Source organism: Poecilia mexicana, unplaced genomic scaffold (assembly GCF_051168715.1).
Source record: "Poecilia mexicana isolate PSO_F unplaced genomic scaffold, ASM5116871v1 scaffold_6, whole genome shotgun sequence".
NCBI lineage: Eukaryota > Metazoa > Chordata > Actinopteri > Cyprinodontiformes > Poeciliidae > Poecilia > Poecilia mexicana.
In genome coordinates, this window is record NW_028263375.1 from 228,016 (window position 1) to 300,104 (window position 72,089).

At 40.8% G+C, this 72,089-nt stretch overlaps 3 protein-coding genes and 1 long non-coding RNA gene across 4 annotated transcripts; 1 reads left to right on the top strand and 3 right to left on the bottom strand.

Annotated features, from left to right (window-relative positions):
• Nucleotides 1–4,370: 4,370 nt before the first annotated feature.
• Nucleotides 4,371–7,107, top strand: LOC148158497 (uncharacterized). Its single transcript, XM_088006700.1, has one exon. The coding sequence runs from the start codon at nt 4,371–4,373 to the stop codon at nt 5,070–5,072; it is 702 nt and encodes a 233-aa protein (XP_087862826.1). The 3' UTR covers nt 5,073–7,107.
• An 18,278-nt stretch (nt 7,108–25,385) lies between these two features.
• LOC106912831 (uncharacterized) lies at nt 25,386–29,552 on the bottom strand (the record flags this gene model as incomplete). Its single annotated transcript, XM_088006701.1, has 3 exons — nt 25,386–25,727; nt 26,643–28,772; nt 28,938–29,552. Coding segments are annotated over 3 exons (3,087 nt in total), but the record flags the coding sequence as incomplete, so codon positions are not given.
• On the bottom strand, nt 29,553–30,608 carry LOC148158498 (uncharacterized). The gene has a single exon (XM_088006702.1). It carries the CDS (start codon nt 30,606–30,608, stop codon nt 29,553–29,555), a length of 1,056 nt encoding a protein of 351 aa, XP_087862828.1.
• Nucleotides 30,609–56,073: 25,465 nt separating this feature from the next.
• LOC148158499 (uncharacterized) lies at nt 56,074–56,652 on the bottom strand. Its single transcript, XR_015763132.1, has 2 exons — nt 56,514–56,652; nt 56,074–56,193 (listed from the first exon to the last, which is right to left on the bottom strand). It is a non-coding gene; the product is annotated as an uncharacterized LOC148158499 (long non-coding RNA).
• Nucleotides 56,653–72,089: the final 15,437 nt, after the last annotated feature.

The following is a 72,089-nucleotide window of genomic DNA, read 5'->3' on the forward strand; positions in this document are numbered from 1 at the left end:
ATTTATGTCTTCACATCCACCTGAATAATGTGCAGTTGCGCCACTGTATTTGCATTAAAAACAAAATGAAAAACATTGTGAATAAACTTTAATGTGCTTGTTATTTAGCAGACAAAAATTAATTTCAACAGTCAACCATCAGTAGCCATTTATGGCTACTGATGCTGATTGGTTTTTGGAAGAACAAAGAGTGGGGAAAAAAAAAACCAATTCACGCAATTATTTTTCGACCTGAGCAAAAATGATCTGCTCTGGGCAAACTGTGGGAGAGCATTTGGTCCGGGCCGTAAATGGACATGGGCCCGATGTCTCTCTTTTTTTTTCATCCTAATCCCAGAAAACATCATCACAGTTCTATAAAAGGTGACAAATACAGAAATCTCATTTAATTTTTAGGCAGAATTGGTTCGGACCTGGACCGGATCAGAGCCAAAGCCCTTTTTCAGATGTCAGACCGGTTCATGATCCCGACCCGAAGCTACCGCTGTGCGTAAACCTTTGGGTGACCGTTATGATCTGGAGCCTTAGATTTGGTCCAGATCTCAGTGCTGGAGGTTAATTAGTAAACTGTGATTATAACTTATTGCTTTTTAGGCTGGCCAACTAAACTACGCCCTTCTGCCATATTTTACTAACTCAAACACAGAAGCTGTTTAGAGGTGCTGTTGATTTTAGCAGCTAGAGGGGCCCCTAAGTCAAAGTCTGCGCAAGGCCTCATGCAGCTTTGGACCAGTCCTGCACAATGAGTAAATCCGCTGCACTGCAGAGAGATGCGCAACAAACGGGAGATTTGGCTTTAGTGGTTGTTCCATTTCGTCTCTGTTGTGTTTTTAATCGTCACAGAAACTATTCTGGTTGGTCGAGTTTATGGGACTCGACCGCGTCTGACGGTCACGAGTTAATCAGATCTCCGTGCGGCCACGCGTTAATGCGCGGCGGCACGGACATTGGACATGCATAGACAACACATTTGATATGGTTTGATGCATCGTGTAGCCGGAAAAATAATACTAAAAATAATAATAATAAAATAATATAAAATCAGCGTGATGCATGACTCCGAGAAGAGCGCGAAAGCTCCTCACCGGGCTGAACCTTCATGATGAGGTTAGCGCTGCTCCGGCCAACCGGGACCACAGACATAAACTTTACAGGGAAGACAGACACAGAGCCACACGCCGGGCAGCGCGTTGAGGTGTAAACGCCGTATATAATTGTTCGTTCTGTAACAGGTGGAACCACCAGGTGTCACTTCCTCCACATCTTGAGCTCCCATAAAAGGGAAGCTGGCAGGCTGGTGGCCAATTGTCAATTTCCTCTGTGTGTTCGACCAGGTGTGTAGGCCCACGCGTTCCACTGTTTGTGATGAGGTTTGTGTGTTTGTTGTTTTGTGGTAAGGACAAAATTCTTTTAATTTGATTATATTAAATCAGTGTTGACGTGGTGTTTTTATATAGGGCCACACTTCATTTTTAATGATCTGACGGTAGCGTCACCTGGGCGTGTTGTTGGTCGACGCTGCAGGTAGGCTTTGTACATTTTTTTAACTGGATTGAATCATATGTTTTTATTGCTTTAATAAGATTTAATAAGCGTTTGGTAATTTTTTTTTTTTTTTTTGCAGTTGTCGCTGCACCCTGCTGTTCTTTTAGAGTTTTTCTTTTTTTCCTTGTTTTTCATTTATTTTGTTTAATGATTGTTTTTGCAAATACACACCCTCTTATTTTGTAATAATAAATATTGTTCCTTTTATACTGGCTGTTTTATTGCACTTCAGCTATAAGTGGCCGTAACACTTCACAAAGATAAATCAGCAAGGCAAAGCGCAGAGGCAAAGCGCAGAGGCGCCAGCTGTGTGATTGGTCTGCGCTGTCAGCTTTAAATGCATAAACTATAAACCTATCTATTATAAACCTATCCTTAAGGATAAATCTGCTCTGCTAGTGAAATGCTCAGAGCAACAGAGATGCTTGCAGCCTGGCTTTAAAAAAAAAGTGAGTTTTTTTTTTTCCCCTTAACATAAACAAGCAACGCTTAGCCTGGCGGCGAGGCTAGTAAAGCATGGCGGGCCGCCAGGCTTATAATACACTGGGGGAAACCCTGCGGTCTTTCCAGGTAGTTCGTCTTTGTCTTGATGCGAACTGACCGCATCAGTCCTCCTTTATCAGGAACAATGTTCACAATTCTACCCATTAACCAAGAGTTGCATGGAGCAGAGTCGTCCACGATGAGGACAACATCTCCTGGAAGAAAGTTCCGTCTTATTCTTTGCCACTTCTGCTGCTCTTGTGGTTGAGGCAAGTATTCCTTTAACCTCTTCCAGAAGAGATACACCATATATTGCAATTGTCTCCATCTTCGTTGAGCGTAGACATCACTCTTGGAAAACACTCCTGGTGGCAATGAAGGCATGGTCTTTAACAGAAGAAGATGATTTAGAGATAGTGCTTCCAGGTCATGGGTATCAGTAGAGGCTTTGGGTATAGGCCAACTATTGATGATGGCCTCAACTTCACAGAAAACTGTGTGAAAACTTTCTTCATCAAGACTCTGTGTTTTCAAAACAGAATTTAACACTTTCCCATGCACCTTCATGGTGTGAACCAGTAGGGGGATTGAAAGACCATTTTATTCCTTTCTGAAGGAGAGAGTGACTGATTAGAGTTTGATTCCATCTTTCAATTCCTTCTCTTAACTCTCGTTCAGCTCCTATAAAGTTGGTTCCATTGTCTGAACGTAGCTCCAGCAGTTGACCACGTCTGACAATAAATCTTCGGAGACCATTGATGAAGGAATCAGTATCCAGTGATGACAACATCTCCAGGTGATCTGCTCTTATTGCCTTGCAGGTAAAGATGACTCCATATCATTTTAACAGGCTCCTGCCATGTTTTATTTCAAAGGGTCCAAAACAATCCACACCCACACAAGTAAATGGGGGTTTGTTTGGATACATTCGTTCCTGTGGAAGGCCGGCCATCCTTTGACTTCCTGGTGCAGAATGGAGTCGTGGACAAGTCATGCATTTAGATAGGATCTTCCTAATTGCAACAGTGGCACCAGGGATCCAATATCTTTGACACAGTTCAGCAAGCACATGATTACGTCCACCATGGCCTGTCCGATGATGTATGTGGCGCAGTAGGATTTCAGAGATGTGAAGGTCTTTAGCCAATATGGCTGGGTATTTAGCTTCAGCAGGCATAGCTGCTTTGCTTAGCCTTCCACCAACTCTTAGAACACCACCTTCGAGAATAGGATCAAGCTTATGGAGCTTGCTTGTTTTCTTCACACATTCATGTAAGCCTATCATTTCCTCAGGATATCACTTTCTTTGACAATAGCAGATGATGGCACTCTCAGCTTTTCCAAACTCCTCCATTGATGAGGCTCCCAATGCAACGTTTTTCTTGTACACATTCATTTCTTTCTTCAACCTTTCTTGAAGTGTAATGTCATCAAGATCAGTCGGCAAAATCCAACTTCAGTTGTGCTCTCTTTTGAGCTAGTTTGAACAGCAATTGTTTAAACCTGAGTAGCCACCCGACCATTGTTTTCAGTTTGTCCCAAGAGGAAAATGAATGTTTGTCCCAAGAGGAAAATGAATGAATGAATGAATTCATTCATTCATTGGTGCATGTGACATTAACAGAATCCAATGTCTTGACCTCTGGATCTTCTGGATCCTCCAGAGCAAAATGATTTATGTCCTCGGGATTTGCAGGCCAATTCCATTCAAGAAACTTTGGTCTAGACACCCAGGTATCAGCTTTCAGAAGAGACTCCACACTTGTTCCTCTGGATGCCAAGTCTGATGGATTAATACTGGTAGCAACGTACCTCCACTGTAAGGGATTTGACAAACTGAGTATCTTTCCAACTCTATTTGTCACAAAGGTCATAAACCTCAATCTTTCATTCTTGAGGTACTTCAAAACAGTCCAAAATACTTAACTCCTTCCTCAAGTTATGTTTGTAACTTAATAGCAGCCAAGTTACCACTGGTTCTGCTCCGACGCTGCCTGTGCTTGACACTCCCATGTTCAAGCTGTCCGTCACCGAAAACAACGGAAAGAAAACATACCAGCAACATCGACAAGACGGCGAATGAGGACCTGAATGATGCGGAGAGAGCCGTTTAACTGCTCAGCGTGATCGGTGAGGAGAAATGCTTCACGGAGCGTTTTCGTTAAAAGTACAGCGATCTGAAGCTAACCGAAGCTAGCCTGTAAGCGGTGGGAGCTAACTGTAAGCTAACTGGAAGCCGGTAGGCAGTGGAAATCTGGAAGGTAACTCGCAAGCAGTGGCGAGGAATTTTCATTGGAGAAGAAATAAGTAAAAAGAAAAAAAAAAAGTGAAATTGAAAGAAAATGGGACCCAGAAAGACTCCAGCTTCAGAGGATCTGGATGATATCAAGAAATCCTTGGATTTTCTCTCGGAGGAAGTGACAGCGATACGGCTGCACCAAAACAACATTCTGGACTTAGTGAAAGAAGTGAAGTCGTTGAGACTTTCTAATGAGGAAAAGGATAAACGAATCGCTGCATTGGAGAACCGAGTGGCTGAATTGGAACAGTACAGTAAGATAAATGATGTGATCATCACGGGACTTAGAGTTAAGCCCAGTTCGTATGCCAGCGCTGTGGCTACAACTAGTACTGTTGGTGAACCATCGGTCGAAGTGCTTAACTCCACAGAGAAACAGGTGACTTCTTTCCTCCGGACCAAGGGGATAGAGGTGGACTGTGACACTGTGGAAGCATGCCACCCGCTTCCGAGAAGAGGAAAAGATGATAAACCTGCCATTATCATGAGATTCACAAAGAGGAAATACAAGTTTGCTCTGTTAAAACAAGGCAGATTGCTGAAAGGATCTGATGTATTTATTAATGAACACTTGACCAAGAAGAATGCTGATATCGCCAGAAAGGCTCGGTTTCTGAGAAAACAAGGAAAGATTCAATCAACATGGACAACAAATTGTAAGGTTTTTGTTAAACTTAATGGAACTCCAGAGGAGGCAAAGGTTCTGGTTGTTCGGGACATCGCTGACCTGGATAAGTACAACTGAATGCTTTATGTTATATCTGGGATCTTAGATGATTGCATATGACACTAAATCACCATGTCTCAGTTAAACAACATGTTGTCCTCATCGGCTATGGATACAACATTAACACCTCTAACTAAAGCAGATTACCCTGAACTGAAAACTTTTGACTACACTGAATATAAAAGTCAGGATAAGGAAAAGGACTTGGACCCAGAAAACAACTTTTTCTATAACAATGGGAATAACTGTTGCTACTACTCGACTCAACAATATAATATTACAGTTAATACAGACAATAAATTCTCCATAATACACTTCAACAGTAGAAGTTTATATGCGAACTTTAACCACATCAAGGATTGTTTAAATCAATTTAAACAGCCTTTTAGTGTCATTACTATCTCAGAAACCTGGCTTACTTCGAATAAGGGAGCCGATTTTGAATTAGAGGGTTATGAATTTAGTTATATTAATAGAGAAGGAAAGATTGGTGGAGGAGTTGCTGTATATGTGTACAACAATTTTAGATATAAGTTAATTGAAAACATGACTAATGTGGTTAAAGATCATTTTGAATATTTAACAGTTGAAATATATATGGAAAAAAATAAAAATATAATTGTTAGCTGTATATATAGGGCTCCTGGTTCTAACATGAACCTTTTCATAGAATGGTTTGAGAAAACATATACAGCTATAAATTCAAAGAACTATTTTATTTGTGGGGACTTTAATATCGATCTGCTAAATGTCAACAACCACAAATTGACTGAAGAGTTTATTAATACCACATGTAGTCTGAGTCTTTTCCCTCAAATTACGAGACCTAGCAGAATCACAGCTAATAGAGCTACATTAATAGATAACATATTTACAAATTTAATAGACAACACCATAAGTGGATTGTTAGTTCATGACATCAGTGATCATTTACCTGTTTTTGTTGTTTGTGATATCTGCCACAAGAAAGTAAAGACTAAAAATAATTCAATTCATAAAAGATTAAGGACGGAAAAATCTATAAATGCATTCAAAGATGATTTATCTAAACAAACTTGGGAGTCAGTACTAACAGAAAATGACGTGGATAAAGCATATGATAATTTTCTGAATATTTTCAAATTATTATATGACAAAAATTGTCCAATTGTAGAGTTTACTTCTGAAAATAAATATTCTGATCATCCATGGATCACAAAGGGTTTGCAAAATGCCTGTAAAAAAAAGAATAAGCTATATAGAGATTTTATAAGGCATAGATCAACTGTGACAGAAAATAAATATAAGAAATACAAGAACAAATTGACTGCTGTTTTAAGAAAAGCAAAACAAGATTACTATAGTAAACAGTTGGACAGAAATAAAAATAATATTAAAGGTATTTGGAATATTTTAAACATTGTTATTAGGAAAAATTTCAAACATGTTAGTTATCCACAAAACTTCACAAACAATGAAGATAAACAATTAAATAATATGGAAGAGATAGTTCATAATTTTAACAAATATTTTGTGAGTGTGGGCCCAAAATTGGCTGAGGAAATACCGCAGCCCACAGGACATGAAACACTAAATGACGCATTAGTTAGAAATCCAGATTCCATGTTTCTTATAGCTGTGGAGGAAAACGAAATTATAGATATAGTAAATAAATGTGAAAATAAAAGGTCAACTGATTATGACGGCATCGACATGATAATAATTAAGAAAGTGATTGTGGAAATTATTAAACCGCTAACATATATCTGTAATCTGTCTTTTCAAACAGGAATATTTCCAAAAAAAATGAAAATTGCAAAAGTTATCCCACTATACAAATCGGGGAATAGACATGACTTCACAAATTATAGGCCTGTTTCATTACTTCCACAATTTTCTAAAATTGTGGAAAAAATATTTGTTGTCAGACTAGAAAGTTTTATTAGTAAACATCATCTACTGACGGACAGTCAGTATGGATTTAGGTCACAAAGATCCACAGCAATGGCAGTTTTGCATTTAATGGAAGAGGTGACCAGTGCTTTAGATAAAAAGAAACATGCTGTTGGAGTATTCATTGATTTGAAAAAAGCATTTGACACAATTGATCATGATATACTACTCAGAAAACTTGAGTGTTATGGTCTAAGAGGAGTAGTGTTGCATTGGATGAAAAATTATCTCAGCAATAGGCAACAATTTGTGCAGTTGGGTGATTTCCAATCCTCATGCTTGGATATTGTTTGTGGTGTCCCCCAGGGCTCGGTATTGGGGCCAAAATTGTTTATTTTGTATATAAATGATATATGTAAGGTATCTAAGAGACTTAACTTTGTACTATTTGCTGATGATACAACCATTTTTGGCACGGGTGAAGATTTACGAAAGCTGTTGCTTGAAATGAATCAAGATTTATGTAAATTGAAGGAGTGGTTTAATATAAACAAATTGTCACTAAATTTAGATAAAACAAAGTTTATGTTGTTCGGTAAGTGTAAAGAGAAGAGTGACTTAAGAATACAAATTGATAATATGACTGTGGAGAGAGTGACTGAAATTCGGTTTTTGGGAGTACTGATTCAAAACAAGATCTGTTGGAAACCTCATATAAGATATGTCCAATCTAAAATGGTAAGAAGTATTGCAGTTCTTGCTAATGCTAGAAAATATTTAAACTCCTCTGCCCTATACATTCTGTACTGCTCACTTATTTTACCTTACCTAAGTTACTGTGTGGAAATTTGGGGCAACACTTACAGAACGTTACTACAACCATTATGCACATTACAAAAAAGAGCCATTCGTTTAGTTCATAAGGTTGATTTTTACTGTCATACCCACAATCTATTTATAGATTCTTATTTATTGAAATTTACTGATCTAGTAGAGTTTCAAACTGCACAGATCATGTTTAAAGTCAGAAACAAAATATTGCCAGAAAAGATTCAACAATTATTTTCCGATAGAGTGGGGGGATATGACTATAGAGAAAACCTTAACTTCAGAACTTTGAAGGCTCGTACAACAATGAAAACATTGTGCATTTCTGGTGTTGGTGTGAGGATCTGGAATAAACTTTCTAAAGAGCTGAAGCAAAGTCCAAGTATGAGACATTTTAAGAAAGGTCTCAAGACAGCTATTATTCAAAGTTATAAGGAAGAACAAGGGGGATAATCCTGGTTGGAAATTAAAACTTTAAGTATGATGTCATCAAGTAGGTGGCATGTCGGCGCAGGTGTGGGTAAATATATAAAGGTATGTAAATAGCTGTGTATTTTGTCTATAAGCAGATGGGAGTGTATATGGGTGTATGTACATATGTTTGTATATGTAAATATGTATATATGTATGTGTACAGATGTGTATGTGTGTGTATGCACTATTTTCATCTAGTTGAGGAAATTTTATTACACTTATTATTTCCTTTGTCAGAAAGGATACTGGATATTGAAAATACTGTGACAAATTACAGCTGGAAACGGGGTATGATTACATAAGTTATACTTCATCATACTCCTTTTCAGACTCATAAATCACCGATGTGATGTGTTTTTGTTTTTTATGTTTTTTGTTTTTTTATTGTTTTTTTTTTTGGTGTTGTTTACACTGGGTAGGGTTAGGGTTAGGGGTTAGGTAGAAAGGTTTGTCTGAAATAAACTAAACTAAACTAAACTAAACTAAACAGCTTATCCATTGTCGAGAAAAGTTGAGCTCATCCCACTTCCCCTTGCTGGAGATTTTAGTTTAATAATAATAAATAAAGTTATCTTTAAAACTAATTACACAGGTGACATCAAGACCCAACAGTAGAGTCAGACGGTAATGAAAATCTGGTTGTGTGTGTTGTTATTGTCTCCTGCAAACTTTGCTTTAATTCTACTTTTTTCTATTTAATCATAAAAAATCATAATCAGACAGAAAGAGAGTCATGGAACAGGAAGAGCAGGTTTCCTGAAGAAAGAGGAAGTTTCCAGCCTGCAGTGAATAAAAATAGTTCAGATTGCTCATTTTGAGCATTAAAGGTTTAAAGAATAAAATCTAAACATTTTGAGTAATTGGATAAAACCCAGAGTAAAATATTCAAATTAATAATGATAACTTATGATTAAACCAATAATTAATATTGGTTTAACCAGTGGTTGATGTTGGTTTGATTATAAGAATATTTACACTTACGCTTATACTTATGGAAGTACTTACTGGTGAAACAAGTAACTGTAACATGGTGTCAAATAATTAGAATAATGGATTATTCTTGGTTTCTTTTCAGAAATGTCTGTAATAACTCACATTATGATTATAATAAGAGTAACTAATAAGTAATGGTTATTATAAAATTATAAATGAATGCTAAATCAGAGAAACTAAAAGGTTATAAATGTGATTTTGACATTGAACTTGAAATGGTATGAAATGTGTAACTGTAACTAAAGGTCACTGATGTTGTGTTGGAGGTAGATGGTAGGTGATAGGTCAGGGGAAAAGAGGAACTGAAAGGAGAGCAGAGGTGACCAAGACATTAGGTCATTAGAACAGACATCATGTCTCCAAGATGGTGATGGATATGAGATCATCTGTCCAAGCAGTCAGTACAGAAGAAAAAGGAAGTGAGATTTTTGAGATGCATGAAGGAAACAGGTGCAGAAGGCAAACTGAGAACTTCAGAAAGTACAGTTCCAAGGAAAAGGCAAGTTCGTCTGAAGGTTGAGGCCAACCAAAAGGCAGTTGACGTCAAGGAAAAACGTACGTGAGGAAAGTTGTGTGGCTGCTGACAAGAAATAAAAAGACACCAGACAGAAGAATCGGGGTTCTTTGTCCCGCAGCGTTCGAGTCGACCACACGGAGATGCAGAATCAACGGAGGGCTGCGTGATGATACCCCGGGACGACTACTCACTGCACAAGAAAGGAACAAGATCCGTTTACCCACAACCCGGGATTCTTATTTGACTGCAGCCCCACGCTCAGCCCAAAAGATTCCAACGATGCTGCAGTGGACATGGGGAATAGACAAAGATCGTATATGGATAAAGAACTGAGTTCATTGAGGATTCTCACCAGTTCAACTTTGGATTTATTCTAAAAAGGATTCTGTCGAGACAAAGACAGGACTCCATCCATGGACATTAAAGTTCTCTGCTGCCAAAGATCGTCTCTGCATCTGGGTTCGAGTGAAAAACTGCCTCCCCAAAGTTTCTATTTAGATTAAGACACAGTGTAGGGTTAGAAGTAGGAGTAATTTCTAAAAATTCTTAAAAGTATTAATTTCTAAATTTTTTTATTGAAATGCTGTATGTCCTTTTCCCTTGCTAAAGCTTGCTAATAAAATACTAAAGTATAATTTGATGTTGTGGACAGTTAAATTAATTGAGTCAACCAGATTTAATTCTTCTGATTAATGTGAAATCAATGTTGATGGTCCTAGTAAATTAGGGTGGCTTCGTACGTTCTTTAGTTCAGATAAATAATGACCCTGGGACTTATTCCTAGTTGCTAAACTTATCTAAGCTGTAACAAGTGCACGTTAATAAACAGAGAAAGAGCAGTGAACAGATGTGGTTTATGAGCTCGGACACCGGCGGGGCTACTCCGATGTCTGAATCATAGACTGAAGCGGGTCATAACGTCTGGATGAAGGTAGTTAGAGCTTTGACGAATCTTTCTCGCTTCCAGCTTAAACAAAAGTTCTCTACATTCTTATTTGCGGTAGTACCCAGGAATTAGAGGCTTTTCGGACTCGTGAGATGGAGAGCTGGTCAGTTGTCAGTCCGCTGGAGTTTGGGAGGAGTTAGGGGCGTGGCTGAATACTGTGGATTAACACCATACAGCTGGCAACCACTGCAGCTGTCAACTCCATAAGAGAGATGGTGGTGGGTTTCAGTGGAGCTACATGGGCTTTACTCATTACAAATGCACAGTGCACTTGTCCACCAGCATTACACTGCAACAGGTGTCATGATCCGTGGTTTTCTGTGTGTTTTTGAGTTTTTCAATGTGTTCCTGTTTCCCTGTGAGTCTCTGTCCTGTCCTCCCCGTTGATTGTCTCCCAGGTGTGTCTACTTACCTGATTACCCTCCATGTGTATTTAAGCCCACCTGTGTCTGTGTTCTTCGTCGGGTCCTTGTCGTTGTCTAAGTTCGTTGTGTCTGTGTCTAAGTCACGTCTTGTTTCCGCTCCAGTAGAACTGTGAAGTCCTGGATAGCGTTAGCTCTCGTTTTTGTCCTGTGTATCAGTTGCTACCGGTATTTGGCTGTGTGCCTGTCTTTCTGCCGTGCTGCCTGTTTTTGGACTGTGAGCTTCATCATTAAATTCATTATTTTCACCATAACCTGGGTTCTCTGCGTCTCTCCTCACCACCACCAACCGCAACTCATGACAGAAGGACCCGACCAGTAAAGGTGAGGAACGCAGCTTACCAACATGGACCCAGCAGACCGTCGCCTCCTGATGGGTGAAATCAGGAAGTACCAGGCTGAGGTGACGAAGCCGTATGTTCCGGGCAGCCGCCTCAACGCCGCCACCCGGATGCTAGTCTGGCTGGAGAAGTGGATTGTGCGTTGCCCTCACCCAGGTTTGGAGCTGCTGCGCCAGGAGGTGGAGTGGGAGTTCCAGACGGCGAGGGCGGTGTTGAGAGGGGACCTGCTGCCGCCAAGGCCAGTCAATTCTATGTTCCCAGCGTCCAACTCAGCCCCGTCTTTCTCTGCGCCAGCTCCAGAGCCTCCTCCAGCTGTCTCCGTTTCCTCGTTGCCGCCTGAACCTGCCGCAGCTGCTCCGCCCGAGCTTCCCGAGTCCGCTGCCGGAGTGCAGCCGCCCGAGCTTCCCGAGTCCGCTGCCGGAGTGCAGCCGCCCGAGCTTCCCGAGTCCGCTGCCGGAGTGCAGCCGCCCGAGCTTCCCGAGTCTGCTGCCGGAGTGCAGCCGCCCGAGCTCCCCGAGTCTGCTGCCGGAGCGCAGCTGCCCGAGCTCCCCGAGTCTGCTGCCGGAGCGCAGCCGCCCGAGCTCCCCGAGTCTGCTGCCGGAGCGCAGCCGCCCGAGCTCCCCGAGTCTGCTGCCGGAGCGCAGCCGCCCGAGCTCCCCGAGTCTGCTGCCGGAGCGCAGCCGCCCGAGCTCCCCGAGCCTGCTGCCGGAGCGCAGCCTTCCCCCGAGCCAGAGCTCCCCGAGCCTGCTGCCGGAGCGCAGCCTTCCCCCGAGCCAGAGCTCCCCGAGCCTGCTGCCGGAGCGCAGCCTTCCCCCGAGCCAGAGCTCCCCGAGCCCGCTCCGCCCGAGTTTCCTGAGTCTGCTCCGCCCGAGTTTCCTGAGTCTGCTCCGCCCGAGTTTCCTGAGTCTGCTCCGCCCGAGTTTCCAGAGTCTGCTCCGCCCGAGTTTCCAGAGTCTGCTCCACCCGAGTTACCAGAGTCTGCTCCGCCCGAGTTTCCAGAGTCTGCTCCGCCCGAATTTCCAGAGTCTGCTCCGCCCGAGATCCCAGCCGGCCTTCCTGCCGGCCCGGCGGACCCGCCTCCACGTCTCGGCTTTCTGCGCCGGAGACGTCGCCCGGCGGACCCGCCTCCACGTCTCGGCTTTCTGCGCCGGAGACGTCGCCCGGCGGACCCGCCTCCACGTCTCGGCTTTCTGCGCCGGAGACGTCGCCCGGCGGACCCGCCTCCACGTCTCGGCTTTCTGCGCCGGAGACGTCGCCCGGCGGACCCGCCTCCACGTCTCGGCTTCCTGCGCCGGAGACGACGCCCGCCGGACCCGCCTCCGGGACTCCGCTTCCTGCGCCGGCGACGCCCGCCGGACCCGCCTCCGGGACTCCGCTTCCTGCGCCGGCGACGCCCGCCGGACCCGCCTCTGGGACTCCGCTTCCTGCGCCGGCGACACCCGCCAGACCCGCCTCCACGTCTCGGCTTTCTGCGCCGGAGACGTCGCCCGGCGGACCCGCCTCCACGTCTCGGCTTTCTGCGCCGGAGACGTCGCCCGGCGGACCCGCCTCCACGTCTCGGCTTTCTGCGCCGGAGACGTCGCCCGGCGGACCTGCCTCCACGTCTCGGCTTTCTGCGCCGGAGACGTCGCCCGGCGGACCCGCCTCCACGTCTCGGCTTCCTGCGCCGGAGACGACGCCCGCCGGACCCGCCTCCGGGACTCCGCTTCCTGCGCCGGCGACGCCCGCCGGACCCGCCTCCGGGACTCCGCTTCCTGCGCCGGCGACGCCCGCCGGACCCGCCTCTGGGACTCCGCTTCCTGCGCCGGCGACGCCCGCCGGACCCGCCTCCGGGTCTCCGTTTCCTGCGCCGGCGGAGGAGACCGCCGGACCCGCCTCCACGTCTCCGTTTCCTGTGCCGGAGACGCCGCCCACCGCGGTCCAGGCTCCGCCTCTGTTGCTGTGGGCGGCCCCGGACTGGTTTTCCCTGTTCTGGACTGTTTTCTGGACTCTGGCCCTCCTTCCGTCGCCCCTCCGCCCACCCTGTTGGGTTGTTTTGTGTTTTGGACTGTTTTCTGGACTCTGGCCCTCCTGCCGTCGCCCCGCCGCCCACCCTGCTGGGTTGTTTTTGGTTTTTGGACTTTTCTGTTTGGGCGTCTGGTATCCGCCCTTGAGGGGGGGGGTACTGTCATGATCCGTGGTTTTCTGTGTGTTTTTGAGTTTTTCAATGTGTTCCTGTTTCCCTGTGAGTCTCTGTCCTGTCCTCCCCGTTGATTGTCTCCCAGGTGTGTCTACTTACCTGATTACCCTCCATGTGTATTTAAGCCCACCTGTGTCTGTGTTCTTCGTCGGGTCCTTGTCGTTGTCTAAGTTCGTTGTGTCTGTGTGTGACTTAGAAGTCACGTCTTGTTTCCGCTCCAGTAGAACTGTGAAGTCCTGGATAGCGTTAGCTCTCGTTTTTGTCCTGTGTATCAGTTGCTACCGGTATTTGGCTGTGTGCCTGTCTTTCTGCCGTGCTGCCTGTTTTTGGACTGTGAGCTTCATCATTAAATTCATTATTTTCACCATAACCTGGGTTCTCTGCGTCTCTCCTCACCACCACCAACCGCAACTCATGACAACAGGTAGCTCACAGTTCCATATTCATTCTTCCTTGCATCACTGAAATTATGAAGCTGCGAACTTGTAGCTTGTCCAAAGTCCTGTGGTTTCAGACATCTGCTAACTCCAAACCGTTCAAGCTGATGAAGTCCTTCCAACCAGTTTTTCCACTTCTGGGAAGCATCATGTGGCAAATGATCATCCCAGTCAACGTGTCTTCTGCTTAGATCTTGTAGAATCCCCTTTGCGACTAAAACAACTGGTGCCAGAAATCCAAGAGGATCATAGATGGAACTTATGATGGACAAGACTCCTCGTCTTGTCAGAGGTCTGTCTTTGAGGATGATCTTGAATTTCAGCAGGTCTGATTGTACACACCACTGTACTCCCAACACACACTCCACAGGTAGATCATCATTATCCATATCCAGGTGCTTGACCTCAATGGATTTTTCATGCTGTGGTATTGCAGTAAGAACACTGCAATTACACAGTTACTTATCAATTTGAGAAGTTGAAATCCACCTTTCTTGCACAAAGCATGGAGTCCTTGATATAATGACTCTTCCACAGAAGAGGAAGCGCTTCCTCTTCTGTGCTTACAGAGACCAAACAGTCATCCACATAAAAGTTGTGAAGCACAGCATCTATGACATTTGGGCTAAACAGCTGTTCATTGTCCTCTGCACACCTTTTCAGTGCAAAACATGCACAGTTTGGAGATGATGTAGCTCCAAAAAGGTGTGCAACTATTTGGTACTCCACCGGATGCTGTTCATACTCTCCATTTGGCCACCAGAGAAATCTCAACAGATCAGAGTCAGATGGTGGTACTCGGACCTGATGAAACATGGCCTCAATGTCTGCTGTGATGACAACAGGTTCCTTTCTGAATCTGGTGATGACACCAACCAATGAACTGGTGAGGTTTGGACCTTGTAAGAGTTGAGTGTTTAAGGATTTTCCTCCAAATGTTGCACCACAGCCAAACACGACTCTTATCTTCTTCTTATGAGGATGATATACTCCATGGTGTGGTATATACCAAACCCTCCCATCACACCATTCAATATTTTAAACTGAGACTCCGCGTAGCCCTTGGAAATAATGTCATTCATGAAGTTAGTGTAGTCAGAATGGAATTGATGGTTTTTGGTAAACTTCCTTCTGAGATTCAAAACACGCTGTTCAGCCACTTTCTGATTGTTGGGCATTTTCAGATCTTTGTGTCTCAGAGGCAAAGCGATGGTGTAATGACCATCTTTCAACTTAATTGATTCTGTAACCAGCTCCATGAACTGATTATCTTCTCTGGATCATCCAGGTTGCTCATCTTGAGAACATTCAGGAAAATCAACCTTCATTTGTTGTTGCCACAAGTCCTCAAGTCTCGACACAAAAATCCTGTTAACAGTAACAGTTGATTGTAGCTCTCTTGTGTCGACATCACAGTCTCCTCTGAGAGGTCCATTCACTGACCATCCAAGGATCGTCTTAACTGCGTAGGGGCCTCCATTTTAACTTCAGATAACATTCCATGGCTCCAGCGCTTTAGGCACATTGGTCCTAATGAGCAAATCAACTCCTGAATTGATTTCTGTAATCTTCAAATTTTTTAGATGTGGCCATCTTTTGAGGTGTGGAATGTTGCTATAATGAACAGGCATGCTTCTCTGTGTGAATACGTCAGGTAATTCACAAAAGATGTCTTCATTCAGCCCAGCATTCTCCAAATCTGACACATTGTTGCTTCCAACCACCTTCTCTTGAACCATTGTACGCAGAAAGTTGCTTGTATGTCTCCCAGTGACATGTAATTTGTTCATCAGTTCTTCAGTACAGAATGATGCAGAGCTTCCAGGGTCTAAAAAAACATATGTTATGATTGGCTTTTGGCTTTTTGTAGACTTCACTCTGACTGGTAAAATAGAGAGAGTAAAGCCATGCTCACTGGCTCCAGTTAGACCACTGGATTGACCAGAGATGGAGGCACTTCCATTTGTTGTCTCCACTTCCTTCTTGTTATGGACTGGACCAGTTTTCCTTTCTTTGGAGAAGACACGAAGCATGGTGGGATGTCTTAAACTACACACTTTACAGTGATGTCGCCTTTTACAGTCTTTGCTAATGTGCCCAGTGCACAGTCAAAACACACCCCATTTTCTTTCAGAAATGTCAACTTCTCCCCATGTGTTCTCCTTTCCAGTAGAGGGCATGTGTCCAAGGAAAGTCCAGCTCCACAAAATAAAGAACTCTTTATAACAGCTGTCTCTCTTCCTTTCTTTATTTCAGGGTCAGCTTTATTCTGCATATCTCCAACAACAGTAGCAAAACTACTTCCTTTTATCTTTAATCATTGCTGTGATTTATAGATTCCAACATCCTTCTTTGTTCTAGATCAGTGTTTCTCAACCTTTTTTGGGCCAGCGCCCCCCTAGCCCTTATCCAGGTCCCTCACCACCCCCCACCAAAAAATTTGCAGGCTACTTTGCACTGACCATTATTTTATCATTAATATTACTATCACTATTGCTTTGATTTCTATGCTTGTTTCTGTATTTATCATCAAAAATAATTTCCCAGAACAAAGAAGCCATGGGAATAGAAATTATTTTCACAGGTGTCTACGAAAAATGCAATGAACATTCAACTTAAAATCTGTAGGCCTAACAGCAGCCAATCAGAGTGGAAAAAATATTATTTTGTGCCATTTTCTAGTTGTTAAATATTCCACAAAATGACCAGATAAAAGATGTTCAACATGCCAGTTTAAACTTTGATCTATTTGCAAACCGACTGAACTCTGCAGCATTAAAACATGGATAGAACTGTAACTACATTAATCATAGCTCTTCTTTCTTCAGTGTTTCTGTTACTGGTGGTGCAGCTCTGTGCTGCCTTCAGGAGAATGGGACATCAGAGTATCATCCATAAAACTTCACCCACATGGCATTTATTGTGCAAACCAGAGCTTTCAGTGGAAAAACAAAAGTTCCAGATCCTTTAATGCCATAGAAATATGAGACAGAAACATGGATTATATCTTTATATAGATCTGTCTATTGATTTATAGATCAATAGTTTTACTGGACAGAAATTACAAAGAACAAATCTGGTTCTTAATCAAATCTAATTAAAAACATGAATAAGTGATAAGTTATTTACTGTTATGATCTGTAAGATATATTTATTCTCAGTACTAGATGTGGTCTCAACAAACCCATGACATTTCAACAATATTATTTTACTTTTTATCTGGAAATAGTGTGTTTATTCTTGCCCTACAGTCCTCTGTATTAATTATTGATCGAAAGGTCTTGCCATACCAGTTTATTCCTCTGTATTTACTTTAGTTTCTTAGTTTATTCTTGCATTTTGTTATTCATTCATTTCCATTTAGTTTCCTTTGATTAGTATTGTCCTCTCTTGGTTTATTGCTATGTCCACTTGTTTCTTTCCTGTTGCTAGATTTATTTGATCGTTTATTGACCATCAGTAATCTTCACTCATCACCTGCTGCGCCGCCTAATCGTCATGTTTCACATCATATGTTGATTTTTCACTGTCCAGCGTCGGATTCTCTGTTTTTATGCCATAATTCACATCTAGCTCGTCGCTCCGTTTTATGTCCCGCTTCTCCTGTTTCAGAGTTTTGCGCAATGTGCGCGTTTTTTTTTTTTTAAGCCCTTAAGGTGCAGGGCGGTCGAGAAACGTATTGATGGGGAAAAGGCAGACTGACATAAACCTTTTAAAACAACGGAAACAATTTCTGCATTCTGATTATTGAAAATTAAAAGTGCTGTGTTGTTCTATCACCCCCGTTTCATACCGGACCACTTACAGCTCCGGTGTTACCGCTATAAAATGAATGCTCTCTGTCGTGGTATCACCCATGGAGGGATTTCTTTATTTAAATGTGTTCATTTTTCAGAGGGATACAAAGTGAGGTGATTTTAGCTACCAGTAGCAGGAGAACGGAGCTGCGCCAAGAAGCTAACAGAAGCTACAAACACTGAATAGAAGAAGAGCTGCCATGTATATTGTTGCAGCCAAGCATGGTTTAATGTTACACAATACTGTTTTACCAAGTTGCTCAAAGTCGAAACTGGCATTGTTGTGCATTTAAGGTGTAAAGTTTACCTTCGACCAAACGCCCCCCCAAATGCATCCCAGCGCCCCCCTTTTGTAAAAATGTCCGCCAGCGCCCCCTGCCATACTCTGTTTCAACAACTTGTGTCGTGCCTTTAATGCAGCCATGTCTGCTTCTGCTTCAACACGAGCTGAAGATGTAGAAGACAGAGAGGACTTAGTTCTTGATGAATGACTTCCTCTAGACCAGTGGTTCTTAACCTTTTTTGAGGTACCGAACCCACCAGTTTCATATGCGCATTCACTGAACCCTTCTGTAGTGATAAATAAAATATTATTCCCCCCACCCCCCACCAAATTCAAGACATAGGGGTGCCCCAGCTAGAGTCTAGTTGGGTCACCCCATGATCACTAAGTCTTCTTAAAAGGTAGAGTCTCTGAGAACAGTTCTTCAAAATATAGTCAGTGTTTTCAGCAAAGTTGAGCTAACTGTCCAGGAACGACCCAAATTTGCCAGTTTCAACAGGTTGGCCATCAAGAGAAACTGGAACCACTTTAAGGTCTTGTTTAGATCATTTAATTAGCTCTACATTCTTAAGAGAATGAAAAATGTCTAATAAATAATAAAGACTTTGCGGTATTCTGAATTTAATAATGTATTATATTAGTTGTGTTACCACCTCCACGCCACTAGAGGCAGTACCAACCCCGAAAAGATGTGACTAAGGAGCAGATTTAGAAGTACACCGAAAGCTACAGAATTTGGTAAAAACGGTGAGTTTTGTTGAAGTAATTAAAGACACAAGTTCAAATCCATGCTGAGAGTGGAACTTCTTCAATCAGTGCTCCTCCGCAGTACTGATTGGCTAAGCAATGTAATGTGATCCTCTGAGCAAGTGATGGCAAAGCGGGGCACGTCATCACAACTTTACGCAAGTGTGTCTTAACCTCTGCGGCAGAGACTCCGCCGAACCCCTGAGTCGAACCCAGGTTAAGAACCACTGCTCTAGATCTTCTGCTGTCAACATTAGAAACACTGTCACTTGGCTTAACGTAATCTTCAACATCAGCATTTTCTTCACACTCTGAATGCTGAGAAACAAAAGGTGCATTAAGCTCTTTATTCACACAGGGTTGCACACTGGACATTTGAGCCTGATTTGAATCAGCTTCTTCACCCATTTGAGTTTCATTGTTGAGTTGCTCTGCATCTAAAAGCCATTTTCAACTTCTTGTATAAATTCAGAATTATATTTACACAAGCTTGAAAACCAAGTATTTTGTCTTTCTTGTTCTTCATTAGGAAACAGAGGAATAACAGATTCATACAGCTGATTTGCATTTTTAAGCAATCGTCACAATGAGACTGAACACACTCAAGATTTCCTTCATTTTTCATAAGCTCTTTAATAATTATTTCTCCTTTAATTTTATGAACCTTTGCTTTGAGATCCTTTTGAAGCTTCTCAATTGTATTTGTAATGCTTTTACAGTTAATCTTGATCGTCTTTTTTTCTTCTTTACCGCTTACAATGGAGCTTGATTTAGATCCCTCCATTTCCTGTTGTTTGTCCTTAACAATTTCTCTTCAGACAAAGTGAGTCAGTGTTCATGTGTATGTTTCCATACCTCAGTTCCAGCGGACTTGATTGAGCTGCAGTAAAAGGAATTTCATTCAATTAACTGATGACGCTGCGCTGCTCTCCATGCGCCATTGCCGCTTCTAAACTGTTCCAAGCAGAAGCAAAGAATCCAGACGTGCCTTTTAAATGAGCCGCTTTTTCGATTGTCATTTCTGTTGATAATAGATGTGCGGCAAAACTAATGATGTATGAGGGCTGCACTGGGATAACTCTGGGAATTTCAAACTGTCCGATGCCTGCTTCAAAAAACTCCAGGCCGCTTCTTTGTTGTTGCAATCATCTATTTATTCCACTTTGATTGTCTTACTTCAGATCTTACACAGATTGACACCGACTGATCAGGCCAAACCATCCAATAGTGCCAATAGTAAACGGCATTATAACACGGTCAACAGAAATTATGACCACCCCCCAAAAAATTGGTATCAGCTTAAGTCAAAATCGGCAGGTCAGGCTTTTTAAAGTTCCGTAACTGGGGATCGGCCAGAAAACTATCAGTGCAGCCCTACTTAAGATGTAATACACATATTCATGACATTCTTTGACTACATTAATTTCTCTTAAGCGTAACTCCAATAGCTAAAAATTTTATATATACCAGGTGAGTTTTTCTCCCCCGAGAAAGTGGATCGGTACCGGGTTGATTCTGAGCCTTCAAATGATTTTAACTAAAGTTTCACATACCTTAGAAGTTGATGTAAAAATGATGTTTCTTTTAGCCACAGAAATGATCATGCTCAGCAGCAAACAACATATCACCAACTACAGCATAGAGCAGCTGATTGATATATTTATGTTTTCAAAAACATTTTGATAGACAATGTCAAACATTGAGAAGTTTTAATTATTATCAAACATTATCAAACGAGCCATTTTGAAGCCAAAAAAACAAACAAACAAACAAAAAATATATATAAATATACAGAGCCAACCATGAGAATCAACTAATTTAATGTTAAAACTCAGTTTCACAAAAATACAAACATTCTAGCATAAATGTCTGACTAGCAGTGGTGGAAAGTAACTGTATTTTCGTGTATCTGTACTTTACTTAAGTAGATTTAATAATGGATACTTTCTACTTTTACTCCACTACATTTTACAGTAAGTATCTGCACTTTCTACTTCACTACATTTATACAAAACTGTCACATTATTCGTTACATCCAAGTCGCATTGCACTTTTCTTTTCCGTTAAAATGTGAAGTTCAGGGACTTAAGGTGGCAATAATGTGACTTACGTGTGTATGTTGTCACCCATTGCCTCCCCTTTTACTCGCACGCAGAGCTCCAAGACATGCACATTGGTTTCCTCTGAGCGGGAGAAGATGTCCATCTAATCGTCAGTAATATAATTCCGTGACATAAATCATAAGATATGGCGACATGAAGAGGCGCAAAAAGTGGGTATTGTTAAGGAAGAATTTTCTAAAATAGTTAACTTTGGTAAAAGTTTGGCTCTCTCTTCCTTAGATCCCAGGTCCTCTCGGCGAGCCACGTGTAGGCACAAGGAAACAACAATGCGTGTTGACGTCACAGAATTACAGAATTTAATCCAATAAGAAAACAACTCATGAATTAACAACAAAATTGCAGAACAACAGAAACATACATTGATTACCTGAGACAAAAAGATAAAAGAAAAGGCAAAGACGCGTCTTTGGAGAGAGCTGGTGCAAAAAAGGCAAAATAGTGGCAGCAATCTGGCTTCTTGCTCCTGTGCACGAACTTTTATATGTAGGTGTGTCTTTCCTTTTTAATATATTCAATTAAGGCGTACCTCCGCTTGACCAACTGGAAGTTACCTTGGACACCCAGAAAAACTTAGAACTTCCCCTAATTTACTGCTGTGAACAAAGGCCATTTGCTCTTTTGTTTAACAAACGAAGAGGAGAGGCTCATCCTGAACTCCTGCGGTTTTAAGACCATCTAAATAAAGGATATACTGAGAAAAGGATTTCACAGATATGTGTGAAAGCGGGAGTCTCTTCCTACATAAATTCTCAGGAACAAACTTAAATTTTGTAATTAATTTAAGGAAAGTTTATGTTAAACTCAGTTTTGCTCTTCTGCACTCAGCATCCCAAAAGATTGAGTCCTGCCTTAAACCAAAAATAACACATAAAATCAACAGAACAAAATGAGGTACAATTCCTTTTTCTAACCTATTAAACATAATATTCAATCCTAAGTATACAAGTTAACACAATCGTTTTCCAAAACCCCATTTAACATAAATCCTGAGTAATTTTCTAATACTAAACAAAACATTTTCATTTAATTCTAACATTCAGCATTAATACAGTTTTCAAATCCATTTATCATCGTCTAAATTAATTCTACAACTAAATAATACAAGTTCCATCAGAGAATGCTATCTATAACTAAAAAATATCTTGTAAATAAATGTTAGTGGTTCAGAATCTTCACACAACCCAGATGTTCACAGAAGGGTTCTGGTCTCCCGTGAACTCTGCAAGTTCCTGTTTCCCAAGGTAATTTAAATGATAGTGAAAGTTACCTTCCTGCATATGTTAATCCATGGCCTCCTGTCCTATGTGTTACAACCACAGGGGTCCAGGGAGAAGCTCTGCAGATCACCCCATTTTCCTTGGTATTTTTGAATACTTACCCAGCCATAGTTTAATTTTAAATCACTAACAGAAACCTGTTCAAAGTTTTAAAAATTTGTTCAAAAAGATTAATCTGTATTAAACACTAAAAATAATCATTTTTTCTCAACAGTCCCCCTTTTGAGGTCTGAGACATACAGACCTCACAAATAAATTGATTAAACCTTCTAATAGAGGAACCAAAAACTATTTAGTAAACTAAAAACTAAAAACATTCGCCTAATTATATAACAGTCCCCCTTTTTAAACAGGACCCCCCAGCTCCACAACCCCCTCATCAGCAGCACCGCGAAAAAGCATCTGATAGGGAGGCGGAGCAGGTGGTCCACTGCTTCCCTTCTCAATTGAAACTGTAATAAGCCTAATAATAAGCGAACGGATGCATGGAACACAACAGCATCCACAGGTGACCACAATGGCCACAAAAGTAGCCACAGAAACTAGCAGTGACATGACAATCCCTTTCCATTTACCAAACATAGTAGAAAACCACCTGTCCAAACCACCATCAATACCCGAATGTTCATGCATAGATTTACTCAAAATTCTCAAACCTTCTAATGCTCTAGTAACAGATCCATCAGGAGCTGTGTTATTAGGAATAAACGTACAGCAGCTCTCTTGGAACATAAAGCAGACCCCTCCTTTTTCAGCCAAAAGCATGTCCAGCGCCATCCGATTTTGAATTGTCATTAAAGAAGTAGGGGCTAACTGGTCCTTCATACCTCCAACAGCGTCCCTGGTCAGATTTGCTAGCCTCAAGAGATTATAATGGACATAATTAATCCTATCAACATTTTTATTCGGCGTGATAGGAAAGAAAGCTGAAACCACTGGTAAATTTTCAAAACCTGCTGCAATTTGATCAGCCAATTTATATTGATCCGGAACCCCTCTCGGCACACCGATAGCATCAATATAAGTAGGAGAATTAGTAGTCAAATCAAATGCAGTATCAGAGCGTGTATGACGCACCTGTCGCTTATTCCTCTGTGTCAGTGAGTTGAGCACCTGCGGCGGGCCTACAGGATCAAGTCTTTCACCCACAACCATAAGCGGGGCTGCAAGGCGAGTCATAGCACATACTCCAACAGTCCTAGGAGGAATTCGCACATATAATCTATCACCTCCACAAAAATAATAAAGTCCAGCTCTGGCCCAATGCCCAATTCTGGTCGCTGTCAAAGTAACATTACACCAATCACTAGAAATCTGCCCTAGATTAAAATCAGGCTTAAGATGAGTAAAATTAAAACACACATACAATCCTTTACCCTTAACCGGAAGAAAAGTTCCCGTTTGAGTATAGTTATTAATAGGTGGATATATTGTGGCAAGTGCAGTACAATTCATGGGTTCCGCCTCACTTGTTAATTTCAGCATGCAATTAAAACCCCAACTATCTCCCAAGTGTAGTGGGGCAGGTTCAGTATAAAGATGAGGTCTAGCTGTAGCACATGCAATGCAGTTCCCAATGTTAGTTTCTTTGGCCGTTTGAACCATCCAATTCAGCCACAAATTCCTGTCCTTATACCCAGTCGCTGTTTGAATGATGTCCAATGGTGTAACTGCAGTGTAGTCAATTTTAGCCGCATACTGATCAGGAACTTCAATTTCCATTTCTTCCTCTCCATCAGGTCTGACCAGATTAATTTTAATAACCCCAAGTGGATCTTTATCATCAATTGAGGCTCCTAAGGTTAAATAGACAGCTGAATCTGCCGGATACTTCTTAAAGAAAGAATTCTGCATTGAGGAAATGGTTAAGACAAGAGGATTTTGTCCTTTTACTGGAGAATTTCCTATAGTCCCTCGTCTTATGGTGACCTTATCATATTCAGTGACATATTTATAAGCGTAAAATGGATCCCAACTTGATCCCACCCATCTGAAAGCCGAATTCCAAGTGGGACACAAATGTCGAAATCCATTCTCCTGAGTGATACAGTGTCGCTGAAAGGTCAGATCTCCACACAAATACAGGGGAGTATTCTGCCAGGATCGAGGGGTCGACCAGCAGCGACGAGTTACCTCACACAGGTCAATTTGGAAATCAGTTACAGTACCCAGAGTATAATTCAATTCAATTCCACTATATTTAGTGAGGCACTTGTCAACAGGAGATCTCAAGGAACGCTTCACACGAGCAGTCACATTTCCGCCAGACAATCTGCGCTCGACAGAAATCGGTCGGAGATCAGATGTCTGAGAGGAAATGATTCCACCCGTGGATCCTCCTAAGGCCCATATTCCCAGCAGAATGAGTCCAAAAAGCACACCTAGCAAAAGCTTCCACTGCCAGTTCATGTGTCTTAAGCTGAACTCCATCACCTGAACCTTTTCAATTGTAATCCTGCGTTATCCAACAATTTAATACTCACCTGGTGAACCACAAAATCTTAACAAGTTAAAACTAAAACTGAAAAATACCTATTTTAAGATATAAGAAAAAATCATAAAACCCAATTATCTCAAGACAAACAGAAACACGGTACAAGTAACAACCCAAAACATAAAATACAAGAATAAAACAACAATAAAAAAATTACAATTTTTTTTTTTTTTTTTTTCTTTCACAATTCAATAATAGAGTCTCAGAGTTTGTGTCTTTTCTTCTTTGTTAGTCCGTAAAAAATATGAATTCTTCGTCAGGAAATGATATAAAAATACGCGCAAAAAGAAACGAAAGTTCTTTAAGAGTTCGCAAAAAAACGAAAACACGCAATAAAGAGACGATAAGTTAATGATGATCCTCCTGTAGCCTGATCCTTCGTGTAGCCGTTTTCCTCCTTGGTTTTAAACCTCAGGTTTCCACCTGAGTGTCCGTTGCTCACTGAAAATTGGATTATTATGCCAATATAACAGTGAGTTTAAGGAGAGGGTGCAATCTCCTTTTCTCAGTAGAAGGACATCGGAACAGGATTATTATGCCTGTCCGAGCCTTTTAAGCCTTGAATTTCAGGAATATGAAGTGGTCGTGGCAGGAATCCCTGCTACACTCCTCCCTGGAACTGCAGATCTTCCTCCGCGCTGGGATGGGCCTGCAGATGCTCCTCGACCGCAGGTTGAGACTGTAGATCCTCCTGGATGCCTCGTAGCGTGCGTTGTGGCTCCTCAGCTGCTGTACACTGACTCCAGTGAAACCAGGTGTCTCCTTTCCCTTGCAGACGGACCGCATGAGACGTCCTCTCCACGACTCGGTATGGTCCAGTGAAGCGAGGTTCAGACCACTTTCTTTTGATGACCTTCAGGCGCACCCAGTCAATTCCTGGAATTGGTCCTGAGCCTGGATGTTCCTGTGTCGTCTGATATTTTGCAAACTCCGCTGCCAGGATCTGTAACTCATTAAAGAAATCTTTATGAGATAAATGTGCAAGTTCACCTTTCCATCCTGGAATGCGGGTTGCAGGTCCTGGAAACATCCTTCCCGTCTGTAGCTCATATGGAGAGAACCCTGTTGATTGGTTAATGGACATTCGGACAGACATCAAAGCAATAGGCAAAGCCTCTACCCAATTTAATTTCGTATGTGCACACACTTTAGCCAATTTTTGTTTAATTGTTTGATTTAATCTCTCAACCTTGCCTTGTGATTGAGGGTGATATACTGTACCGAATGAATGCTTCAATCCGAGCATCTGCTCCACTTTCTGCAGATCTTGGTTCCTAAAATGAGTGCCATTGTCTGATCTTACCTTCTCTGGAAATCCATGGGTCGGAATGTAATGATTGATCAGACACTTTATGACAGCTTTGCTGTCCTCTTTTTTTGCTGGCCACGCCTCTGGCCAACCCGAGTATGCATCCACACACATTAATACATACCTGTATCCTCTAACGGGTGTTATCATGTCCGTAAAATCAATAATAATTTCTTTACCTGGTTGTGTAGTCCAAAAGAAATGTCCCATTGGTGGTCTGATAGTTGGTTTTGCATTGTGTTGTCCACAAATTTCACATGTTTTCACATGATCCTTGACCATGTCCCTCAAAAATGGATGCCACCAGTGCTCTAAGTTTTTCAACATCTGTGTGATACCTACATGTCCTAATCCGTGAGCTTCCTGAAGAACCTGGATTCTCATATTAGGAGGAAGAATTACTTTACCATTCGGTCCCCGCCAGAGTCCATCATTGCAGATGGCACCTCTTGCTTTGCAGACAGATCGTTCTTCAGGTGACACGCCTTTCTGATGAAAAATAATTTTCTCCAGATGATTCTGTTCCATCTGCTCAATGTCGGTACTCACCATTAAAAGAGATGGCAGGTATCCAGCTGCCCTTTTAGCAGCCTCATCCGCGGCGGCATTTCCTGCTGCCACTCTGGTCTTGCTTTGATCATGTCCCTTGCATTTTATCACAGCAACAGATTGAGGCAGCAGTAATGCCTCCGCCAATTCTTTCATTTCAGTTTCATGCTTTATGGGCTTTTGTGCTGCAGTCATAAATCCTGCTCTAAGCCACTGAGGAAGTTCCACATGGACAGCACTAGCTACATAGGCTGAGTCACTGTATAGATTCACCCTCATTCCCTCAGCTAATTTCAGTGCTTCAATCATTGCTTTCACTTCTGCTCTCTGTGCCGATTGGGCACCCTGTAGCCTTTCTGCCCTCAAAACCTGAAACTCACTGCCCAAATCTTCCACTATAGCATATGCTGCTCTCAATCCGTCTGTGTCATGTTTAAAACAGCAACCATCTGTGTAAAAATTTCTGACATCTTCACCTCCTAAAGGAGAAGCTTGTAGATCAGGTCTTATCTTTTCTTCCTTTTGTACTAACTCCTCACAGTTATGTGGCTGTCCTTCTTGCATCCTGTCAGCCATATTCACTCCGTTATGTACAAAAGTTATATTAGGTGATTCCAGAATTTTGCTCAATTTTTGTTGTCTCAATGTTGTCAATGTGAAGTGTTGTGAATTCACATATGCTACCACACTGTGTGATGTCATAACCTGCAATGGATGACCCATCACAATGTGTGCTGTTTTCTGAATCATTTTTCCTACACCTGCTGCATGTCTTGTACATGCTGGATGTCTTTTCTCCATATGATCTAGCATTGCGCTGACATATTGGAGAATTCTCCTCTCACCCCCTTTTTTCTGATACAGAACTGCATTAACTGTCAGTTCTGTGACAGAAACATCCAAATAGAATTGTGAAGAATAGTCCGGAATAGCCAACTGCACTGCAGCAGCCAATTGTTGTTTCAGAGAGATAAATGCATCTTCTGCCTCCATAGTCCAATTCAGAGCATGGTTGAGCTTACGAATCCCATGCTCTCTGACTAACGCCCGTAAGGGGTCCGTCAGTCCAGTATAGTTAGGAATATAATTCCTACTATATCCAGTCAAACCAAGAAAAGACAACATGTCCTTCACCGTACATGGTTTGGGGTGATTGAGAATCGCAGATTTATGACTGGCAGACATCTGAGTGCCTGTCCCAGTGATAATCCGCCCCAAGAAGGAAACTTGCTTCCTAGCAATTTGCAATTTAGATCTGCTCACTTTAAAACCCCTGTTAGCTAGGTGTAACAACAGTCGTCGTGTGGCCTCAATACAAGACTCCAACGTCTGTGCTGCCAGCATGAGGTCATCAACATACTGAATCAGGGTCACACCTTCTGGTAACACACAGTCCGCTAACTGTTGTTTCAAAACCTGATTAAAAAGCCCTGGGGAGAGAGCAAAACCCTGAGGCAAACGCGTATATCTCAGCCGCTGACCTCTGTAGGTGAAAGAAAATACATCCCTACATTCCTCAGCCAAAGGGAGACAAAAGAAAGCGTTAGCAAGGTCCACACATGTGAACCAAGTTTGAGAGGGATCAAGGTTAGTTAGTGCAACATGAGGATTAGGTACCGGCACCGTAGGGGTCAATAAAACAGAATTAATTGCCCTAAGATCATGTGCCATGCGGTATTTACCTGTCCCTTTCTTTTCCACTGGTAAAATAGGAGTGTTCCAGGAGGAGGTGGAAGATTCTAACACACCTGCCTTCAGAAGACCCCCAATAGTTTCTGCTATCCCCTCCTCTGCCGCCTGCTTGTGAGAATACTGTGACCTCCAAATAGGAGGGCCCGGTTGTAAATCAAAAGTGACAGGTGTGATATCAACAAGCCCCACATCAGTGGGACCTGTGGCCCACAAACACTCCGACAGAGAAGTCAACATTGCAGCCGCAGTTGGATGATCCGTCAACTCCCTGCCATGGTGTCTAGGAAGTTGAACATGTTCCAAAACTACAGAATCCACAGCTGAACATTTTATTTTGTACGTGTTTGTAGAAGGAGAGAAGGAGAGGTCAGGAGCAACAGTATCCTGCCAGTCTGAAACCGCAAGGGAGCGTTTTACCACGCCCCCCAACTCCATGGCCTGATGACCAGGATGCAGAGCCAAAGAAATATGTGGAACTGCTTCATCATGCATCTTATACCAGGGCAACTGATCCTGAGTCAGATTAACTGCAGCAACAACACCCTCTGGTGCCACATAAATGTCCTGTGAAAACACAGTCCAGTCACTACCGGCTAAATGTGCCTCAAACTGCTCCTGGTACCATTCAGTCTGGTCTTGGTCATAAAACAAAGTGACATGAGGAAGATCAGGAGCTGGCCCATACGGTGCAAGCGCTTGGATCCAGGGTTTCCAAAGCAGAAAACAGGACAGGATTCCAGCATGGTCAGTCGTCTCTGGCTGTAAAAGACCCCAGTATATATCAGCCAGTCGTTCCTCAGATTGCTGCAGCAAAAATTGTCCATGTGTATATACTTGAGAACAGGCATGAGAAGATCCATCAGGAAAAGTGACAATTAGTCCATCAGGTCCACACAAAATAGTCGCCCCCAGAGCAATCAACAAGTCTCTCCCCAATAAGTTCACAGGAGATGAGGGGGAACACACAAAAGGATGTATCACTTTTTGTCTGCCCACGACCGTGTGCAAAGGTGTGGAGATAGGCAGAGTTTGTTTCACCCCAGAAAAACCAACCACTGATATTGTCTGATCAGAAAGTTTCTGCAAAGGCATGACAACATTCATGGTGGAATAAGTTGCTCCTGTATCCACCAAAAATGGCAAAGATTGTCCATCAACTGTCACATCAATCAGGGGATCTGCCAATGCTCCCTGATGCAAGTTCCTCTCCGGGGTGTGTCAATATTGTCCAGCCTGAAAGTACTGTCCAGGATGCTGCGGAAGCAAAGCAGCATTTGGAGGTTGTTGTGGCGTTAAGTCCGGCAACGCACCATCTTGAGCAGGAATTGGTGCATAGTGAGGGCACTGCTGAACCCAGTGACCCTCTTCGCCACAATAAAAACACCTTTCTCTCCGTGTCAAGCCTCGTCCACCCCTTCCTCGCACACCTGTCCATGCGGGCCCTCTCCTTCGTCCCCCACGCCACCCTGGAACACCAGACTGCCAACGTGGAGCCGCATACCTATAAGGACCAGGTTGTGCTACTGCAGCAGGAGTCTGAGCCAGAACAGGAACCGATTGAGGAGCGGTTGCTAAGAGAGCTTTAGCCGCCTTTCGGTCCTGCTTTACAAGATGAAGCTTCTGTCTGGCTTCATCTAATTGGAGCTTTAGTAATTGTTTCTTATAATCCTCCTGCTCCTTCTCCTGCTCCTTCTCCTCATCCTGAGAGATCTGCAAATTATGCAACAAATGCAACTCCCATTTCGCATGGTCACACCATTTCAACTCCGGGTTTTGTCTCATCTTAGCAGCGACAGAGGGAGGGACACCCTCCAAAACAGCTTGGCGGAAATGTTCCCTCATTAATGTTGCACTAGTTGGATGAACCCCAGTTTGTCGTCTCCAAATGTCTATGGCTTTATCTAAAAACACTTTCGGGTGTTCTTTCGAGTCATAAGAAAATTTAGGAATCGCTGTGAGAGACACAGGGGGAAACATGTCCCTCAAAGCTGCACCCACAGGAGTCAGCAGAGCCGAAAGAGGCGCATGATCAGGCAGATTTGTAATTCCAGCAGAGAGTTCAACATTACGACAATTTGTTGTCGTTGTTGAACGACCTAAAATGGCTCTAAAATCCCCCAAAGACAATGTTAACCCTTTCGTGAGGGAATCCAATTCATGTAGCCAAGTAGTAGCCCCGTCCACCAAAGAAGGTAGCTTTTCAATAAGGGTCTGTAAATCCCCAAAAGAGAATGGCTTGTATTTGTGTCCCTGTTGTGTTGCTAATAGTGGCATAACATGAGCAGGGGAGCTCTCAGAGGTTACTGATGCAGTCTCCGAGTTACCAGGTAAATTTGAAATACAAAAATTCAAACTCTGTATATCACGTCGCAGTGTCTCCTCAAATTTCAAAAACTCTTCATGCACAGAATCAAAACCAGCAAATGTGGGGGGAGCCACATGCTGTGGTGTGGAAATGTCACGAGGAGAGGGACCAGAGTCACAATGCTGAACATTCAGGGGGTGGGTCCCATTATCATGCAACCTCGGAGTGGAAGCCAACCTCACAGCGCCCCCTTTATGTGGTGAAGCAGATAACAATGAATCCTGTTCAGAAAGTGGGGCTTCCTCCACAAGACGGCCCACTAATTTCATATTCAACTTCAGTTGCACCTCCCCCTTCTCCACCTCTTCCGAGGAAGAGGCGGAGACAGAGGCAGCGCTGTCTGTGTGACGTGTAATTTGAGCCACAGATGGCAGGGGCGCAGAAGGAGGCTGGGAAAAACAAAGTTTTTCACGCTGGACGCGATCTGCCATCGGAAGGTTATCAGAAACAGAAGGAAAACTCATAAGGGATGCCGGGGGTGATGACGGTAGCACAGGCGCCTCTTTAAACAGTGGGGAATTAGAAACCACTGGAGGAGGAACTTTCACAAGATCCCATTCCGCCGAGCCCGTGCGAACATCCAATAATGGATACAAGCCCGTGTAACAGGGAGCAGCATCACCACTATATGGAGGCGGAAATGGAGCCCCAGACGGACTGAGTACCTGTTTAGATGTTTTAGGGGGCACCTCCGGACAATCCACAATCTGGACGCTAAATGAGTCCGAAGTCTGCGTAACTGATCCCTTTTTATAAAGGTGATCTGTTCCCTGCCAACTCACTAAAAGTTTAGCCCAGAAATGCCTACGCCTTTCTGCCTCATCCAGCTTCTTTGTCGCAGACTTTCTGGCAAACAGACTAGCGCTGTCCTTCTCTACCTGAGCTGTATCCCTTTTAGCCACAGCTTGTTCTAAACAGGCATTCAAAACCAAACCCAAAGGCTTTTCAGATGTAAGTGGTTCACCCCGCTTGCGGACCGCATTTTCCAACATATTTTTCAAATCGCCCACCTTTACAGTAAGCGAATCCAGACCAAGCTGCTGATCATAAATACCAATTAAGACAGCAATCTGTTCCCGCAGAGTTTTCCACGGACCCAGACCGTAGGAATGACCAACAACATCACCATGTAATTTAGTGTCCATGATAACGTTACAATAAAACACAGCAAAAAATCAAATCAAAGCAGCACAAACAGCGGTTTACAAACACAGCGTACCAATTACAGCAATCAGCACACAGACACAGCCGCCAAACAGACAGATAACATGAAACGCGCCCACATACACATACACACACAGACACACAGAGCTCTGCAGATTCACACACCACACTCCACAGAAGCAAAGCAAAAAATCACAACAAATAGAGAAACAGCCCCAGACAACATAAAAGACAGAAATGAAAGAAAAAATCAAAGGTCAGATGCCGGCTATAAAACACAGTATTCCCAGAATTAAATAATATCTCTCAGTCCTTTTACTGCTAGAGTAGGGTGATTCAACCCGCTTCAGTCCTTTTACTGCTAGAGTAGGGTGATTCAACCCGCTTCAGTCCTTTTACTGCTAGAGTAGGGTGATTCAACCCGCTTCAGTCCTTTTACTGCTAGAGTAGGGTGATTCAACCCGCTTCAGTCCTTTTACTGCTAGAGTAGGGTGATTCAACCCGCTTCAGTCCTTTTACTGCTAGAGTAGGGTGATTCAACCCGAACCTATCCAATTAATCCCAAACCAGTCCAATTATAAGTCCTCTGGAGATGAGTCGTAATCTCCGGCTGATACAAGCCCAGACTATCTGAATACACAAAGACCCAAATTCTTTTAAAGAGGTACGGGACGACTCTCAGGGCAAAGAATTCAAAAGAAACCCAGCTTTAGCAGAGGTAGCGCAAAGTCCTGCTGCTTGGAACAGCCACGAACCCCCGTTTGTGTGTATTTATCCAAATCCTTAAACTATAGACTCTTTTAGGAGGGATTTTATATACCGCTGCAGTTTCTAAATTCTGTGAATCCGCACACACCAAGAGCAATCAGCCACGGTCCAACGACACAGCGCTTCAGACAACCAAAAAATAATTAAATAGTGTCTTACCACACCGAAACGTCGGCCGAAACGGATCAATCAGGGCCAAACAGCCGCCCGCCGAGATTCCAGAACCGGCACGAGCCCCCAAATGTTAAGGAAGAATTTTCTAAAATAGTTAACTTTGGTAAAAGTTTGGCTCTCTCTTCCTTAGATCCCAGGTCCTCTCGGCGAGCCACGTGTAGGCACAAGGAAACAACAATGCGTGTTGACGTCACAGAATTACAGAATTTAATCCAATAAGAAAACAACTCATGAATTAACAACAAAATTGCAGAACAACAGAAACATACATTGATTACCTGAGACAAAAAGATAAAAGAAAAGGCAAAGACGCGTCTTTGGAGAGAGCTGGTGCAAAAAAGGCAAAATAGTGGCAGCAATCTGGCTTCTTGCTCCTGTGCACGAACTTTTATATGTAGGTGTGTCTTTCCTTTTTAATATATTCAATTAAGGCGTACCTCCGCTTGACCAACTGGAAGTTACCTTGGACACCCAGAAAAACTTAGAACTTCCCCTAATTTACTGCTGTGAACAAAGGCCATTTGCTCTTTTGTTTAACAAACGAAGAGGAGAGGCTCATCCTGAACTCCTGCGGTTTTAAGACCATCTAAATAAAGGATATACTGAGAAAAGGATTTCACAGATATGTGTGAAAGCGGGAGTCTCTTCCTACATAAATTCTCAGGAACAAACTTAAATTTTGTAATTAATTTAAGGAAAGTTTATGTTAAACTCAGTTTTGCTCTTCTGCACTCAGCATCCCAAAAGATTGAGTCCTGCCTTAAACCAAAAATAACACATAAAATCAACAGAACAAAATGAGGTACAATTCCTTTTTCTAACCTATTAAACATAATATTCAATCCTAAGTATACAAGTTAACACAATCGTTTTCCAAAACCCCATTTAACATAAATCCTGAGTAATTTTCTAATACTAAACAAAACATTTTCATTTAATTCTAACATTCAGCATTAATACAGTTTTCAAATCCATTTATCATCGTCTAAATTAATTCTACAACTAAATAATACAAGTTCCATCAGAGAATGCTATCTATAACTAAAAAATATCTTGTAAATAAATGTTAGTGGTTCAGAATCTTCACACAACCCAGATGTTCACAGAAGGGTTCTGGTCTCCCGTGAACTCTGCAAGTTCCTGTTTCCCAAGGTAATTTAAATGATAGTGAAAGTTACCTTCCTGCATATGTTAATCCATGGCCTCCTGTCCTATGTGTTACAACCACAGGGGTCCAGGGAGAAGCTCTGCAGATCACCCCATTTTCCTTGGTATTTTTGAATACTTACCCAGCCATAGTTTAATTTTAAATCACTAACAGAAACCTGTTCAAAGTTTTAAAAATTTGTTCAAAAAGATTAATCTGTATTAAACACTAAAAATAATCATTTTTTCTCAACAGTATGCAGCGTATGCAACGCATAGGGGCGCAGCACCAGAGGGGGTGCCAAAACCCAGTCTGGAGTGGGCGACGCGCCGGTTATGTTATCCCATACACTTCAGCGCGCTACACGCTCCTTCACCTGTTGCACATAACGAGGTAAATGTAGCAATTTTTACACTTCACGCAGCGTCCCCCCTGGGGGGAGCGAGGGGGGGCGCCGATTTATGTTTTCACATCCACCTGAATAATGTGCAGGTGCGCCACTGGCGACATGTAAAAATTTCATCCAACTTTTAGCGTCACTTGGAAAGGAAGCTTAAAAAGGTTAGTTCTGTAGATGTGATGTTAGCAAAGCTAGCTGTACAGAGATGCATGTTGCATCTGTGATGAAAAAAGGTTGTCACTCATCTGCTGAAATATTGTGCGGAAGTGTTGACTGACATGTCGCATACATGGGACAATGCTGTGACCAAAGTTTGTAATATAGTGATATGACATTCACAAATGATCCAATTCTTCTGGACGGATCTTTACTAAGTCCTATTGGAGTGAAGCCTCACTGAGAGCCCTTCTTTGTTCTTGTGATGCTCTGTGTACACTGCAGTAGCTATTATTATTTTATTTCATTAAAAAATATATAGATTTATTTAACTGGCGAATAAATAAAACAAGAACGTAAGAAGCTGAGCATGCTCATTGCTCTTTGATTGTTTTCATCTCCTGTCATGGCAGACATTGCAGCGGGACGGAGGGTGAGAACAGTCACGGTGCTTCTTCTGCTTGGTTACTTCTTGCTTATTGCTCCTTGGACAGTGTTCACAGTTGAGCGTTGTTTACTGTTAATTGCTATGTTTAATGGTGCAAACAGTTGTGGTTTCTGACCTGGGCAATATGGGCATCCGCCCAGGGTGTTATATTTTTAGGGACGCCAGGAGCAAAGCAGAATAAAGAAGAGTTTGAATTGATACTGGTTAAATATATTTCAGCTCTAACCCATTTCAACCTACCAGTTACAATAGTGAACAAGAAATATATTTCACTTTCAAGGACTCCAAAAAGCTTACTGATTAAATTTTCAGTTAATGTTCAGCAAATATTGAAAGTTTAGAGTGTTTGGATAGTACTTATGCAGTATCACATGTTTAGAGTAAATTATCACATGAATAGAGCTGTTTATATCTTGGTTCCACCTTGGCGAGAGGAAGACTGCCACAAACCTCCCAAAGAAGAGGATAGCAATGTATGTTTAAATAAACATACAACAAAGATTTTTGGTGCACATCATCTTAAAAGTGTCTAGTTATGATATTCACCTTTGCATTTACAAAAATTGGTTTGCCGTGTGAGAAGGATGTGTAAACATTTTGACGGTCACAATAGTGACTGGTGGGACAATACATTTTGCCTAGGTGCGCTTATTTAAATACATATCATGTTCTTCCATTTCCAAACTTCTTTTTTAAGATTAACCCTTTAACAATCACACCAAGAAAAAACCTGTGAAAATGTTTTTCTTTGCATTTCTTTTCCCCTAGGGTGATTCATAAACACAATCAATATTTTTTTTTTTCAACAGACCCTGTGGTTTTTGAAATATTGATCTCTACCAAACTGTTGAGATGTTACTTAATGGTTTAAGTACATGATGTAATAAAAATATCAAGTACAGTATATAAATTAAAATAAAATGCAAATTTATAAAGAAATAAACAACAAAACGTGTCTGGGGCATTGGATACAGTTTATTTCTGTCAAAATGCCACAAAACACGGGTTTTAATTTCAACCAAGGAAAACATTGCGTCGAACAAGGAAATATTGCATTTTTAATTTTCCCATCTTGACTGTATCTGTATTAAAGTGCAACAGCACAAAATTCTCACATTCAATCCACACAGGTAACAGTGCAAAACATTCATTTTTACATTCAAAAGGGAAAAGAATATACTGCAGAACAACAGAAACAGTTGTTGGTTTTATATCTCAGCACACCTTTTCTGTTTTGGTGCAACAGCATGTATTTTGGGACACAAGTGTCATGTGTCTGGATGATTGATTGAACTAGTGTTACTTGTTTTCATTTAAACTTTGAAAAAACATGGTAAACAGAAAAACATTACCAAACATATTAAAACATCACATTTCCAACCTCATCTATGTGTTTGCAGAACAGCATTCTTTTTGTGCATGAGACGCACTTTTTGTGAATTAGATGATATAACTTTAAGCTTTCCTGGTTTGCATTCAAACACAGGAAGACATTGCATTTCTCACATTTCCACCTGGACACTTCCTTTGGACACAGATTGCATCTCCCTCGCTTTTCACAGTGAAGAGGCCAGTGTCCCACGTTGTCGTAGCGCACATCTGTTTGTGGTTTTGGTCGTGATGGTCTTGGGATGTAGCCTGTCTTCTCTGGTGGTGGAGAGCTGGAAGATGGTCAGCCAACTGTGGATGCTGGCTTATTGAACTTGTTCAAACTGTGGGCAACTACGAGGCGGAACCGTTTGAGAAACATGGGTTTCCCATTCAGGAGTCCACTGTCCCTTTTGTAGAGTAGCCAGGAATTTGCAATGCAGAGGTCCAGAATGTATCCAAACAGGGGAAAATGCCATCTCCTTGTCTTGGCGGGGTCTTGTACAGGTGTAGAATGTCAGACAGATCAGTTCCTCCCATATGCTCATTGTAGGCAGAGATGAGTGATGGGCATGGGACGGTGATCTTTGCGCAGGACTCTTTGCTCCAGTGTTTCACTGTTGGAAATGGCATGATCCCATATAGGCATAACTAAGCAAGTTGACACATTTGTTATTGAACCACTTCATTGCAAGAACCCCTTCAGCAGCCCTAAAGTCACAGACCCCATGTCCCCTTTTAATCAGGTCTTTGTCTGTCATCAATCGAGCTCCACCAGTGTGGTTCGGTCGTACGATGCCGATGCACTTGACACCAAGGGCAGTGTGCAGGTACTGAACCAAGTTGAAACTTGTAAAGAAGTTGTCACAAAAGACAACAGACATCTGGGGCTCTTTTATGGTTTTGCAGAGCGTTGTCACCACTTTTGCTCCCAGAAGCAGGGCCTGCTCCTCTTTACTGAGAGCAACATTGAAGAATGTGGATGCCCCTTGATAAAGCAGCAGGTCGAGGATGATGCCGGATGAACTTGCTTGATAGAATAATTTAAAGCCCCACTTGTCTGGCTTGTTGGCGATGTACTGGCGGAGGTTATCAGTTCTTGTGCCATTATATGCTACCATGACCTCATCGACACTGTGCTTGTGAGTGGATGGTATCAAGAGACATTCTCACGAAGCATTTCAAAAAGGGGACGGATTTTGTAAAATCTGTCCCGACTCTCACTGCACTGCTGATTATTATTGAAATGAATGTATCGTCGTAACAGCTGGAATCTCCTCCTTGGCATGATGTCAGCGATCAGGTCGAAACGTGATTCATGGTGCCAGTAGTCCTCCAGTGACGGGAAATTGAAAACACCCATAAAAAGAAGGATCGCTAGGAAATGTGGCTGTGTAGAAGATCTGCTTTTTGAGGGAGCCTCCTCTTCATCCAGGGATTCAAAAGAGCAGTCTCCAGTATCATCTGCTTGTGTGGGCTGATAATCAGGATCTTCTACTTGGTCATCATCGCTCAGATCACCATCAGATTCTTGAGGATTTTCTGGTACAAGGGTGAGAAGAATGCTTGGCCTCGCACCATAGAAGGATTTAGTATCCATCTAGTGGTGGTTGAAAAGTTAAAATTAGTTAGTAGTTGTGAAAATTATGATTTCCCCATATTTATTCTAAAATTTTACCATATTTGCTAATATCAACTCAGAAAGTCACAAAAATTATTTTGTAAGATAATGTTATAATTATTCTTAGTGTATAAGACTTTAATAACACTTATTGTTTCATATATACACCAATAGATGAAAATGACTTTTGATTTTATAGCAAAAAAGTAATTAAATGTTAACTACATTAGCTTAATTTGCTACATTTACCACGAAGTGACAAATCAACCGTTTGGTCAAGCGTATTTGAAGCTATTTGACCAAGCCCAGGATGTGTGATGTGAGTTTGATCCCCTGTATGCTTGTAAAGAGTTTTATTTTGGAAAAGAGGCCTTGTTACAAAATGTTGCTTGAGAAAAACTCTACCTAATATAAAAAAGTCCACTGCTCACAACATTAAAGGGAACAGATCCTAGATCCCAATGAATAAAATATTCCAATTGAAAATCTGTATTCATTACATAGTGCATTGATAAAAAACAATGTAAATCAGAATTATTATCCCGTAAAAGTCTAGATTTTGAATCAAACTCCTGGGTCCACGGCACCAGCATATGCTCACCATTGTTCTGAGGATCCCACCCCTGCACCTCATGCTTAATACTTATTTTACCTGCAGTAAAATACTTGCCATTATTAGTGATGTCATGCACATTTTATTTAATTCATGTGAATCCTGAGATCTTAACATTTAATTGACAAATTTATATCACCACCAGGTTATAGAGGATGTTTTATTCCTGCTCTAACACCTGTCATCCACCAAGGTCATCCTCTGTAAGACTTTACAGCGAATGAGGGTGATGCCTGATTTCCATGCATAATACAGTATTTATATGTTAAACCTCTTGTCAAAAGGGAGCACTTTATTCACCAAATTGGCGTTGCTTTCAGCAGCCCAGCTGGGTATGTCCCATATATTACAATGCGATGTTGAGAGTTCAACCTCCTAGTTTGTGCTCTTACTGGGTTCAATGATAGCATATTTCAGTGCAGTAAAGATTGGCCAGGGGCTGGGGCCTGAATATTAATGAAGTGCTAAAGCTGTAATGTACCTGACATATTAAAAGCCAGCTGTTCTATGAATTAAACTGAAACAGTTGGTGGCTCCAGGCAGCACATTTTCTGAAGGAGAATTAAATTTAGTCATTGTGGCAGTGTAGAGCTGGGAATGAAATGCCATTTTAGCCCATTGAACGTGGCATTTTTTCTCCCTTCTATCCCCCTATCTGTACCTCTCTGAGAGGAAGTCAGATGTGTGACCTTTTTCAGTTTCCTTGAGGCTTCGCTTCAGCAAAATGCCCTTCAATATTTTGCTGCGCATCTAAGCTAATTGAATCTAAAAGATTGTGTGTGAACCCAGGGCTGCAGTAATGAGAGCAGAGCTGCCTGGGTACAAAAGGTCTGTAAATTGATAGAAAAGGTGGGCGAGCCCTCTGACAATTTGCCTGAGATAGAGCCTCCAAAGGGCAATCTCCCATCCTGCCTGATACTCTGTGGGAGCCAAAAGGGCATCAAGAGACGAGTGGACGAGTGTTAGTTACAGCCTATAACAATGATCCAGCCATCTTCATCATCAAAAACCGTTCAGTTGCACGATAGATCAAACACTTGAGATGAAAACATAATGCCAGCAGAGTTCAAATTTGGGTATATCTTCAGTCATAGATGAGATAGAAAAATATTATTTTATCTTTTGTTGTTTAAACTACTATTGTTATGTTCTCTGTCTTTCTTCAGCGTTAAAAGATATGTACCTTTTCATTTTTACTATTTTTTTTCCTGAGCTATTTGAAAAGATGTCTCTGCAGACAAGAACAACCAATACTTATTGATAAAATCATTTAGCCAAGAATTCACACGTATGCAGCAAAAAATAAAAAAATCTAGCTTTTAAGGAGCTGCTTTTCCCTTTCAAAAACTATAGCATATGTGCTGCCATTATCTGCAAAATACTATATACTATAATCATAGATGGATGATCATTGGACAGAACATTTTTACACATACAGGCAAAACTACTAATTTCATCAGCTTCAACAATAAACCTCAGTGTCATCCAAAGGTACTTTACAGCTTTATGAAAGTCACGTCTTTCTTGTAGCACACAAAGTATACAGAATCCCTAGTACTGACTTCGAAAAATACGTTTACTGCTACAAATTAAAACCTAGGTAGAGTCATTTGAACAATGTCAAGTGTAGAAAACCAAACAGATGTTATGAATACTTAAAATAATTGAAAGTGACAATTGGTTTGCAGGAGAGAAGCTAAGGAGGGGATGCATAGGAGCCTCTGGTCCAGTGATCACTATAACCGTGGCTGTTTTCGTATTACATTCCCTCTGAACCCACAGCTATAGAGACTCAGCCCTCCGTAACGTAGCTAAACCTTACAAGTGTGTAGGTGGCCACTATGAGATAAACCACTGCTCTTTCTTGCAGTCACCACATCTACATGGGTCTGCAAATATAATCTCATTCATGTTAATTGAGCACTCAATATTTTCCAGAGCAATAGTATGAAACCTCTGTCTCATCAGTTTATAAATGACAACACTGGTTAGGCAAAATATGCAAATATCCTATGTTAAAATGTTATTCTAGAAATAAATACATAAAAAACAAAACAAAACTAAGAGGACATAAATAAAAGGACACTGAATATAATGGGCTGTCAGGAATGTTTAGAGAGATCTGCATATGTTGGTACATGGAAAAGTTTTTAGAATGGACACTAATGCAGTGTATCTATTTCAGAAATGAAAATAAGGGACTCCCACCACGGCCCATGTTGCTCTACTCTCAAAGACATTTATTCAGTATAATTTCTTCAGTACCCCTGTTGGCCCCTGTCTAGAACCGCCCTTGGGAAGCAGGTCTGTGTCTGGCACATTTTTAGTTTGCATGTTTTTCTTCATTGATAGGAAGTCAGGTTATCCAAACTGGTAAACCATGTTAATAAAATAATAGTGAACATTAAATGGCCACTGAACAATGTATTCACAAAATATATAAACATTTCTAAATAAAACACACAGAAAGCCCTAACAGACTTTTTAAAAGTAGGAATATTTATTGTTAATCTACAATATTTGTTCTTTTAATGGCCATTTTTATGATTTTAGCTAATACTATAATATATGAAATAAATATCCAAACTCAACATCTTAAGCAAATAATCAAATCATAATAGTCTACTATAACCACAATAAGACACTTAATCATAAAATGTTCAGGAGATGATTGATAGATGAAGAGACGCTGATGTTTGTTTCTTTAGATTCTGACGGGTCTGCAGTGTTTCTCTCTTCAGACAGAATGGATCGCCACCATGGACACATTTTAAAAATTGTCTGTATTCATCCTCACTGACATTGCTCAGTCTGGAATGTGCATCTTCGCACTCACATCTATATTATTGAAAGAATTTTTGCTTCTAAAGACATGGAATCGGGAAGAGGACATTTTAGAAAGAGGCAAGTTGATGGCAGATCACCAGTTATGCGTACTGTCAAACTCTAGACAATTGTGACAGCAGAGTGTGTAGCTCCCACCACGACAATTTAGCTGACTTTAGAATTTCCTGTGGTTTATTTTGGTCATTATTTTTACATTTAGTGTTTATATGTGTGTGATAGGCATGTCTATCAAATAATTATAGAAATATGGAACAAATTGTGTCCCGTATTGGTTCAATATGGGACGCAACATTTAACAGCCAAATAGGGGACGATTTTGTATTTTACTGGACGGGTGGCAACCCCAGGACTACACCAAGTTACTACTTACTGGTTATTAGTTTTGCTATAGGTTTTTGTTACTAGAACATACTGACAAGGTTTCATAACAAATATTACTGAATACAAGTGTTTGTCGAAAGTTGAGTTTATCGGAAAATAACCATCACTAAAATAATAAAAAATGCTGGTATTGCTATTGTTGTAAAATGTGCACACTTTGTGAAAATGATCAGTTTATATAACAGAACAGTGTGTTTTCTGGCCCAAAATTGGCCCAAGTATTTAACTGAGGTGACTGGACCGTCTTGTTCATGCCGGTGACAGCATCTCACTGTGATTTTTAAAATATTTGCTCTGTGCTGTGACTGTTCTAAGCTAAATGTTATTAGTGTTATGAAGCAAACAAAGATGATCTGCCCTCAGGGGAAATTATGTCTCAGATATTGATACTGTATAACACACTGATCCCTCTGTGGGTAGTTGTCACTGTAACTTTATCTGTCCTGTGGCCCACAGCACAACAGACTGACCATGTGGCAAGAAGACTCATTACTTCACTTTACAGGCTGTCATAACACTGACAGCCCCGGGGAACATTCCTGAGGCAAAAGCAAAGAACGAAGCAGGTGAGTAATTTCTTAACCCTTGTGCGTGCGAGGACTGAGGCAGCTGATACGTGACATGGGTGTGGGGTCAATTGGACCCCATTTGTAAACACAAGGGTTAAAAGTGAGATTACATCTGTCACAATTTGTTTTGCATGGCAGTTTAATGTCTAAGTGGAAAATAGCAATTACATTCACAGTTTGTGCCCCTTAGCACATTTCAATTTAGGCATCTTCTAAATAACACTGTCTAAGACAGTGGTGTCCAAAGTCGGTCCTGGAGGGCCGGCATCTTGCATGTTTTAGTTCTCTCCCTGGTGGTAGTAACAACCTTTTCAGCTTGTCAATGTTCTTCTTGGGACTTCTAATGAGCCATCATTTGATCCAAGTGCATTAAACCAGGGAAAGAACTAACCATGCAGGATGCCAGCCCTCCAGGACCCACTTTGGACACCACTGGTCTAAGAAATCAAATCTGTTAGCACAACAGAAGCTGCTTGGAAAGCTTTCTGATCTGCTACAGTTGTTCGAAAAGCAGAGTGCTTATTTTGAAAAAGAGGGCCATGAAAGTCAGTAAAATACCAATTTGAAGGTCATAACCTTTTGTTGATCTGAGCAGATGGACTGGCTTGTGATATAAACCTTTCAGATGGAGGGTCAATGTGGGTGATGCTACACTGCACGGACAAAAGGGATTCAAATACAGAGAATGTTCATTATGGATAAACAGCTGTGTTACAAATGAGTCCAATTATACAAAACTGACCATTTTTGGGTTTTTTCTTCAGTTGATCAAAACTAAAAATTTTAAAACAGCAGCAGGACTTTGACCAGAGCTGGAGAATCAAGGACAACTCAAAAAGAAAAGCTAAACGCACATTGTGATGTTTTAGGTTGAATATTACTTACCAAATGCAATTGCTTGTACAACATGACCCTATTTCAGAAAGCAGGATAAGTGAAAGTCCAGAGTGAGTTATGGGTTACATATGCGCATATGGGTCTTCAGGATCCACGCATAGTTCATATAAGTTGACACTTATCCTGAATCAACTTACTAGCACAACTTACTGCGTGAATCAACTCTGCTCGTTTCTAGGATTGTTTGAACAAATCCTGAGTTTGTTCCTCTTTTTAGGTGAGACCTGGCACAAAATAAGGAAAGTGTCAGAAATGGGGTGCTCTATTCTTTTGATATTGGAGAGCAAATACTCAGCAGAAATCTCAGTCGGCAGAAGTTGATCACACCATGATTAGAATGTTTTAACATATTTGTGAGACGTAGTTTTTCCTCACACGCAGTTTATGTCAATGAAATTCCAGCCTGCACATCACTCATATGATACAACGAGGACATTCTTTGTGCTGCACTTTGTTTTAATTCAAACAGGATTCTGTAGCATCTAAACTGTGAATATACAGCAGGGTTCCTTTGTAGATGTGAATTTACCATTCACATTAATGTAATGAGGTTCTCCTGTGTTCTCTGTGTGCATAGACATAATAAAGAGTAGATCCTCCATTGGCTGTTCGGGCACAGTTAAATGCCAGCTAAAGTTAGCTATAATGCTTGGTGTAATACAAGGGTTCAGCCACCGCTATGAAGGCTGACTGAGGCTTCATAAATCTTAAAAAGTTTTAATTATTCACCAACATTGATTTCAATTGTCTGACACAAGAGCGCTACCTTGGAAATAAAACAATATTACTATTATAAATATCTAAAAATAATTTATGATGGTGATAGGATGATAGAATGCCAACTGTTTAACAAATCCAGTTGCAAAATGTCTTCACTCCTAAATATTCCACAGTCAACTGTCAACTGTATTATAAGAAAATGGAAGTGTTTGGGAATGATAGCTACTCAGGAACAAAGTGGTAGGCCACAAAAACTGACGGAGTGGTGTCAGCGGATGCTGAAGCGCATTGTGTGTGAAGAAGTTGCCAATTTTCTGCACAGTCACTACAGACCTCCAAACTTCATGTGGCCTTCAGATTAGCTCCGGAACTGTGCACAGAGAGCTTCATAGAATGGGTTTCCATGGTGACCAGCTGCATCCAAGCCATACATCACCAAGTGGAATGCAAAGCGTCAGATGCAATGGTGTAAAGGAGTGGTCCCCAACCTCCGGGCTGCGGACTGTTACCGGTCCGTGGACCAATTGGTACCGGGCTACGCAAGAAATAATTAAATATTTCCGATTTATGTATTATTTGAGTCTGGAGGATCTTTTATTTTGAAAATCCTTTAACCGGATTCTCTCAGTTACTTGCGCGCCAACATTGAGCCCACAAGCAGCAAAATGAGTAAGAAGAAACAGATCAGATGTCTTTGGAAAGTTTCTTTCCAAAGGATTTATCCCGGACCGGTAGGTGACTCCCACATTACAAGCCCGCTCTGCATAACATGCAGCGACCGGCTCGCTAATGAGGCAATGAAGCTTCAAACTGCTTCGCCACGTAGAGATCAAGCATGTTATGCATATAAGCAACACTTCAGCTGTTATTGTCTCTCATCACTCCCAAATGGGGCCAAGCTCAGGGCTCCAATTAGTCATTACCGTGAGTTAAAATTTTCACAAAAGTAAAATATTCGTTTTTGTGGCACATCTGTATCTTATTTTGAAGGGATATGTAAACGTTACCATGGCAACCAGAGTCAGAGAGCGTTTGGGCAGTGGTCGAGAGGAGATGAGTAGAACTTGTGAGTCTTAAGTCTGGTTTAGATGGCAAGATTTAAGAATTGTCGGCTGATTCTCCAAAGCTTTTTCACCACACACGACACGAGCTGAAAAAAGTACAACAGGTTCGATCGATTTGTGTTCAGCCACACGGCAGGAGCAACACACCACATGAACCGATTCCAGTCATGAACATCCCGATTCCAGAGGATAATCCAGTAAAACCCCCAACATAGCATACGGGAATTTAGAATAACCAAGCACGGATGACGATGTAGAAGCAATAGTGATAGTTTGTGGAGTCATTTTAAGAGATAAAAGACGTAATAAAAAGAAAAGGCGGTGGATAAAAGATGACGGGAGCAGCCGCTCTATTTGCTGCACTATGATTTGGAGGTGACTATGTTTTTTCATAGTTAACATTTTTAACTGAATAAACATAATAATATAGAATAATGACCTTTATATATAATAATAAACATTTCCACATATCATCTCCAATATCCACCAGACTCTCAGTTGCACGATATGTCAGCTGTTTCGGATTCCCCTCTGTTCTTACGTCACCACGCTTTCTGATTGGCTACCTGTCACATTCAGCAGGTTGTATTCTCGTTCCCAGTCAGGGAAAACCTCACAGGGTGTGATAAAAGGGCAAAGAAAACCAAATTGGGCATATTCAGGCTTTACATGCAGAAGCCTTATCTGACGGTTTTGTTGCGACCCCCCTCTCCCTCCCGGGCTGCAGCAAAATTTCCAAGTCTTGACCGGTCCGTGATAATAAAAAGGTTGGGGACCACTGGTGTAAAACATGCTGCCACTGGACTCTAGAGCAGTGGAGGCATGTTCTCTGGAGTGACAAATCGCGGTTCTCTATCTGGCAATCTAATGGACAAGGCTGGGTTTGGTGGTTGCCAGGAGAAGGGTACTTGTCTGGTCCAGATATAGTTAAAGTAACTCTCAGTGCTTCAGCATACCAAGACATTTTGGACAATTCCTTGCTCCCAACTGTGTGAACTGTTTGGAGCAGTAAAACTGTCAGGGTCCAGCTGTTTGGAGCTGGACCCTTCTCTTCCAACATGACTGCACCAGAGCGCAAAGTCCATAAAGACATAGAGGACAGAGTCTGGTGTGGATGAACTTGACTGGCCTGCACATAGTCCTGACCTCAACCTGATAGAAAACCTTTGGGATGAATTAGAGCGGAAACTGAGAGCAGGTCTTCTCATCCAACATCAGTATGTGACCTCACAAATGTGCTATTGGAAGAATGATCAAAAATCTCCATAAACACTCCTAAACCTACCCAAAAGAGTTGTAGCTGTTCTAGCTGCAGAGGGTGGACCAATATCATATTGAACCATATGGATTAGGAATGGGATGTCACTTAAACTCAGATGGCAGGTGAGTCAATACTTTTGGCAATATAGTGTATGTATAGCCTAACATATATTAAGTAGTTATCATTATCATAATATTGTCTAATTCATCTTATCCATCCATCCATTTTCTTACACCCTTGTCCCTTAGTGGGGTCAGGAGGGTTGCTGGTGCCTATCTCCAGCGAACGTTTCGGGCGAGAGGCGGGGTACACCCTGGACAGGTTGCCAGTCTGTTGCAGGGCAACACAGAGACAGACAGGACAAACAACCATGTGCACACACACTCACACCGAGGGACAATTTAGAGAGACCAATTAACCTGACAGTCATGTTTTTGGACTGTGGGAGGAAACCAGAGTACCCGGAGAGAACCCACGCATGCACAGGGAGAACATGCAAACTCCATGCAGAAAGACCCGGGCCGGGAATTTAACCCAGAACCTTCTTGATGCAAGGCAACATCTCTACCAACTGCACCACTGTGCAGCCAATTCATCTTAATTAGAGTAATTAAGAAAAAATAGAAAACTATGCTAAGCAAGAAATACCAACAAGTAGATCAAAATAATAGATCACACAAAAATATGGAATTTCAGGTGGATGAATTGTTTTGTAGCTTGTGTTGCACAATATATTACTGCACAAAAATGTTATTAAAGTACATATAAAACATGAATTAAAAGAAACTTGACGTCACAATTTGACACATTGAAATTCAGTTTCTGTCAAGCTCTAGCAAAAGCCCTGGAACCAGCCTGGTGGAAAAGGTCCTACAGTCATTATTATTTAACAACGTGGCTTTTGTCAATATGATGGCTAAAACTCCCATACTTTCTACATACTGAGAGTGATGTTTTAGTTGTTAGCTGAAATACATGTAAAACTGTGAAATTTGCTGAAAAGTGTGAGTCCATTTTGTGCCTTCACATCATGGATTACATCATTAAAAGAAGTATAAATATTTGATGTATTCTAATTATTATTACCAAAGTGAAAAGTGAATGAGCAAATGCTGTTCTATCATTTGTCTGCCTGTAAGCAGGGGCACAAATACATATTATTCAGGTGGATGGAAAAACATAAATTGGCACCACCCCTTCCCCGAAGCAAGGTACATAAGGGTTAAGGAGCGTAGAAAATATACGGTTGCTCTAACCTCCCGCCCCCCAAGACGAAGACAAGTGTTTACATGTGCGCGAGGTGAAGGAGCGTAAGGGCACGGTGAAGTGTATGCGAAGGTATCATTGGCGCGCCGCCCCCTCCAGACGGGGTTTTGACGTCCCCTCTGGTGCAGCGCCCCTATGAGTGCATCCGCTGCATACCCACTTTTTGCGCCACTGCCTGTAAGGATGACAAATGAAAAAACATTCTAGTCCGATTAGCATGTCGCTTGTGCTTGGAGTGTTCATTGCCTGGAGATTGGTCTTCCACATCGTTAAAATATCTGTAATTATGAGCAACTAGAAGTTTAATGGCTCACCACTATTTTCACTGGTGTGACAAGGTAGAATGCAGTGTTGTGTTCAAGACCACCTAACCCGAGATCAAGAGAAGACCAAGACCAGAGTGTATCGAGACCGAGACAAGACCAAGACTTTTAGGGTCCGAGACCAAGTCAAGACCAAGACCGAGGGAAGTCAAGACCGAGTCAAGACCAAGACCAGCGGCCCGTGCTACATGACACAATAAAATGTAAAATATGATCGAAATTGCTTCTCAAAATAATCTGAAAGATCCATATTCCCATAAAAACACCTAGATATTAAATACTTAATACATTTAACCAATATTAAATATTCCATTTCTGTGCTAAAATGTGTGATGGTCTCGTGCCATCCCTAAAAACATAACACCCTGGACATTTGCCCATATTGCTCATATAAGAAACCACCACTGTTGCACCATTAAACATAGCAATTGAGGCAATGCCCTGATGGTAAATAACGCTCAACTACGAACACTGACCAAGGAGCAACAAGCAAGAAGTAACCAAACAGAAGGCACTCATCGTGACTGTTTTCACTCTCTCTTCCAGTTCATGAAGCCAGGTAGTCTGACACCATGGCAGACATTACAGCTGCCACTTTGAACAAAAACAATGAAAAAGCAATGTGCATGCTCTGCGAGCTCTTTCGTTCTTGTGTTTTAGTAATTTGCTAATTTAAATATCAATGTACATAATTAAATAAAATAATGATGCAGTGTACACAGAGCATTACAAGAACAAAGAACGGGTGTTCTGTCAGGTCAGATCATCATACGCTTAGCAAAACTCATGGTGTTCTGTCAGATCAGCATACGTTGTCAGATAGTCGTACGCTTAGCTCAGACATGCATACGCTGACATTACCATATGATTTTATTTAATCAGCAACATAGAATCATGACGTAGGTCATTATTAACAGTTGTATGGCATCCAGCGGCAGCCAGACCTGCTTTAAACACACTTTGAAACCACGACAACACATGTATATTTATCTAGTTATCATATTATGTCATATTATAAACAATTTAATGACTTATTTTCGTCATAACTTGTTGCGTATACTGACAACTCCACTGACGGTCAGACTTAATGCGCATGCGCTGGCATGGTACTCACAGCATGTATGCTATCCTGACAGCGTATGGTAATCTGATAGAATACCGGCAATATCTGTCAGACACGTCATTACCATAAGATTTCATTTAATCAGCAACACAGAATCATGACGTAGATCGTCATACACTTTGTTATTAACAGCCAGACCTGCTTTAAATACACTTTTGAAACTATGACAACACATGTATATCTATATAGTTATCATTGAAAACAATTTTCGTCATAACTTGCTGGGTATGGTGAACTGACAACTCCTCTGATGGTCGGACTTCTTAATGCGCATGTGCAAGCATGGTACTCACTGCATGTATGCTATTCTGACAGCGTATGGCTATCTGATAGAACAACTGCTCTCAGCGACACTCCAGTCCAATCTAATAAGTAAAGAGACGAGCAGATGAATCGTACTGTTCCTGAATGTCACCTCACTATATTGCAGACTTTTGGACACAGCGCCGTTGTCCCATATATGCGACAAGTCAGTCAACATCTCCGCACAATAATTCAGCGCAGTGAGTGACAACTTTTTTTCATCACAATGCTTATGTGTGTCTATACAGCTACCTTTGCTAACATAACGTCAACGGATCTTACCTTCTTTGAGCTACTTTTCTAAGTGACGAAAAAAGTTAGACGTTGTCTCCACCGTCTGTGAAAGCGAAGCACTGCTGAGTTAGCTGTGGCCATCGGATTTCTTATGATTTATGCAGCGATATTCCATTACTGACGATTAGACAAACATTTTCTGCCGCTGAGAGAAAACCACTGCGCATGTCTCAGAGCGGTGCGAGTGAAAGGTGGGGAGGGAGGAGGGGGAGAAACACGTAGTTGCTTGGATTTTAATTGGTGGGTTTTGCATCCACTGAAAACAAAGATGTTAACAAATAAACTGGACAGTATGCTGCACGTTTAGTGGTATTTTCACAGTTGCGGTCTCGACTGGTCTTGAAATAAAATGCCGAGTCCTCAGCGCCCGAGACCGAGACAAGACCGAGACCAAATGCGGTCGAGTCCGAGACGAGACCATCAAAAAATAGTCTTAAGACCGGTCTCGAGACCAAGACCAATTTCGAGTACCACAACACTGGTAGAATGACTGAATGTGGGCAGCTGTAAAGGTAGAAAATGTCTTCAGGTCAGTCCTTTGCAGTCATTTTGGAATGTATTTATACTGGTACTCCATCCAATCAACTGATAGAAAGAGAAATCAGAGAAAAAACTATGAACACTAGAATATGTGAAGAAAGAAATCCCTTTCAACAGAGCTAAAGTTCACAATAACTGATCTGTTAGCAGTTTCAGATGGAACATGCTAAAGCTCTTAAAGTAGAAGCTCATTATTTATCATAAAATCAGCTTATATCTTCTGTGATCAGTTTTCTCTTGCAAGCAGTAAGTGATTTTCCTCTCCATGTGTGCTTCTGCAAATCTCTGATGCTTCCTTCAAACTTCGTACTAACATGTCTCTTTGGTAATCCAGTGACAAGTGGACAAAGCTAAACACAGAGCTGGGTAAAGATTACTCAGGCCATATTTAGAGGAGCCAGGGAAAACATTCACTACATTCAGCTGTCTAAATTAAAGGTGCATCCAACACCAGGAAGTCCTTTGACCCGGACCTAAAGCACACTTTTTTTCCCCGTTTGGTGCGATTTGTTTTCACACTGTGCTTTTTTGAAAGCAGACAATTTGTAAATAAAGTCACAGGAGTGATTCATTGCTCCAATTGGACAGAAATAAGGTAGAAGGGACAGAGCACAGACATGGAAAAACAAAAGTTGGAAGTCCGACTTGCTGCATTTCTTTTGTGCGCATTTAGCCTGTTACTGCAACAGTAGCAGCCTAAATCTCAAGAACAATTTATGCAACACAACTTTTAAAATTTGGAACAGTGTCAGAAAGTGAGTTGATGTCTTTACCGTTATTAGCCTGTGTGTAAAGCCAAATCACATTGTGATCTACTTCTGTCTCTAACCGGTCAGTCTTCTAATTTCATTTCTCTCTCTTTTAGCTAGGTTTATAATTGAAGTATTGAACCATCTAAGAAGCTGATGGAAATGTACAGATTGTAGTACAATTGCTGAATGCTTTAAAGAAAAAGTGAACCTGGAAAAACAAGAATGACCATCACTCCTCCTGTTTTGTCTTGTTAAGAATGCACATTGATTCCTCTATCATATTTTCTACAATGCTATGTATGAGTTGATTGCCACAGATGTTCTGGGACCAGCAGCATTATCTTGTTTGACTTGTTAATCCTGAGTGAAAAACTGAAATTGGGCAAGTGCTTACATTTTAACTTGAGGATGCTTTATTTTTGAGAAGCGATGCAGATAGACAGACTGAGGATGGGTTTAGCTTTAAAAGATGCAACAAAGTGCCATGCATGTGTGAGTCATTGGAGTTGCTCTCATAAGCAGAAATGCCTTGCTTTGTACTCTACACACTTTCAATGTATTATTCAACACTTCACAGAGAGCAGTTGCTCTCTGAATGACACTGAGAGGTCAATGGCTCATGGAGCACTATTACAATCTCAGGCTCTGACTGTCTGTGTGCATATGTTTGGAAGAGAAAGAAAGAAGTAGGCATAAAAGAAGAGGCAGACTTCGACATTTAAAAACCACTTTTGAACAATGCTAGGTGAAAGTATAATCAACAGAAGGTCTATGCCTTGTCACACTTTGAAATAGCAATGAACTGGCTCTGTTGAAATGTCTGGAAGCTTTGTTTGGTCTTCAGACTGGGATGGCTACCACTTTTGCAAATGCTACGTATTACTGTTCAACCCTTGTGTTTACAAATGGGGTCCAACTGACCCCACACCCGTATAACTTGTATCATTTGCCTCAGTCTTCGCACGCACAAGGGTTAATTTAAATACTTTGTTTTATTAATAAAGTGTTTCTAAAAAAATGATCAGGTATTGCCATAGAGAGGGCAGGAAAATGATTGGTAATAAAGGCACTTTAGGGTTTCTCTTTTAAGTCACTGTCACACGTCACTGTCACAAGAAATAGGACTTTGCACATCCAGTAGTGTATCAAGAACAACTAAGTTGGACCATCATATCTAAACAATCATAAAAATGACATGAAAAATATTCAATGGCTTTCCCTCACTTACACATTTCTACACCAGTTAGAAACAACATTATGACTGCTGACAGGTGCAGGACATAATTTTGGATTATTTCTTCATCCAGACATACGTCAGTGAATAGGGTCAACACTTTGTCTTCAAAGTTAAGGTCCTAGTTTACTGGAATCATCCACACAAAGGTCAGTTGTTGAACGGTGAGCTGCTTGAAATCATGTTCACATCAAACTCTTTTGTATGCAATACTGATCTGATGAGGCTGAGAGTAGGCACAGCAAGACTGACACTGTGCTGTGCAACAGCTGCCCTGATGGGGGAAAAAAAACAAAAAACAGGGCTAGGCACAAACTTGTTTGTATCCATTCAGATTATGGGAAATTAAGGAATCTGTCACAAGCAATGTAAGTGAAAAAAAGCCTAAGTTTTTACGCATACAGATATGTTTGCAGTACAACGGATCTTTGGTACACTTCTAAGCTAAAACAGTGGAAGGGGAGGAGTCACACGGGATGTGACTCATACTAAATGTTTGTGCATATTCACATATTATTCTTCAATGTGTTTCTACTAAACTTGACAACACAACTTTTGGGAAAAGTGAAAACAGACCCTCCATCCAATTATCTAGCAAAATAAGTTTTGTCCACTCATAACGCCGTTCATCATATATGGTAGGAATGAGTGTTTTCACCACTGTTGGAACATTAAACCTTTTTTTCATTTCTTCATTTTATTTGATCCTGTTGATTTATGCTTGTATTATGGCGGGAAACAAATATGAGAAGACCTTTAGCACAGTATCCAATACCCTGGGCCATCCAGACAAATTGAGCAAAGGTCCCCCTCAGTGTAACCTTGTGAAATGTTATGGAAGGCTAAGTGTTGTCCTATTGGCTCCAGTGAGGTTCTAACACCAGAGATGCTAATTAATTTGTCCAATGTTTTCTAGTAAACCTTTGTCTTTCTCTTTCTCTCAAATATTGGTTCAACTTTTAAAACTTTCAGTGTGACATTCTGCTACTGAAAGAAATAAATTTACTTTATGGCTCTTAACATCTTCACTTGGGGGCAAATAGTTGTTAGAGGCAGTGTGTGATACAGAAGATGCATTTAGCCTAAGACATGGCTAAAGAATTTAGAAAATGATGTATTCTCAGATTATTAAAAAACAAAAAAAACAAAAACACTTAAATGTTGCTATAGGAATATAGTTTAACTATCATTGTTTTGTGTTTGTTTCCAAAAAGATGGAATAGTTACTGATCACCGACAGTGAAAATGCCATCCCTTTGGTGGGATGTTTAGTCTATTTTCTACACCACTGTGCATGGTGTAAGGTCAGGAACAAGTAAGCACAGCTCCAAGAACAAAATCTGCTTCTGCACACAAACAAAGAATGTCAAACACATTTCTATGTATGATGTTTGGACTTCTTGTTTTTTCACCCTGAGGAAAACATGTCAATCTGACACTGAAGATTTGTGTAATAAAACACAAATCACTAGAAAACTTCCTGAAAAAAAAACTTAGTGAGTCAAAGTAATGAATCACTTACACTGTTAGCCTGATCTGCTCATGCTCTATTAAATAAGTGTATGCATTAAGTGGCCAAAGAGGAAGGACATCAGCATGCTGTGAGCTTCAAAACAGTCTCAGTTTAAATATCCGAGTCTGAATTTTAAATAATAGACCTAGAATTGTACACATTCTTTATCATATGTATGATAAAGAATGTGTACAATTCTAGGTACATTTTGTTGTTGTCCTCTTCTCTCTCTACTTCTCCTTCTAAGAGGGGGAGATGTGCAACCAGCTCTCCGTCTAACGGGTGAATTAAGTTTCCTAAATCTGTTGGGATTTACCCTGTCCAGGACTTAAGTAAACTCTGTTTAAGCTGGTATTGAGAAAGACTCGCCTGGTTTCTGATGACCTCCATCCAGATGTCCGACCCGTCTTCCCCCTGTGAATTAGCCATACTGAGCAGCCTGCAGCCAGCTAGTTCCACAAGGCACACCTGTTAACAGTCACTCTCTCTTTTATTACAACGTGCACTTTTTGCTGAGCCAGGTTGGTTTTAGTGACTCGGGTGAGTCCCAAGGATGTTGTTTTGCACACAGTTTTGGGCTAAAAGCAACCTAACAAACATTTTCCACCTTTTCCTCTTCAGAATCAAACATCATAGCTATTTTACAACCAGCAAAGAACTTTGGGTAACACTTTATTTGAAGGGGGTTGAATAAGACTGTCATGACACTGTCATAAACATGACATAACACCTGTCATGAACATCAATAAGTCTTCATGAATAGTTATGACTGTTGTCATAAAGCGTCATTCGGTAAATAATGACACTTTTAATACAAAGTTGACATTATTCAAAATGTCTTCGTTATGACAGCTTGACATTATTCTAGACAAAATGTCTTCGTTATGACAACTTGTCATTAACCTCGCCAAAAATGTCTTCATTATGACAATTTGTCATTAACCTCGCCAAAAATGTCTTCGTTATGACAACTTGTCATTAACCTAGACAAAATTGTCTCTGTTATGACAACTTGCCATTAACCAAGAAATCATGATCTAAGATAAATTTGTCATAATAGTGGTCATAATGATTTAATTATTACACTAGCAAAAGCTTTAACAAAACAATGATTAATATTTCCACTCCCTGAAATAAAGCAAAACAAGTAGGACAAGCAAAAAAGATTTCACTAAGCTTTATTACATGGTCAAATGATTTAATAACAGACTTAACAATTTCTTTTACATCAACTAAAGTGGAACAAGTAGCACCAGTTATGAATATGTCATTAAGTGTTATTACAGTGTCATTAATATTAACTGTTACCTCAAGTAAATTGAAACTAGTAGCAACAATTATAAAGATATAATTTAGTATTACAGTGTCAAATGCAATGCTAACAGAGTTATTGATATTAAGTCTTACCTCAAATGAAGTGAAACACACTGGACTACTTATAACTACCATCATAACTGTAGAACAAACCCTTTGTACATTGGAATAAAACAAAAGATAACTTGTTCTAAGATAACAGAGGGTTTAACGTCTGGTCAGTATATTGTTACTCTGAAATGCTGATTGAAAAACTAAAACATAATTACTTATTCTTTAACTTAAGAAAATAGGTTCTTTCAACAGTAACATTTTTTGCTTTGATTATGTCAGCCATCTCCTTCGTAATAGTCTTCCTGTAATGCTCTGAAAACAGGAGATCTTCTTCTTGTCTTCATTTCCTGGAAGCAGCTCTTTGAAGGTGTCCAGAAATGCTCAGAAATTACAGCTGTTCTTGCAATAGTTAATCATGGCGAAAGCCTTTTCATGAATTCAAACTTGGTGAATCTCTTCTGGACATTCTCATAGTCGGTGATGACTCAGTTCATTGTGGTCACTTAAAAAAAGAACAAAAACAAAAAACAATGTCATCATATTCCAGCATTTATTTAAATACCATTTCAAAAATGTCCCTTGCTGCACCCTGTCAGAATGGTAGACTGGCAGACAAATGCCTAGTTAACATGACTGGTTGTTATAAAGTGCAATACAATTATTTCTTAATACAAGTGGAATAATAACTGGAGCTGAACAAAATTATTCTGATCAAATATTTGTCTGCCACTGTTATTCGAATGCATCATTTAACATATAGTTTTAGGCACATGAATGCATCTTTTTACTTAATGAGCATTCTAAATTATTTCTAACCAGATACTCTAACTTAGGGTTGTTTGCAAGAAGCTTATTAATAAATAAATAGATTTAACATCAGTTTTAGTTGTCTAAAACGTAACTTAACTCAGCTGGTGAATGTTGATTCCTGCTCCCCATTCCCCACTTATCTGGCTGTCCCACCCCACTTCACATGGTGAAAATATTAACACAAAAACGACTTACCTAATTTTCTTGGGGAATATTTCATCTGCTTCTTTCTCTTTGGTAAAGTAGGAACTTCTTTCTCTGGTGGCTGGTCCTTATTATCATCCTCCACACTCGTAGCATGTCTTCATTAGCCAACTTTGTCCTCCCCACCATGTGTCCTTAGGCTAGCCTGGGTCTTCATGTGGCTAAACTTCCCAAAGCAAAGAACACAAGCACTGTGTCACATCAGCCAAGTCGCTAAATAATGCATATGAAGGATAACTTTGACTAATATATTAGCTTTTAATTTGCTAGATTAAAATTGGAGGGGGAAAAAACAATTTGCCTGTTTTTAAAATATATTTAATATTAAGGGCTAACGCTACAGTAATTGTGTTTAATAACTTTAGCTAACATTAACTTACAGCAAGGTAGGATTGGCTTGAATTGCTTATAGCTAACATTACAGAGAAAGAGAACATAGTCAATGTTATTTTCTCAAAGAAAATGTAAAGTTAATAAGACACATACCTCATATGTATTAGGTATCAAACTTCGGCTTCTTTTTAAACAGGAGGTCTGGCCGTTATAACCATAGACATAATATAAGGATAGACGCCTCATGGACCGCTCTCGCCTGTTGTCGCTGACGAGATTTAGGGCGGCCATCTTGGAGCGGTACACCACTCCACTTAGCTTATGTGTTTAACAAGCACAATGACGTATCAGCGCATTTAATCGATCATAACACGCTTTATTGTTACTGGAAACCATATTCAAACATCTATCAAAGCTACATTTATAAACAATTGTATTATTTAAGTATGTTTTTAAGACATAGTTCATCATATTTAAATATGCTTAGTGGCTATAACAATAGAGTAGGAATGGAATATTCTGATATCGATGTATGAAGAGCATATTACAAAGCACACAGCCGTTCATAATTTATTTAATAAATTATTTAGTAATATCAATACATATTTATAACTATACAAACACAAATAAATAATGATTAATAGTGAATAATATATATTGGATAGATGTTATATATATATATATATGTGTGTGTGTGTGTGTGTGTGTGTGTGTGTTTCAGCCGACGAGTTGTAGCTTCAGAGAGTTTCAGCAGCTGAGATTGAGTCCAAAATCCGATGTGAGATTCATCCGTGCTGCAGTGAATCCGTCTCTCTTTATAGATATCTCCCTCTTCTTCCCCACATCGTGTCTTTAGGAAACTTTCAAAACAAAAACGGAAGATTTGGGATGTATCTTACTAGTGAAATAATATAAATAACAGTCTTTACTACCTGTGTAAGCTTTGCTGGTGAATGTTATAACACAAAATATAAGTTTTATAATATGTGTTATATTGTTTCATTTCTAATATAGGCTCTTGTGTCAGATAATCTAAGTCAATGTTAGAGAATAATTAATTCTTTAGATTTACGGAATCTCAGTTAGCCTTCATAGCGGGGCTGAACCTGGTATTACACCAAGCACTGTAGCTAATATTAGCTGGTATCTCGCCGGTGGACATAAATACAGTAAAGTAATATTCTAATCACAAAATATACACAATAATATGGCCATCTTACTTGTGAAATGTTGTCTGTGGAGCCCTCACATCATTAGTCCATCGATCCGAACAACAATATCCCTCAGTGCTGAGGTATCTTCTGCTGTTTTGATTGAGCAAAGTAGGAGGGTATACCGCTCCAAGATGGCCGCCGTATTTCCTGCGCCGCAGCAGCCAATGCGGGGTCTACTCTTATATTATGTCTATGGTTATAACTTGTGCTAGGTTTGCGCCACAATATGGAAGATTTCTTCTTCACCAACACACTGCAAGCCTGTTCGTGCGCTGCTGTCTCTCACTGGTGGAGATGGTGTATTGCACTACTTAGCCCTTGTGTTTAGAAATGAGGTTCATACCAACCGACCCCACACACGTAAAACTTTTATCATTTGCCACAGTTCTCTACATTTGCCTCAGTCCTCGCACGCACAAGGGTTAAAACAGCCTTAAATAATGTTTCAAATGCTAAGTTCATAAGTGCTTTGTAGACATCTTGCTGTAAAACTTTAGGATCGATTAAATTAAGAAAATTAAGACTAAACAACATGGCAGAGCTTTATAATATTACTACATAAAGCTAATTTTTAAAGTTTAATCGGTAATACTTTTTATAACAAATTAATGTCAGATCATGATTTCTTGGGTAATGACAAGTTGTCACACGAAGACATTTTTGGCGAGGTTACTGACAAGTTGTCATAATGAAGACATTTTGTCTAGATTAATGACAAGTTGTCATAATGAAGACATTTCGAATAATCTCAACTTTGTATTAAAAGTGTCATTATTTACCGAATGACGCTTTATGACAACAGTCATAACTATTCATGAAGACTTATTGATGTTCATGACAGGTGTTATGTCATGTTTATGACGGTGTCATGACAGTCTTATTCAACCCCCCTCAAATAAAGTGTTACCAAACTTTGAGGTGATTCATTAATTGAATGTCCACAACATCTTAGATTTTCTAATTATTTTATTAAGGCAATTTTGTAAGGGTCAGTACAGCTTAATTCAGTAGTGTAAATAATCAAATAAGTAAAAATCAATCATCTAGGTCAGGGGTGGGCAACTCCAGACCTTGAGGGCCGGTATCCTGCAACTTTTAGATGTGTCTCAGGGGGCGTTTACATGATAATGATCCAACAAAAACTGAATTTGTTCCGTTTTTGTTGGATCATTTACATGAAAAAGTTCTCATTACAATCTTTGTTTACACAGTAACGGTACACATCGAAAACATGTAATGTTCTTGCCGCACCTAGTTGGTGCTAGGTTCTTTGAAACCAAGTGCGCATGCGTTTAAAAAAGACAGTTCTACTTGAAGGCATGTGGATTCGCGTTTTCTCCCATAACATGGGAGAAAACATGCACTATGTGCGTCTGATTAGGGCGCATGCAGTTGGAAAAAGTGGGATAACTTTGCTGAAATACCTTGTTTGAGCTTTCACGGTGTCAATAGCGGACCCGGCGGCATGGGTGGGCATTGGGGGACATCACGGAAGAAACTGTTAAGAGAGGAAAAATTCTTGAACTTTTGACTCGTTAAATCCTCTCTTATGCCCGGGTTCAGAAAAATGCTGTGCGCAAATACTGAGATCACGCAGAGATAACAGCGTCACAATAATCAGCATTTATTCAAGACAGATGCATACTATCACCAGACAAACACATCACAAAACATCAGAAACCTCAGAGCACAAACAACACATGAATTTACCTGAGAGAGAAAAAGACAAAAGATGGAAACGACAAACAAAAAGCAAAGACATCTTTGGAGAAGTTGCAAGAGCAAAATCTGATTTGTTACTTCTGTGTAGAAAGTTTTATCTTCTTTAATTTATTCAAATAAGGCGTATCTTTGCTCCTCCAACCAGGAGCTATCTCTGACCCTTTATCTGAAGCCAGAAACCTCTGCCGCAGTGTTGTGGTACTCGAAATTGGTCTTGGTCTCGAGACCGGTCTTAAGACCATTTTTTGATGGTCTCGGTCTTGTCTCGGTCTCGAGCTCTGAGGACTCGGCATTTTATTTCAAGACCAGTCGAGACCGCAACTGTGAAAATATCACTAAACGTACAGCATACTGTCCAGTTTATTTGTTAACATCTTTGTTTTCAGTGGATGCAAAACGCACCGATTAAAATCCAAGCAACGACGTGTTTCTCCCCCTCCCCCCTCCCCACCTTTCACTTGCGCGTGGCACTCCAGGACATGCGCCGTGGTTTTCTCTCAGCAGCAGAAAGTGTTTGTCTAATCGTCAGTAATGGAATATCGCTGCATAAATAGTAAGAAATCCAATGGCCTCAGCTAACTCAGCAGCGCTTCGCTTTCACAGACGGTGGGGACAACGTCTAACTTTTTTCGTCACTTAGAAAAGTAGCTCAAAGAAGGTAAGATCCGTTAACGTGATGTTAGCAAAGGTAGCTAGCTGTACATTGTACAGCTAGCTGTGTACAGAGACACATGCATTGTGATGAAAAATGTTATCACTCACTGCGCTGAATTATTGTGCGGAGGTGTAGACTGACTTGTCGCATATATGGGACAACGCTATGTCCAAAAGTCTGCAATATAGTGAGGTGACATTCAGAAACAGTCAATTCTTCTCCACGGCTCTTTACTTATTAGATAGGACTGGAATGTCACTAACTGAGAGCCGTTGTTCTATCAGATAGCCATACGCTGTCAGGATAGCATACATGCAGTGAGTAGCATGCCCACGCATGCGCATTAAGAAGTCCAACCGTCAGAGGAGTTGTCAGTTCACCATACGCAGCAAGTTATGACGAAAATAAGTCATTAAATTGTTTTCAATGATAACTATATAAATATACATGTGTTGTCATGGTTTCAAAGTGTATTTAAAGCAGGTCTGGCTGCTGCTGGAGTCAGCTACAACACACGCCCGTGTAAAACTCACTTAACCGCTAAGTCAGGATGCCATACAACTGTTAATAACAAAGTGTATGACGATCTACATCATGATTCTATGTTGCTGATTAAATAAAATCATATGGTAATGACGTGTCTGACAGATATTCCCGGTGTTCTATCAGATAGCCATACGCTGTCAGAATAGCATACATGCTGTGAGTACCATGCCAGCGCATGCGCATTAAGTCTGACCGTCAGTGGAGTTGTCAGTATATGCAACAAGTTATGACGAAAATAAGTCATTAAATTGTTTATAATATGACATAATATGATAACTAGATAGATATACATGCATTGTCGTGGTTTCAAAGTGTGTTTAAAGCAGGTCTGGCTGCAGCTGGATGCCATACAATTGTTCATAACAAAGTGTATGATGATCTACGACATGATTTTATGTTGCTTATTAAATAAAATCATATGGTAATGACAGCGTATGCATGTCTGAGCTAAGCGTACGACTAACTGACAACGTATGCTGATCTGACAGAACACCGTGAGTTCGTGTTAAGCGTATGACGATCTGACCTGACAGAACACCCGTTCTTTGTTCTTGTAATGCTCTGTGTACATGCATCATTATTTTATTTAATTATGTACGTTGATATTTAAATTAACAAATAACTAAAACACAAGAATGAAAGAGCACGCAGAGCATGCACATTGCTCTTTGATTGTTTTTGTTCAAAGTGGCAGCTGTAATGTCTGCCATGGTGTCAGACTACCTGGCTTCATGTACTGGGATAGAAAGTGAAAACAGTCACGATGAGTGCCTTCTGTTTGGTTACTTCTTGCTTGTTGCTCCTTGGTCAGTGTTCGTAGTTGAGTGTTATGTACCATCAGGGCATTGCCTCAATTGCTATGTTTAATGTTGCAGACAGTGGTGGTTTCTTATATGAGCAATATGGGCAAATGAAATGCCCAGGGCGTTATGTTTTTAGGGATGGCACGAGACCATCACACATTGTAGCACAGAAATGGAATATTTAATATTGTTAAGTGTTCTTATGGGAATATGGATCTTTCAGATTATTTTGAGAAGCAATTTCAATCATATTTTACATTTTATTGTGTCATGTAGCACGGGCCGCTGGTCTTGGTCTTGACTCGGTCTCGACTCCCCTCGGTCTTGGTCTTGACTTGGTCTCGGACCCCAAAAGTCTTGGTCTTATCTCAGTCTCGATACACTCTGGTCTTGGTCTTGTCTTGGTCTCGGGGTAGGTGGTCTTGAACACAACACTGACATACATACATGCATACATACATACATACATATAAATATGTATCCAATATATATTATTCAGTATTAATCATTATTTATTTGTGTCGTTATTAATCATTATTTATTGGTGTTTGTATAGTTATATAAATATGTATTGATATTACTAAATAATTTATTACATAAATTATGAACGGCTGTGTTCTTTGTAATATGCTCATCATACATCAATATCAGAATATTCCATTCCTATTCTATTGTTATAGCCACTAAGCATATTTAAATATGCTGAACTATATGTGAAAAACATACTTAAAAAATACAATTGTTTATAAATGTAGCTTTGATAGATGTTTGAATATGGTCTCCAGTAACAAAATGCGCTGATACGTTATTGTGCCTGCTAAACACATAAATGTCAGGGTCTGCGTTCTTTTCTGTTTCATTTTGTTTTTTCTTTTGGGTTTGAGTTTTTTTTCTGCCATTGGAACCGGCATTCCTCATGACATCCACCAGATGTCGCCAACATGCAAGAGCCCCTGGGAAGCTGCTGAGTTCAACCCGTCTACACAGCTGCAGCTTGTTTTGGAGGGCGTGGATTATGGATTTAAGCAGCAGCTCCTCTTCTTCTCATCGCCTGAGTGTTTGCTTACTTCGATATCCTGCTGTCCTCTCGCGGTTCTGGCATAGAACAGTCCTCCCCGGATTCCGTGTGAGTCTGTGCTCCCCTCGTTGTGGATTACCTACCTCCTGTGTCCTCCCTCGACGCTGTCGGTGCTACTGGTCAGACGCCACTCCTCGTGTGCTCACCTTTTCCCCTCGTCGATCCCTCTCCGGTGGATTCCCCTTCGGAAGTGTCCGGGCCAGGTGGCCCAAGCCCGAACCCAGCCGGAGAAGGGATACATCGAACCAAGGGCGTAGGTTCGGTCTAAGTTTTGGTGGGGACCTTGGTGGGGACCTTGACACCCCCCCCCCCCCAAGCAGCACAGTAAAATGCCCAAGAGCACCGAACATTTTTGAGAAGGGGGGGGAAACCACATTGGCTTAATAACCCCCTCCCCCCAACCATAACCATATCATACATCTTGTGTGATACAGTCATACTCAGCAGATCAGTTCAAGAACACTTTACTTTTTCCTTTACAAAATTCAGCAAACGTTACAAGTAAGATCAAAAGAAATATCCTCTGGATACAGCAAACACAATTGCAGATAAGAAGAAATCAATAAAAAAAGAAAAAATATTACATAATTAACAGACCTATTCTACCTCACATTCAGTGCTGACCTTACTAAACACCGGACTTTACAACAAATGCGTTGCGTGATAGATATCTAACTTATGGGTCCACTCACTGTACTTACAGCCGACGTAGCGAAATAACTTCTAATGTCTGTCCTTTTCTTTTTTGGTGGCGACATGGTCTCGAGACTCAGAAGGAGACGCGTGTGCCCAGCTAGCCGCCGCCTTTTGCAGCTAATCAAAGAACGTCCGACGATTCAACTGACTCCCCCTCCGCCCACCCCCCCGACAGCACCGTTCCGACACGGTCTCGGAGGCTCATAATAAATGTCAAACTAAGAAGCTTCCGTTCCGCGCACCGCCTGTTGCTGCTAATCAAAGATCGTAGATCCACGTTCTTTGAGCCAATATGGCAAAAATTGGTCGGGACTTTTTCATATCCCGTGAATATTGGTCGGGACATGTCCCTACCGTCCCTACCCAAACCTACGCCCATGCATCGAACCACAGTCTGAGCCGTCCCGCCAGCGGTACATACCTGTCCGTTCTCCAACTAAACCCCCGCCCAGGTCGCGGCTCAAGTCTTCATCCCCTTCCTTCCAAGTAAGACAGACCCTGGAATATTCCTTAAAGATTCTCACCTTACTGTTCTAACCCTGCTTCTCCTGTTGGCAGTAAGACGACCCGGTCATCAGCTCCAATATTCGCTTCCTGACCCCTCCCCTGACTTCAATAAAACTTATTATTGTGCACTTTATCGATCTCTTCTGCTTGTGTTCTTGCATGTGGGTTCGTAAACTGAAACTCACCATGACAATAACGTTGAGTGGAGTGGTGGACCGTTCCAAGATGGCCGCCCTAAATCTCGTCAGCGACAATAGGCGAGAGCGGTCCATGAGGCGTCTATTCTTATATTATGTCTATGTATCTAACTAACGACGTCTAGAATCAGGTCGTCTGCAGGTCATTTAGCACCACGTTCTCCAAGAACATTCTGTGCGCGAACGGAGAAGGGTGATCATCGTCGGCCCACGCCCCGGCCCAGTCACGGAAGGGTCTCCTCGCCGACCGGAGTAGGACTGTTTTGTTGGCATTCTTTATGTCAACAAAGTGGCTTTAGACATTCATCCGGGGTGCTTCGACTAGGGTTACCAAGGGACCAGCCCCTATACATTTAAAGCCGGGAGGGGATGGGGGAAGAGAGACAGAGACTGCGGCGGCAGCGTGTCGGTTGGTCTGTGTTTGCCAGAAAGCAGTTGGGCATAATATCGCAACACCAACACCGTGAGTGAAACAATGACTGGGGCAGCCTGCTATATAAAGTACTCGGGGACTAGTTCTCTAAATGTGGATGTACTCTACATCCACATTTGTAGAGTACAGGAAATTGAATGCAAAATTTTAGAAAATGAAGATTTTGCATTAAAGTAAAAGATTTGATAAATGAGATAAGAGAGGATGATTCAATTATTGATGAACTTGATGCAGCGATTAAAATAAATGACCTTAAATAAATCTCCCAGTTCAGATGGCCTTACTGTCAGTTTTTATAGATACTTCTGGGAGGAAGTTAGAGTAGTTCTGTTTGAAGCGCTGAAAGAATGCATTGAGAGAAAAGAACTGATGACAACAATGAAACAGGGAGCGATAATACTGATCCCAAAAAGTGGCAAAGACAAAAGACAATTAGATAACTTAAGGTCGATTACTTTATTGAATATGGACTATAAGACTTTTCCAAGTTCTATTGCACTAAGACTCAAAAATGGTTTATTGGAGGTAATCAATGAAACACAATCTGTTTTTTTAAGTGGAAGACTTAGTCATAATAACATTAGATTGGTTCTGGATTTATTAGATTATACTGATTATATTGATGATTTTATACTATTTCTTGACTTTTGCAAGGCCTTTGACTCAGTTGAGCATTCCTTTATTTTTAATACTTTGCAGCATTTTGGTTTTGGTGAAATATTCAACACCATCATCAAGATGCTCTACTTTGACATAAATAGTTGTGTTTCTTTGGGTCAAGGAACTTGCAGGAGATTTAATATTGAGAGAGGAATTCGACAGGGAGCTCGCCCCTATTGTTTATTCTGGTTGCAGAGGTGTTGCCTATTTTAATTAGGAATAGTAACTTGACTGGTTTTGACATATTAGGTAATCAGTTAATAATTAGTCAATTGGCTGATGATACGACTTTGTTCCTTAAAGATGAATCTCAAATTCCCTGAGCATTGAATATTATCAATGACTTCTCCAAGACTTCTGGTTTAAAACTACATTTAAATAAAAGTCTATTATTTGATCTGAAGGATCGATCTACTCTATGTAACCTTAAGGTTGTGACTAGAGATAAATCTCGCTCTGTTAAGCTTAATATAGGTGACAATGTAGATAAATGTAAACTAATTTTAAATCAATGGCTGCATATAGATCTCAGTTTTCGGTAGAATATTTTTAACTAAAATGGACAGTTATCCGACTTACTCTTTACCTTTATCAATCAAAATAATTAAGAATATTAATAGTTTAAATTTCAATTTTATTTGGAGAAATAAATGTCATTATCTTGCAAAACAGGATTTGATTAAATCATCTGAAGATGGTGGAGGCAATGCCATAGATTTTGATGTTATGAATGGAATGTTAAAAATAAAATGGCTTAAATTGTGTTTGCATAATCTAAATTCCATTTGGTTTGTTATTCCCAGTATGGTCTTTAAAAAATTGGGTGGACTTGATTTCCTATTAAGATGTGATTTGATCATAGAAGATTACCGGTAAAACTTTCAGATTTCCATCAACAGGCTCTTGATGGAAATCCTTTTTTATCGAGAATTGGTTTCGTAAAGGTGTGTGGGCTGTTGCTCACTTTTTGGATGCAAATGGTAACATATTACAGCATTCTGAGTTTTGTGATAAATTTCAATTATATTGTACCCAGGCAAAATACAAAAAAATCGTTAAAGCCTTCCCTCGTCAGCTTGTATCCATGGTCAGACAAGATTTAATGTATTCTAAGGTTTGTCCTCGTTTAAGGACTCTTTTGATTGAAAATGTTGATTTTTGTGATGTCAAATGCAATAAGATGTGCTTAAAAGAGAGTATATCCTTAGAGACTTTAACAAAGAACAAATTAGAAAGATTAGATCAAAATATTTGTTTTCCACTTCCTTCCAAAATAAAAGATATGCAGTTTAAAATTTTAAACAAAATCTATCCAACTAACAACTTCCTGAGACACAGGTTTAAAATGGATCTGGATAAGAGTGGATTCTGTGATAAAGTTACTGAAGATTTAAATCACCTGTTTTTCACATGTGAAATGGTTCAGTCTTTTTGGCAAGATCTTCATCAGTTTATTCTCAGCCATGGTATACAATTAGCAGATATAACCATACAAGATGTTAAATTTGGTATCTTCATCAATGAGCACTTCATTGACTATGGAATACATAATGTTTTATTGTTACATAAATTTCATATACACAAATGTCGCTTTTCTAAAACCATTCCTAACTTTAGACAGTGGATGAATGATTTAAACTTGTTTTATAAATCTTTATGTCTAGTAAAGTCAGAAAATGCGTTTAAGTTGTCCAATTTTTTGAAAAGTGTCATACTTTAATATACTGCCCTGTTGTATGTTTTTTATTTTTCATTTTGTCTTGTATCATTTATGTCTTTATTCATTTATTTATTTATTTTTCTTTTTCTCTTTCCCAGTTGTTGTCTGGCTCTGTTGACACTTTGTTCTGTGATTTTATAATGTATACATTACAGTACCTTTATGGATCTGATTGTATGTTTATATAATAATAATAAAAAAAATTGTAGAGTACGGAACAAATCGCGTACCATTAAGGTTCAATACGGGACGGGTGGCAACCCTAACTGTAGTGTCTATTCTAGGTGCCTTATAATGCGGTGCGCCTTATTTATGAAAAAAAGTTTTAAAATAGGCCATTCATTGAAGGTGTGCCTTATACTGGACATTAAAAGTAATATTTGTCTACAGTGAGGAGTTGGCAGTCAGTATTGCTTACTTTCAGAATTCACAGCAAATACTGACCATTGTACTGCCAGCAGACAGTAACAGACGCCAAGTACGGCATTCTTCAACGGACACACTTTACCAACTTCCACAACCCAAGAACAAATCTAACATTTTGGTGACATGCGCTGACATATTTAAAGCACTGTCCTACAATAACATACAAGTCAGTTTTACATAGTAGGCTACCCCTCCCTTAATCCTCAAACTCACATAAAAAAAGCTTCTTGGTACTACTTGTACAGCTTGCAACAAGTTGTGTTCATGACGGTGAAATGCTCTATTTGTGTGCTTAATTTTCCTATTTTTCTGCAGCCATTGTGTCTCAACTAAATGACCTGATAGCTGAGCTATTATGCCTGTAGAGTTAAGCCTATTTTTGATTTATTTTGAACAACTTTTCCAATTGTATCTGCAATACAGCACATTAGAAGCTATCCACAAGACTAAGCTGCCCAAGTAAAAAAATATATACTTAAGTATGTTTTAGACATACTTACATTTGTGTAAGTATATTTTAAGTATAGTAAATATTAAGTGTACTACATATAAATATACTAACAGCATGCTTGTACCAATTTTGACATTATGACTTTAAACACACTTAAATATAATTGTACCACAATACACTTTCAAGAAATATATTAAATAAAAGTTAAATAGTGAACAAAATATTTATGTACTTGCATCAATGAAATATACATCAATGAAACAATATGCTTTTAAAGATATTTTGTGTTTATTTTAAAATATATGCTCAAAATAGATTTTTTTTTAAATTCACTTAAAGCTTACTTTTAAAATCAACTATTAAATACACTGAAATTTCAATATGTTTTAAATTACATCTCAGTGTATATTTTAGGCTAATGCAGTATGCCTTTTGAGAAGTCTTAATAATCTTTTACTATTTTGTTCAAATGAAAGGAGCCCGAAGGCACGAAGGCTGCTAACGTGTTGCTAGCTGGTGAAAAATAAGAATGTAAGTTTATGTCAAATTTTAATCGAGTTTGATGGATTAAAAAGCCCCAGCCAAATAAATCCTTATCGTATCGGCCATCTGTTGTAATGACATCATATAAAAAAGCCTTATCATATCAAACATCTGTTTTTGAGCCTTATCGCGCATAGCATATGGAAAAATGACATCAATTCATCGTTTATCGGAGAAAACAGATTGAAAAGTGTATTATCATTGTAATAAAATAGTTAATTTCCAGATTTAATTTGGGCCCCTTTCATCATTTAAATTAAAGTCCTATCATACTAAAACAGATATGATTTATTCCCTTGCATACATTTCTTGATTCATGAACCCTCTTTCTTTCTCACTTATCCCCGCCCACTTTGTTAGATTATGCAAGTTGCTGATGTAACTCCTCCTCTCAATTACATGATTTTTGACCTCAATGCCCTCCTTAGGTGGATCCCCGCCCCTAACCATATGTGGAATCCAAGGGACTATTGAGTGTTTTTAGGCCTGACTTTAAACCCACCTCAACCATTAGGTCCTGTATACATTCAGAAAAAATTGGTTTGAATTAGTGTTTTGCAGAAACAATATTATATTTTGTATCTGGAATAATGGCATAGCCAGTTGTGAGAGTTTGCAGTGTAGGACTGCATGCCTGATTGGCAGCCTGTTGTAATTTGGCTTTAAACAAGGAGACAAACAAATGCTCTGAAAACAGATTTATGTCAGGAAACATACACAAACAGATGCTAATGTCACACTCGTTTATATAGCTGGTGTTTCTTTCCTTCTCCTCAATAAATAATTTGACACGTTACATTTGTATTGCACTGTTATTTAAGAATAATAAAGAATAATAAATCAACTTTTTTCTTGTGTGTGTGCGCGTGGGAATGTGTGTGTTTGGGTGTGTGTGTTTTTTTTTTTTTTTTACCAACAGCAAGGATGTTGGTTAAAAAAAAAAGAAAAAAAAAAGCTATAATTGAAATTTAAGATAAGATCATTAAATGACAGGAAACCCTTAAAGTATGAGACTTGTGAATTTGGAAAATACTTTTATCAACTGCTCAACTTACACCACTTAGGTAATTTTACATGTTTGAGTAAAGGTCAACTACTTTCTTTTTTACTTCTTTGAGATGATTCTGAACTCAATCTCCTCATCCATCTATTTATTATCTTATATGTGATGTCAGGACTCAGAGATCAAAGATCCTGGAGGAAAACCTAGACATCTCCCCCCAGTAACTCTCATTATGTGTTATACACAGAAACACTTGAGCTGTGCTAAAATGAACTAACCCTCTGATGCGTAAGTGGGTCCTTTTTGACCTGGTGAGGTCATCTTTTTGCAATATTTTTGTAATGAAAAGTTTTCATCACTTCATATTCCAGGTATTCCTCAAAAATATGTTACTGATATCATGCAATTCAAATTTTTAATTTACCTTTTATACATTTTAAGAAATTGCATATTTTATATTACTACCCTATTCTTCCGTGAGAGGGTCAGAAATGACCCACATTCATTTCCTATAGAATTTAATGGAAATCTTTGTTTTTTGCCTACTGTGACTGTCAGGAAAATATTTTTTTGTGAACCATACACCATAGCATATGGAAAAATGAGATATGCCACACTGCTCTTCCTGAATCCTTCATGCCTCTGGTAGGGGCATGAAGCAGCCTAAGGGACGGGCCTGGAGGTGGGGCACTCCTCCCAAGGCGTTCGCAGCCTGATGACCCTTTATGATGTACAGTAACTTTGGACTTAGTTTTCCTTCGCCCGGACGCGGGTCGCTGGGGTCCCACTCTGGAGCTAGGCCTGGAGGTGGGGCACAATGGCGAGCGCCTGGTGGCCGGGCTTTTACCCATGAAGCCCAGCCTTTCTCAGCCTGAAGAGGAGATGTCGGTCCCCCTTCCCATGGGCTCACCACCTGTGGGAGGGGCCAAAGGGGTCGGGTGCATTGTGTTATGGGCGGCGACCGAGGGAGGGGACCCTGGCAGTCTGATCCTCGGCTGCAGAAGCTAGCTCTTGGGACGTGGAACGTCACCACTCTGATGGGGAAGGAGCCGGAGCTAGTGTGTGAGGCTGAGAGGTTCCGGCTAGAAATAGTCGGTCTCGCCTAGACGCATGGGTCTGGTTCTGGAACCAGTCTCCTTGAGAGGGGCTGGACATGCTTCCACTCTGGAGTTGCCCACGGTGAGAGGCACCGGGCAGGAGTGGGCATACTTGTTGCCCCCCATCTCAGTGCCTGTATGTTGGGGTTTACCCCGGTGAACGAGAGAGTAGCCTCCCTCCGCCTACAGGTGGGGGGACAGGTCCTTACTGTTGTTTGTGCTTACAGGCCGAACAACAGTTCAGATTACTCACTCTTCTTGGAGACCTTAGAGGAGGTACTGGAGAGTGCCCCTCCTGGGGACTCCCTTGTTCTACTGGGGGACTTCAACGCTCATGTGGGCAATGACAGTGAGACCTGGAGGGGCATGGTTGGAAGAAATGGTCCCCCCGATCTGAACTCAAGTGGTGTTCTGTTGTTGGACTTCTGTGCTCATCACGGATTGTCCATAACGAACACCATGTTCAGGCATAAGAGTGTCCTGGTGCACTTGGCACCAGGACACCCCAGGCCGCAGTTCAATGACTGACTTTGTCATCGTATCATCAGATCTGCGGCCGTATGTCTTGGACAACCGGGTGAAGAGAGGTGCGGAGGTGCGGAGTTGTCCACTGACCAACTCACCACCACTACCTGGTGGTGAGTTGGCTCCGGTGGTGGGGGAGGAAGCCGGAAAGACCTGGCAGGCCCAAACGTTTTGTGAGGGTCTGGTGGGAAAGTCTGGCGGAGTCCCTTGTGAGATGGAGCTTTAACTCCCATCTCCGGCAGAACTTCGAACATGTTCCAGGGGAGGTGGGGGGACATTGAGTCTGAACCATACACACTGAGTCCTAAGTGTCATCCCTGAGTAATAATATTTACATTATCATTTATTAATACAGCAAGAACTCTTACATATAAGTATTATCTTTATTTTTTACCTCTCATATGTTTGTGTGTGTGTGTCAATCATGAGTACTGTGACAGCCTTATTGTCACGAATCAACATATTGGCCTTCTTCAAAGTTAGCCAACACTAGTTATCTAACCAACTAGCAAACATTACCACCTATACTTTATTGTGCATGTGCATTATTTGTGTGTGTGTCTGTGTGTGTCTCTGTGTTTTTCTGACACACTGGATAAGAAATCAAAGGAGAAAATGTGTTGAATGACATGCAAAACCTGTTGATCAATGTGTTCAAGGTTCTTTTATCATCTCAATATATAAAATAAAAATTTATAGCTATATGAATAAATGAATAAATGCAAATTAGCCAGAAAAGAATAAAGTGCCTTCTCCAGGTTGGGGAGGATGTCCTGCCCTTAGTGGAGGAATACAGGTATCTCGGGATCTTGCTCACGAATGAGGGAAAAATGGAGCGGGAGATCGACAGGCAGATTGGTGCAGCATCTGCAGTGAAGGTCCCCCTTGAAAATGAGATCTGGATCTCAATGGGGTTTACCTGGTTAAATAAAGGAAATAAAAAAAAGCGTGTGCTGTACCAGTCTGTTGTGGTTGTTGGAATTATTAGCTTAATTATGCTAGTTTTAATGCTAGTGTTAACTTTAACCACATGTTTAAATATTAGACAAATCAACATTGTTTTGAGTAGGCCTAAAATTAAGTTAAATTCAGATTCATGCTTCAATCTACATAATCTGATCAGTGGAATATTGTTCTTAAAAATACCAGCATGATTTGATAAAAGTACTCTAATCTGTAGTTTTCAATATTAAAAACACAGCCCTGGTCACTATGTAAGTCATACATTAATTTGAATATGTCTTAGTTCATTATAATCCAAGCAGTACAAGATTAATTAGAAAATGTGTGTGTAACAGAGGTCTTGATAGTTTAAACTGGGCCTGTGTTTTTATAGGAAGTTTGGCAGGCATGGGATGTTTGTTGTTGCGCAACCCCCCCCCCCCCCTTCTCTCTCTCTCTACTTCCCCTTCTGAGAGGAGGGAGATGTTGCTCCCAGCTCTCCGTCTAACGG

Excerpts from the sequence above, each read along its gene's own strand:
- LOC148158497 (XM_088006700.1), top strand. The coding sequence starts at position 4,371 with ATGGGACCCAGAAAGACTCCAGCTTCAGAGGATCTGGATGATATCAAG.
- LOC148158498 (XM_088006702.1), bottom strand. The coding sequence starts at position 30,608 with ATGCCACTATTAGCAACACAACAGGGACACAAATACAAGCCATTCTCT.